A 72089-nucleotide genomic window follows, 5' to 3' on the forward strand; every position below is an offset into this window, starting at 1 on the left:
AGGTGATTACCACTCATTTTTCCTCAGATTCATTCTGCATCTCTTGCCCAAAACCTTAAATCTATATCCTCTAGTCCTTGTATAATCAGTTAATGGGAGCAGCTTTTTTGTTTACCTAAATCTGTCATAATCTCAAACACCTCTATCAGATTTCCCCTCAACTTTCCTTACTCCAAAGAGAACAACCTCAGCTTCTCCAGCCTAACTTTGTAGCTAAATTCCTTGGAACTGTTCTGGTAAAGTTCCTCTCAAGGATCCTCACATCCATCCTAAAGTATGGTGCCGGAACTGGACAGGATGCGCTAGTTGTGATGCAGCCAGAGCTTTATAAAGATTCAACATAACTTTCCTGCTTTTCTACCCAATTCATAAAGCTGATGATCCCATGTGTTATGAACTAGTCTCTCAAATCACCTTCAAAATTTATGCACATTAATCCCATGGTCCCTTTGGCACTGCATGTCTCATCAGAAGTAACTCTTCAAATGCAGACAACAAAAATAGAACAAAACTCACTCCAACTTAAAAATCAAAGAAAGGATTTAATAAAGAAACATCATTACTCCAAACTTGGGGCCACGCCCTGGGCCACTCCAAGCTCTCTACAATTCCACACAGGTTCTTATTTATAGTGAATCAGCTGGTCAGTTGACTATTACATCATTCTGTAATTGGTTCCATGGTTTACTGGGTTAGCTGACCTTTACATCTTGTTACCATTGGTCACATTACATCCAATACAAAGTTGTCACTGGTTCCATTCTAACACTGTACACTCTTTAGAACTGTGCCATTAAATCCATTTAGTTCTGTCAGAATGCACCATCTCACACTTCTCTATTAAATTCCATTTGCAACTTGTCAGCCCATTCTGTTACCCTTTCAATGTCATGTTGCAGTAATTTAAGAACATAAAAAATAAGAACAGTAGATTATATGCACTCTCGAGCTTACTTTGTCATTCAATACAATCATGGTTAATCATCGGCCACCTCAGATATATATATATATTCAGTGATGCATCATCGGTGCAATCTGCTTGGTTAGAGAATTCCAAAGATTCACAACCCTTTGAGTGAAGAAATTCCTCATCTCAAAGTTAAAAGTTCTCCCTAATCTGGAGACTGTTCCACTGTGTTCTAGATGCCCAGCCACGGGAAACAAACTTTTGTGTTGGATTAGTAACATCTTTTTTGCAGGGTGTTTTATGAGTATTGTTCGGAGGGGGGCTGGGATGCAGCAATAGAAAGGAGAAACAAGTTGCACAATGGACTGGGAGAGACAGATCAGCAAAAGAGTAAGAAATAGCATGGTTGGATAATAGAATCAGAACATGCAAGGTGGTCTACAGTGTATGCATATAAAATACATGGTGTGGTAAATAAGGTAGGTAAACTGCAGGTACAGATAACCATATGGAGATAACAGAGACCTGACTCAAAAAAAGGCAACACGGGTACTAAATATTCAGGAAAGATGGGGAAGGAAAGAAAGGAGGAATAGTTGCAGCATCTCTTATTTCTGTTGTGCTTTTAATTTGTGATATTACTCATACTTTCTTTGTTGTCCACTACCATTTCCTCCTCTACTTTCTTAATGTTATCCACACTTGGAAATCCTACTGATTCCTTAGGTTAACGCAGAAGTAAAACAAAGCATATCTGTATTTAGATATTTTTGGGATTGTAGTGTAAGCTTTTAAATTGATACATGTTCTAATTAAACATTTTTCTTAATTAGCAACAACAGAATATATCAGAGAACTCCCAGATATCCTATCACAAAATAAGAGAACCACACTGTCAAAGGTACAGTCTTTCAGAGGAGGTATTAAACTGAAGATCCACCTGTCTCTGTACAGGTAATCACTCATCTATCCATCCACACAATCAAAATATATGGAGGTGTGTTTAGGCCCCTCAGTTTTTTTACTGTGACCAGCAGCCCAGGCCTTTCCAATTTCTCTCCTCCATATTCCTGACCCCACCCTCTGACCTCCCTTATACCCTTGTTCCATTCCACCATGCCCCAAACTGATTTACCCTTGCTAGTCCTGAGTCTCCATGCAAGGTTGTATTCTCCTGCTACCTTCCCTTGTGTCGGGGAGTTCAAAAAGGACATTCGCTGACCTCAGGCATAATTACACAAAGCCTATTGTTGTACACTACCTTTAAACAAACATGAACCAGGTGTCACAAGATTCTTGTGCACTAATAACTTTACCAGGAAGATAGAAAATTACAAAAAGCTTTTAACATAATGAGTATTCATGGCATGTTAATATATTGCAAGTGGGAACCTGCCACGGGATGGCATGAAGCCTGACCCACTAGAACATGCTGCTGAGTTTATCTCTAAATTTGAACCCACTGCTAGCAAAGCAAAATTTCAGCTCCCACCTAATTAACTCACCTTGTCCACCTCATTTCCTGTTCTTGCAAGCCCTGTTAAAATGCCCCCCACCTGCCACATATTTTTCACTTTGATTTATGCCTGCTTTTCAAGACAGAATTCCATGATGTCAGACATGTAAATTGCTCTGGCTTACTGGGAACTGCCTGCTTTACATTTGTTTAATCTAAAATTCTTTCTTAAAGTCAGGTCCTACAATGGACTAAGTTTAGTTTTCAGAAAAGCAGAAAAGCCCTCAATCACACTACTGAAAGTGACTTTTTACAATGAGAAGATTTATGAAGCATTAGCTTCTACGTTTTCCAGTAGAGGAAACCACAAATTCTGAAGAACCTTTTGCAAACTCACTTTGCATGCTGCCATCCTTGAGAACTTTTTTTTGTTGACATAATGATCTTGCTACAGTATTTAATGGCAATACCTTAAACTTACAAGCTTGGGATTCTAATGTTTTAACACCTGTTGTCATCCTTCACAAAGATCCATTCAGAAATTCAGAATGAACTCTGCTAATCAGATTTGCACTCACTTTTATTCAGAATTCACTTTTTAATCACAGATTTTAACAAGTCCATTTTATTAGTCTCAATTTGCATTTCTACACTTAGCTTACAGTGAAAAATAGTGTGTAAACATGATAAGCAATTTAAATTACTTGCGTTTAAAATTATTTACATAGTAATTTCATGTGTGACACACAACTAAAAAAAAGAGGGCAGGAAAAGACCCTTTAACTTGCCTCATCCATAGGCACTGTGGTTCATTTACTGTCCTGAATCTTTAAGATAGCTTGTTTGTAAGTCACAAACACCGCAAGATTGCAGCATAAATTCACCTTCTATTCAGTTACGCATGCTTTCATTAAGTAAAGTCATCTGCAGAATTTTTAATTCATTTAATGCTTCAGAAGATGTGCTCGCACTTGCTGTCGGGTTTTCATCCACTGATAATGACTGTTTGGAGCTATAGCCTTGGTCGGAATATACATTATCTTCTTTCTCAAGAGGGAGAGATTGTGGATCTCCAATAACCTCACTTTGCAAGTGCGATAGCTCAGTTGAGTTCTGTGAAGACATTAAACCCTGAAGGAACAGCATCTGTTGTAACTCTTCCAGTCTCTTCTTTACATCATGAGAAATAGATGAGACTTGATCACCACCTGAATTCACATCAATTCCATTCATTGTAATGTCACCTTCACAACTGTGCTGAGGAAAGTCTGCGACATCATTCCTCAGTACCCAATCCTTTTGCAAGAGTGGTTCCCCTTCTGTCATAGGAAAGTCAGGACAGTTTATCATACTTTGACTGCAGCCAGACGATGAAATGCTGTACAATGGTTCCAGGGTATATGTCAGATTTAGCACCTGTGCCTCACTGCAGTCTATTCCAATCATATTTTGGGACAAATTGATATCTTGGACGCTATGCTCAAATCCCACTGGACATCGCATTAGTGCCTCATTGCTCGATTCAACCATATACACTTCATTCACTGTACAGGACACATCATCAATGGGCCTACACTGTGGGATGTTTTGCCTAATTGATAGGAGATCACAAGGTTCTTCATTCCAGTTTGGTTCGACTCCTGCCTCCTCTGGAGAAAAGATACATTCTTTCTCAAACCAGTCCGGCTGCTCCATTTGCAACAACTTAAACTTTTGAACTGCATTTTTCAACATTTTACCAGATGGGTGTTCGTGGTAATCATCTATTGTTATTCCTGCCACACGGTAAGTTTTACCTGGTTCATATTTCTCCAGGTCTTGCACTCGGAAGTGTATTTCCTCAAACTGTTTCATCAGTTTGTATTTCACACCAACATTAAATAAATCAGGTACGTCTTCTTCACCGCTGATGTCATCAAAGTATGCAACAATGTACTTTCCAAACGAAGCTGGCCGTTTAAAGTCTGGCAAAATCAGGTTCATGGCAGGAGTGAACATATCACGCATAGGTGAGCGTTCATCACTTTTCAGCAAAACCTGGTTTTGTCCAACCTGCAGCATGGCTTCCCACTTCAACCTTGTCCCTCGGGAACATAAAATTATAATCTTGTCCGACTCATTTTTGTGCAATGTGAGCCAATTGATGTGTCCAACTTCCGCAATCTTGTTAATCTCTAAATAATCTAAAGTTACTTTGGTACCACAGGCAGTCATTAGGAACTCAGCAAATGCCAGGACCACATTCTTGTAGAGGTCATGGTCCAGCGAGTAAATTATTAGAACTTTCTTTTTCGTCTGTGGAAGTTCTGGGGGCACAACCGTTGTTTCATCTGGAACAATTAAGATAGTTTGTCCATTAAATTAACAGAAGCAAATGAGAAATTGTCAACCAGTTAAATAAAACCAGACTGATCTTTGATGAGTGAACTTGCTGCAGCTAGTCAGACTGATGCAAGGTGGAGAGAATAAATTTGTCCGAATTCTCTATTCCATGAACACTGCCAAATACATCCACAGACAAGAGTTGCCAATCTCTGATTGAAGGCATTCCTGATCACTTGACATCTATAAATGTTGTTAGTTTATCTTATAAGGGTTGAAATCCCTGTAGTTAAGTATCTGCGTATGGCTTTGCGCCAGCAGCTTAAAGGAATGGGAATCATATCATACAGAATCATACAGCGCAGAAGAAGCCCTTCGACCCTTGGAGTCCACACTGACACATTAGAAGCACCTGAACTCCCACCTAATCCCATCTGTCAGCACTTGGCCCATAGCCCTGAATGTTATGATGTGCCAAGTGTTTATCGAAATACGTTTTAAAGGGTGTAAAGCAGGAGGAGGAGGGAAAATGAATAAAAGGAATGATCAAAAGCTATTTTCTACTGGCACACAGATAGTGGTAAGTGGTAAAATCCAGAGCATCATTTAATATTAAAAAAGGGCAGTGGGACAAGAGGACACAAGTTGAAAATAGTGAAAGTTCTATTCAAAGGGATCAACAAGTGGCCTTCTGGTTACTATGTCAAGGCAATAATTCTGGAATAATTTATGAGCTGAATGACTTATCTGTATGTACGCCATAATCTTTAGCGGGAAAAGGCAAATGGGAACAAATAATTGTCACAAAGACATGTCCTACTGATCTAAAGTATAGCATGAAGATGAATTGTTGCACTGCATGTTTACCTGGCAAGATTTTAAGTAAATCTGAATCAAATGCACACATGGAAACAAAGGGGTTAAAGAACAGAGGGATATTGGATCGGGCTGCAAACATCAGTTAGTATTTTAGAATGATCATTCTATCCTTATTTAATTTATTTTATTTTAATTCCTACATCCACATTTAGAATGGAACTTCCTTGTCACACTGTAATTGCACCCTCTTGCCTGGTGCTAGGTAGCAGGATAGAAACTAAACATTGAAAGCATATCAAACATATATAGATACTTTCCATTATAATTCTGAACATAGGAACTTATAATGAAAACACTGATCAAATGTGCACAAATGTAACCTTTCAAATGCATAGATATTACATTAGATAAAATAACTAGTTTGATTAGTTTAACTTACTCAGTGACTTGTCAGATGAGGACTTTGTTTCTAAAAGAAACAATAAACAGTTTAGAATTCTTAGTGTTAATGCCATCAGTGAAAATTTGTTCATTTTTAAACTACAAGCAGAATGCTGAGGTCTGTGACCACCTCCCACCCCACCCCCAAACAATTGTTTCCGCTTCCTCTCCTTTTCCTTAGTTATCAAATGAATAGTGTAATCAGACAGAGTCAGTACATTTTGTAGAATATGTTCTTGGCTGAACCACACACGATCACGCATTGCAGCATTGGCATTGTACTCAAATACTTCATAACAATTTCAAAATAGTGAAAAATGGGGAATAGGAAGGACATAAAGAAAAGCAAGTATTGGTGAGTAAAAATCCTTCCTAAACACAGCACTATAGATGTGATTTTCGATAAAAGAAGTCCGACATGTATAGACAAATATTTACTTCATCCATAGCATGGGGAATGAGTTAACATTCCAGGTCAAATAGAGTCACTGATTTTGAAGTAATTGATAATCAGCAAGCAGTTTATCTGCAACTAATACTGGTTATACTATAACCGAGTACCATCCTATAATTTGAAGATACTTTGGGCACATCAGCCTCTAAACCTTAGTGTAGTAACTTAGACATTAAAAAAAAAATTCTTTCATGGGATATGGGTGTACACTGGTGAGGTCAGCATTTATTGTCCATCCCTAATTGCCCTGGAGAAAGTGGTGGTGAGTCACCTTCTTGAACCACTGCAGGCCATTTAAATTACTTGCGTTTAAAATTATTTACATGGTAATTTCATGCGTGACACACAACTTGAGAAAGGAAGGACAGGAAAAGACCCTTTAACTTGCCTCATCCATAGGCACTGTGGTTCATTTACTGTCCTGAATCTTCAAGATAGCTTGTTTGTAAGTCACAAACACTGCACAAGATTGCAGCATACATTCACCTTCTACTCAGTTACGCATGCTTTCATTAAGTAAAGCCATCTGCAGAATTCTTAATTCATTTAATGCTTCAGAAGATGTGCTCGCACTTGCTGTCGGGTTTTCATCCACTGAGCATGACTGTTTAGAGCTATAGCCTTGGTCTGAATATACATTATCTTCTTTCTCAAGAGAGAGATTGTGGATCTCCAATAACCTCACTTTGCAAGCGAGATAGCCCAGTTGAGGTTTGTGAAGACATTAAACCCTGAAGGAACAGCATCTGTTGAAACTCTTCCAGTCTCTTCTTTACATCATGAGAAATAGATGAGACTTGATCACCACCTGAATTCACATCAATTCCATTCATTGTAATGTCACCTTCACAACTATGCCGAGGTAAGTCTGCGACATCATTCCTCAGTACCCAATCCTTTTGCAAGAGTGGTTCCCCTTTTGTTATAGGAAAGTCAGGACAGTTTATCACACTTTGACTGCAGCCAGACGATGAAATGCTGTACAATGGTTCCAGGGTATATGTCAGATTTAGCACCTGTGCCTCACTGCAGTCTATTCCAATCATATTTTGGGACAAATTGATATCTTGGACGCTATGCTCAAATCCACTGGACATCGCATTAGTACCTCATTGCTTGATTCGGCCATATACACTTCATTCACTGTACAGAGCACATCATCAATGGACCTACACTGTGGGATGTTTTGCCGAATTGATAGAAGGTCACAAGGTTCTTCATTCCAGTTTGGCTCAACTCTGGGTAGGTATACTCAGGGTTCTGTTAGAGTGGGAGGTCTGGGATTTTGACCCAGCAACAGTGAAGTTCCAAGTCAGGATGGTGTGTTGCTTAGAGGGGAATTGGAGATAGTGGTGTTCCCATGCACCTGCTGCCCTTGTCCATTCATAGATCACAGAATCTACGGCACAGAGACAAGTTCTTCGGCCCAAACTGGTTCATGCTGACCAAAATGCCCACCTAAGCTAATCCCATTTGCCTGCATCTGGCCCATATCCCTTTAAACCTTTCCATCCATGTCTCTGTCCAACTGCCTTTTACATGTTGTCAATGTCCCTGCTTCAACCACTTCCTCCGGCAGCTAATTCCACACACGAACCACCCTCTGTAAAAAAGTTACTCCTCAGGTTCCCCTTAATTCTTTTCCCTCTTAACTTAAACCTATGCTCTCTAGTTCTCGATTCCCCAATCCTGGGAAAAAGGCTGAGTGCATTCACCCTATTCGTTCCTCTCATGATCTTATACACTTCTGTAAGATCACCCCTTAGTCTCCTACGCTCCAAAGAAAAAAGTCCTAGCCTGTCCAGTCTCTCTTTATAACTCAGTCCCTCGAGTCCTGGCAACATCCTTGTAAATCTCTTCTGCACTCTTTCCAGTTTTATAACATCTTTCCTATAGCAAGACGACCAAAACTGAACACTACTCCAGATGCAGCATCACCAACGTCCTGTACAACTGCAACATAACTTCCCAACTTCTATACTCAATGCCCTGACTGATGAAGGCCAGCATGCCAAAAGGCTTCTTCACTGCCTTGTGACTCTACTGCTAGAGAACCGTACACCTGAATTCCAAAGTCCCCCTGTTCCCCAATACTCCCCAAGGTCCGACCATTCACTATGAAAGTCCTACTTTGATTTGATTTTCCAAAATGCAACACCTCACACTTATCTGTATTGAACTCCATTTACCACTTCTCGGCCCACTTCCCCAGCTGATCAAGATCCTGCTACAATTTTTGATAACTTTCCTCATTGTCTACAATACCACCTATTTTAGTGTCATCTGCAAACTTATCGATCATGCCTTGTACATTCTCATCCAAATCTTTGATATAGATAACAAACAGCAATGGGCCCAGCACTGACCCTTGAGGCACACCACTAGTCACAGGCCTCCAGTCCAACAAGCATCCTTCCACCATTACTCTCTGCTTCCTACCATCAAGCCAATTGTGTATAAATGTGAGGTAATGCATTTTGGAAGGTCTAATAAAGATAGGAAATATACAGTAAATGGCAGAACCCTTAAGAGTATTGATAGGCAGAGAGATCTGGGTGTACAGGTACACAGGTCACTGAAAGTGGCAACGCAGGTGGAGAAGGTAGTCAAGAAGGCATACGGCATGCTTGCCTTCATAAGCCGGGGCACTGAGTTTAAAAATTGGCAAGTCATGTTGCAGCTTTATAGAACCTTAGTTAGGCCGCACTTGGAATATAGTGTTCATTTCTGGTCACCACACTACCAGAAGGATGTGGAGGCTTTGGAGAAGGTACAGAAAAGATTTACCAGGATATTGCCTGGCATGGAGGGCATTAGCTATGAGGAGAGGTTGGAGAAATTTGGTTTGTTCTCACTGGAACAATGGAGGTTGAGGGGCGACCAGATAGCAGTCTACAAGATTATGAGAGGCATGGACAGAGTGGATAGTCAGAAGCTTTTTCTCAGGGTGGAAGAGTCAATTACTAGGGGCATAGGTTTAAGGTGCAAGAGGCAAAGTTTAAAGGAGATGTACGAGGCAAGTTTCTTTACACAGAGGATGGTGGGTGCCTGGAACTCACTGCCTGGGGAGGTAGTGGAAGCAGATACGACAGTGAGTTTTAAGGGGCATCTGGACAAATACATGAATAGGATGGGAATAGAGGGATATGGTTTCCAGAAGGGTAGGGGTTTTAGTTCAGTCGGGCAGCATGGACAGTGCAGGCTTGGAGGGCTGAAGGGCCTGTTCCTGTGCTGTAATTTTCTTTGTTCTTTATATCCAATTAGCGAGCTGTTCCTGGATTCCATGTGATCAACCTTCCAGAGCAGCCTACCATGTCGAACTTTATCAAAGGCCTTACTGAAGTCCATATAGACCATGTCTATCGCACTGCCCTCATCAACCTTCCTGGTCACTTCATCAAAAAACTCTAACAAATTTGTAAGGCATGATCTCCCATGCACAAAGTCGTGCTCACTACTTCTAATCAAACCCTGTCTTTCCAAATGCCTGTATATCTTATCCCTCAGAATCCGCTCTAATAACTTACCCATCACAGATGTTAGGCTTACCGGTCTATAACTCCCAGGTTTTTCTTTGCAGCCCTTCTTAAATAAAGGCATAACATTTGCTACCCATCAATCTTCTGGTACTTCACCTGTGGCTAACCATCATGCAAATATCTCAGCCAGGGCTCCCGCAATTTCTTTCCTAGCCTCACATAGTGTTCTTGATATATCAGGGCCAGGACATTTATCCAACTTCATATATTTTAATATGTCCATCATCTCCTCTACTGTAATGCAAACTGTCCCCAATATATCGCCACTAACTAACCTAGGTTCCCAAGTCTTCATGTCTTTCTCCACGGTAAACAGAGGAGAAATATTCATTGAGAACCCTCACCCATCTCCTGCGGTTCCACACATGTCCAGTTTGGTCCCTTAGGGGTCCTATTCTCTCTCTAGTTATTCTTTTTCCTTTAATATACTTAAAGAATCCTTTTGGATTCACCTTAATCTTCTCAGCCAGAGTTACCTCATGCCTCCTTTTTGCCCTCCTAATTTCCTTCTTGAATATACTCCTGTATCCCCTGTACACTTCCAGGGAATCTCTTGATTCCAGTTGCTTGTACCTGAGCCATGCCTCCTCCTTTTTCCTGGCCAAAACCTCAATATGTTTTGTCATCCAGGGTGCCCTACTCTTGCTGGCTTGCCCTTCATCCTAACAGGAACATATTGACCCTAAACCCTAGCTATTTCACTTTTAAAGGCCTCCCTTTGCCTTCAAACAAACTACTCCAATCAACACATGCAAGCTCCTGTCTAATTCCATCAAAATTCACCTTGCCCCAATTTAGAACTTGCACCTGTGGACTAGTTTTGTCCCTTTCCATAACTATGGAGGCAAGGAGTACAGTTCTTGGTCGTCACCACCCCACAAAAGCAAAACTCAATCAAACTTTTCAGTTGAGATACATTATATGGCTTACTGACACCTGGGAGGGGAAAACGTCATGATGATACAAACAACATGAAATAAATGTTAAAATTCTTGGATTAGATCATTCCTTACCATTTGGCTTGGACTTTAGTTGTGCCCAAACTATACAGCCAAAGATGATAATGAAAATCAAAACAGCAATGGCAGCATAAAAACCAGTTCTCTCAGTTGCTCCCTCTGCAATTAACAGACAAGGTTAAACTTTCCAATACTGTAACAATATCGATAAGAACTCTGGAACTAATACCATCATGCTAACATCTGGAGTATATTAGTACATGCCATATCTCAAAGTAGTTCTAATATTGAAACAACTTTACTGCAACACCCACCTGTAGAGATGAACGGATGGGATTATAGCTCGCAAAGAACGCAAGGACCCTACCAAGCCAGATAATTTTGCATTTTGTCTTGGCAAAGCTGTTTTCATTGCTGACAGGCAGGAATAAAGATGTTAATCACAGAGCTGCCTGAAATCACCATGCCAGGGTGATCTTCAGGTCTACTAGGGCTGGAAAGGACAGTCCAGCCACGGGGCCCTCATCCCTGGGGACAATGCAGAGATCAACCCCTTGCCCCCAGCCTGAGCCTACTCAACCCCCAGGACCTTAGGGATGTTCCCTCTGCAGCCTTCAGTGACAAATGGCCACTGGACCTAGCTTCTTGAGCCCCCTCGAGGTACAATACTCCAGGTCCACGCTGGTCATTACCAGCGCCAAAGCCGGTTGGGTGCAGTTCCTGCTGGGGAAGTGGGTAAGTGGCAGGAGGCCACTTAATGGGCCATCCAGTCTGCTAATTGTAATACAACGAATGGGTTTGCATAATAATCGGCTTGCTACCCACACTGAGTGAAAACCCAATCGAGGTCGGTCAGGTGAATCTCAAATACCTTCGCGTCCGTCAGGGAATCCTGATGCCCCATTCAGAGGGGCATCGGGATTCCCACAGGCCATCTGATGAGGCTGGAGAATTCTGCCCAACACTTTTTATGCTAAGTGAAATTGGAAAATAACCTTAGTAAAAATTCTGGATTATTTGGAAGTAAACCATGATAGTAAATAAAGATTGATTCAGAATCAGAGGGAATTCAATGCCCACACAAGCTGAAACTAAGGACATGAATAAAGAGTTTCCTTGAATGAAAATACACAAAGTTGCAACCAAAAATTAAGATGACCCATTAGGAACCAACAAGGACTTAGCTGGACTTAACTTCCAGCTAACTGGTTTGAATTGAGAGATTCCCTAACAGAATGGAAATCAAAGTTTAGTTTGAACTGTCTTTGACATAAAATGCCTTGACAGCAAATAATGTCCGCCATTTGACTAATATATCAACCATTAGGGCTGCACGGTAGCTAGCACTGCTGCCTCACAGCACCTGGGACCCGGGTTCAATTCCGGCTTTGGGTGACTGTCTGTGTGGAGTTTGCACATTCTCCCCGTGTCTGCGTGGGTTTCCTCCGGGTGCTCCAATTTCCTCCCACACTCCAAAGATGTGCAAGTTAGATTGGCCATACTAAATTGCCCCTTAGTATTGGGGGATTAGCAGGGGTTGATGGGATAGGGCCTGGGTGGGATTGTTGTCGGTGCAGGTTCAATGGGCCAAATGGCCTCCTTCTGCACTGTAGGGATTCTATTAGGAGTTGGGGTAAGAATGATGGGGTGATTCTCTCTCCTGAGCATCGGCACTTTGTCCCTTGGACAGTGCCTCGGGGCTCAGGCTAGCACTACAAAGGTACCAATGCCTGGGGGCACCCCCGCCACCCAACCTTCCAAGGGGCCTCAATTGCCCCCCTTCACTTGGGTGGGGTTGAGCTGCCAACTCCCCGTTAGTTAGTGGGGAGCTACTGTAAACCTAGCTGGAGTGAAATACTCCTGACCGAAGGAGTTGGGGGGGGGGGGTTGCAGCACTAATTGTTATACAAATGAATGGATTTGCATAATGATCGGTTGCTACCCACTCTGAGTGAAAACCCAATCGGGGCCCATCAGGTGAATCCTGAATGCGTGTCAGGAATCCTGATGCCCCATTCAATGGGGCAATAAAATGTAAATTGTATTTAAATCATTCACTGCATATCTAATGCAGCTCCGCGCCGAAAATCTGAAGCTGGGAGACACGCTCAGGGGTGGACGCCCGGCGCAAATTGGCCAGCACTTGTAACTCCTGCCCCGCCATGCTAAAACAATCAGTGCAGCGGGGTGGGAGAATCACCCCCAATATTTTTCCAGGTGGGATGCCAGATCTAGTGAGTTTTCTTGCACTTTGTTTCTATTTTTGAAACAGCTATCCAATTAGTTCCATTCCACTGTACTTTCCCTCAGCCCTACAAATTTAATTTCCCTTTGAAACTTATTAAATCCTGCTTTCACCGCCCTTTCAGCCAGTACATTCCAGATCATACAATTTGCTGAGTAATGCTTTTTCCCCTCCTGTGACTCTGGTTCTTTTGCCAATCGCCTTAAATCTGTGTCTTCCAATTATTGCCTCTTCTGCCATTGGAAGGAGAGTAAATAATGAGGAACTATCAAAAGCCTTTATGATTTTGAACACCAATCACATCCCGCCTTAACCCTCTCTTCTCTAAGGGGAAAACCCAGGTTTCTCTCGTCTTGCCATGCCTTGTGCCTCTTGAATAAATCTCAGCTCCTTCTCCAAGAGCTTGACATCCTTCCAAAAGTGTGATGCCAAGAATTTCCTTTACTCTTTCATGGGATGTGGGTGTCGCTCGCAAGGCTAACATTTGTTGTCTATCCCTAATTGAACGGAGTAGCTTGCTAGGCTATTTAGGAGGGCAGTCAAGAGTCAACCACTTCACTGTGGATCTGGAGCCACCAAATAAGGATGACAAATTTCATTCCCTAATGGACATTAATGAACTAGATGGGTTTTTTTTTTAATGACAAACAATGGTCACCATTACTGAGACTAGCTTTATATTCCAGTTGATTAGCTGAATTCAAATTCCACCAGCTGCCATGACTGATGAAATTTGAACCCATGTCCCTGGAGCCATTAGCCTGGGTCTCTGGATTACTAGTACAGCGCCATTACCACTATGCCACTCTTTTTGTTAGCCAGAGCTTTCATCTACCATATGCCTATTTCACCAGTGCTCTCAAGTGCTGTCACATACAACAGGTTAAGCAATGAAATTATGTTTACTCATTCAATGCTATACATTCAAAACAGGAGATTTTTTAAACTCACCTGTAAATGGTAATTTTGTTGAAGGTTCTTCTGGAAGAAGTATAATCCAAACAGTATTAGAAACATACAAAAAAAACCTACAATTGGGCTGCACAGTTAGAACTGGCCTTTTAGCCAGAGGCCCTGGGCTTGAAACTGACCCAGACTGATGGGCCGAAAGTCTTACTTTGAATTGTAAGGATTCAGTGTGACATGAGTTAGGGACTGTCCTAACAACAACTTACATTTGTACAGCACCTTAATCATAGAAAAATATTCTAAAGCATTTCATAAAGGTGTAAGCAAACAGAAGTGCACACAAAGGCAGGAGGAAATTTTGGGAAGTGTGACCAAAAGCTTGATTAAGAAGCAGGTTTTAAGGAGGGCTTCAGACAAGGTGAAGAGGATGAGAGGCAATGGGTTTAATAGGAAGGGAGTTTCAGAGGATATAGTTGGGAAACGTCTGCCAACATTAGGCAAAGGTTGTACAAAGGCCACAGTCATTTTTATAAAATGCGTTTGAAAGCTACTTTGAGACCTGATTTCTATTTCAAGATGCTGAAACATGAGGGCGAGAAATCAAATTTAACACCTGGGAGAACCAGGATAATGAGTAAGCAGGTTTTATAATGGATACAGCAGCAATATTTTAGATGAGTTAAAGTTTATAGTGGAGTTTGGAAGGCCACCCAGAGAAGCAGTGGAATAATCAGGTCAGGAAATGGATGAGGATTTAGGAAGCAAATGGATTAAAACAATAATGGAATGGGGAAACATTATGGAGTTAACAACTGGAGGTGTTTGTGATGGAGAGTCTGAAGTCCAGCTTGGGATGAAAATATGTTGAGATTTCCAAAACACAGTTCAGCCTAAAGCAGCGGCTGAAGAGAAGGATGGAATTGGTGAGGTTTGAGGCAAAAATCAAGCACAATGGCTTCAATGTTCCCAAAGTTTAACTGGAGGAAATTGCAGCTCAACCAAGACCGGATATATTAGATAAGCAGTGTGAAAACAAAGACTGTGGAGGGGTCAAGAAAATTAGTGGAGAGATAGAGTTGCATGTGGGAACCAACTTTAAATATATGTAACAATGTTGTCAAGGAGTAGCATATAATTGAGAAAGAGCTTTGCTTTGGGATGGTGCAAATTACTAACCTTCTGAAATCCAAATGGATATAACTGCTCTGGATATTTTCTTCCCGGTTATTTGACAGGATCAAACCTTGGAGAATGCTTTCTGTGATTTATTGCTCAAACAGGTCAGAAGGTAGGGTGGGAAAAGAGGGGCTACATAAAGATTACAGAATAATATAAATACCTGTGCTTCCAATAATCTGGGGTATAATTTTTCTAAATCTTGTGCAGTCGTTGTAGCAGTCAATGAAAAATGGCTGAATCTGAAACAAAGACACAATTGTTATTTGGAGATGTTTCAGTGATTTTCAACAGGATGCCGAGGGGGTTGAAGCATTAGGATTTCTGCTGAATAAAGGATTTTTATCAAATGCGTTCGAAAGCTACTTTGAGATCTGATTTCTATTTGATATTATTACAGATTTTTATAGTCAACCTGCTCAAGAAAGCAATCAAAGTTTCCTCGTCATACACAACTTCTGTCCGCGAGTGTACTGAATATAACTTGCCTTCAACACTTTATGAAGAAGCGAAGGGTGGATATACATATACATAAATCATTGAAGAATACTGCCCAAGTATAAAAACAATCAAAAAGTCTCAGAATGTTGGCCTTCATCTCAAGATGGTTGGAATTTAACACTGAGAAAGTAATTAATGCTTGAACTGGTCAGATCCCATCATAGTACTGCATCCAGCTTTGTGTCTCAGGAAAGCCCCTGCATTTTGTGATCAGCAATGAAGAAATAATGCTCGTCATGATAGCTGCTCACAGAATTTTCATGGGCTTCTGAGTAGACTTGCTGTCAATGGGCATCTGATCCAGCGTGACACCCTCTACAGGGTGGTATAGAACAAAGAACAAAGAACAATACAGCACAGGAACAGGCCCTTCGGCCCTCCAAGCCCGCGGCGCTCCCCGGTCCAGGATTGAATCCTGAATCCAGGGTCCCCGCCCAATTTACCAGCCTATCTACATACTAATATCCTATCCCCGAGCTGTCCCTCACAGCTATGATGCTTTGTTCATCACAACCTATTAACTCACCCCTACCCCCCCATTCCAGACCATGTGATCTCCAGGGAGAGGCGAAAACCCAGAGTGAAAACCCCAGGGCCAATATGGGGAAAAAAAAAATCTGGGAAATTCCTCTCCGACCCCCTGAGGCGATCGAAACGAGTCCAGGAGATCACACTGGCCCTGATCGGATGTATGTATGAACAGTTCAAGCAGCAACATGGCTCTGCAACCAGATTGATGAATCCTCACTGAATCAAGTGGAGTCTAAATCAGCAAATATGAATCAAATTTAAATCGTGCACAGAAAGCAAAATAAGAATCGGGAAAGAAATATAGGACTAAGAAAGGAAAAAAAAGAGATACCACAAAATGTACTTTATTGTTTATTTAAAACACTCCAAGACTAATTTCATTCTGAAGGAATGAGACTCTGCACTATAAAACTAAGTTTTTCAGGCCAGAGAAGTTGGTTTGGCTGTAATCATGATTTATCATGCACTTACACCTGTATTAGCTGGTGCAAAGAAGAGTGCAGGAGGGCACACCAATAGCAGCACTGGGCATACCAAAATATGAGATGTTAACCTGGTAAAGCTACAACACAGGACAACTTGCATACCAAACAGCAGATGCAGCCAAACAATCCCACAATCAACTGATAAAGATCTAAGTTCTGCAAGTCCTGTCACTTCCAGTCATGAATAGTGGTGGACAATTAGACAACTAACCAGAGGAAGAGGCTCCACAAACTTCCCCATCCTCAATGACGTCAGTTCAAAAGACAACACTGAAGCATTTGCAACCATCTTTAGCCCAATGTGCCGAATGGTATAGTTATAAAGTTAGCATGCAGGTACAGCAAGACATAAAGTTAGCATGCAGGTATAGCCAATGAGTAGGAAGGCAAATTGAATGTTGGTATTTATTGCAAGAGGAATAGAATATAAAGAAGGGATAATTTACTGCAGCTGTTAAAAGGCCTTGGTGAGACCAGATCTGGAGTACTGTGTGCAGTTTTAGTCTCCTGGATTTAAAAATTATATAATTGCTTTAGAGGCATTTCAGAGAAGGTTCATTGGACTCATTCCTAGATTAAGGGGTTGTCTTATGAAGAAAGATTGAACAGGTTAGGCCCATGCCCATTGGAGTTAAGAATGAGAAGTGATCTTATTGAAACATACAACATTCTGAGGGGACTTTATAGGATGGATATCCAGAGAATATTTCCTCTTGTGGGAGAGATAGAAACTAGGGATATAGTTTAAAAATAAGACTGCCTTTTAAAACAGAGATGAGGAGAACTTTTCCTCTCAAAGGGTCATTGGTATGAGGAATTCCCTGCCCCCACATGTAAAGGCAGAGTTAGACAGATTTTCATTCATCAAGGGAGTCAAGGATAATGGAGGACATGCAAGTACAGCAAACCTTGAAGCAAATTGGAGCTGAGACTACGACCAGATCAGCCATAATCTTATTGGATAGCTGAGCAGGCTTGAAGGGCCAAATGGCTGGTTTCTGCCCCTATGGGGGATCCATCTTGGCCTCCTCCTCCTGCCAGTCTTCAGCCAATTTGATTCATTCCATGTGACATCAAGAAACAGTGCTGGATATACTGCAAAGGCTATAAACTCTGACAACATTCCGATTATAGTACTTAAAACTTATGCTCCAGAACTGGCTGCACCCCAGGTAGGTTGTTCCAGTACAGCTATAATACTGGCATTAACCGAGCAATGTGGAAAATGGTCCATGTATGTCCTGTAAATAAAATGGAGGAGAAATGCAATTAGACCTATTACCATCCCTTTGGTTTACACTCAAACATCTGCAAAGTGATGGAAGGTATGATTGATTGTGCTATCAAGCAACACTTCCTCACCAATAACATGCTCTCTGACACTCAGTTGGGTTCTGCCAGAGCCACTCAGCTCCTGAACATATTATGAGCCTTGGTCTAAATGTGGACAAAAGAGCTGAACTCTAGAGGGGAGGCGAGAGTGATTGCCCTTGACATTAAGGCACCATTTGACTGAGCATGGCATCATAATGCCATGCTCAGTCAATAGCAAAACTGGAGTCAATGGGAATCGGGGTGAACTCTCCATTGATTAGAGTCATATCTAGCACAAAGGAAGATGGCTGTGATCAAACATCTGAAGTCCCAGGACATTGCTGCAGGAATTCTTCAGATTAGAGTCCTGAGCCCAACTATCTTCAGCTGCTTCATCAACGATCTTCCCTCTATCATCAGGTTAGAAATGGGGATGTCGCTGATGACTTCACAATGTTCAGCACCATTCATCAATCTTCAGATTCTGAAGCAGTCAGTGTCCATATGCAGCAAAACCTGTACCCAACACTAATGCTTGTGCAGCTAAGTGGCAAATAAGATTCATGCCAAATAAGTGCCAGGCATTGACCATCTCTAACAAAAGAAAATGTAATTATCTCCCCTTGACGTTCAATGGCATCACTGAATCTACTACTATCAAGTTCCTGGGGAGTTATCATTGACCAGAAACTGAACTGGACCAGCCATAAAAATACTGTGGCTACAAGTGCTGGGGATTTTGTGGCGAGTACCTCACCTCCCAATTCCCTAAAATCTATCTACAATCTACATGGCACAAGTCAGCAATGTGGTGGAATACTCCACTTGCTGAGATGAGTGCAGCTCTAACAACACTCAAGAAGCTTGACATCATCCAAGACAAAGCAGCCCGCTTGATTGGCATCCCATTCATCACCTTAAACTCCTTTGTAAGGGTATCAGAGCAGAAATCCCAAAGTACGTTTTGAAGCCTGGCTAGACCCCAAAAGGTTTTTCTATTTTGACATTAGTGAGAGGATGTGTTTCACTCCAGGGTGTGATTCTATTGACACACTAGGAAGCTTTTATCAAAACAGACTTTATTTTAACAATATAGCCTAACTATAATGAATGAATTAGCTTAATGTTTACCAATTGAAATACTTAAACATGGCAAGATACAATTCTTAACTGCTAACCTGTCTCTATTAGTTCCAATTCTAGCAATATTCCTCCAATAGACTTAAAATTCCTTTTCAAAATCAGGCACCAAACAGGCTTACATGCCGATATGTAGGTTACCAGTCCTTGAGCCTCCAGAACACATCTGGAGAGAGAGAGAGAGAGACAGACAGAGTGACCTGTTTCTCAAATCAGGTCCCAAGACAGCAGCCTTCAGAGAGAGAGAAAGAGACACCTCTTGCTTCTTTCAACAGGCTGAAGCTGCCAGTTTTAAAATAAAATATAACTGTGTGTTTCCCCTGCAAGCTTAGCTCTTCCCATCAAGCACATGACTGTCTAACAAACAACCTAACCAAAACCCTACACTGAAATCCCAGGGGAAAAAGAAAATAAACAAAAATGCATTAACTCAGGTTAACATAAACACATCCCTAGTTAAAATCAATCATTAGCCTGCATTCTCAGCATGCGAGCTGCCTGTTTTTACAAATCAGCACCATGTAAAACAGCTGAATTTTAAACATACTCCTCAAAAGAAACAGGATATATTTCTTAAAGCCACAATATCATCACACCCTCCAGCACCACTGCACAGTGGCAGTAATATGTATCATCTACAAGATACACTCCAGCAATTCACCAAGACTCCATCAACAATACTTTTCAAACCTATGATCTCCAACCACCTGGAAGGACAAGGGCAGCAAATGCATGGGAATACCACGAAGCTACACTCCACCCTGTTTTGGAATTATTGCCATTCCTTCACTGTTATTTGGTCAAAATCTTGGAGCTTCCTTCCTAACTGTGGATGTACCTACGCTGCACGGACTGCACCAGTTCAAGAAGTTGACTCACCACCACCCTTTCAAGGGCAATTAGGGATGGACAATAAATGCTGGCCCAGACAGTGACATTCACATCCCATGAAAGCATAAATTTTAAAAATGAAGCAGCCTTAAAGCTTTTTTGAAATTAGTAGTGCTGGAAATAATTAGCAGGTCATATTGCATTTGTGGAGAGAAACAGAGTTAACCTTTCAGGTTGAGATGACCTTTCATCAAAGAAAGGGCTCAAAGTGTTATTTCATGAGGTAAGACTTCAAGTTGATGGCTTAATAGGTGGTTGATTGGTTATCATAATCAAGATCTTTTAAGTGTGGATACAGAGAAACCATTTAATCTGGTGGGGATTGAAGCAGCAGAGGGCATAATCTTAAAATTTGAGTTAGGTCATTGAGAAATTAAATCCATTCATGCAAAGAGCAGTGAAGAAGTACAATTCACTCCTCCAAGAGACAGTAAATGCCAAACTGAAATTTTGAAGATGGAGGCTTTTGATGGGTAAGGACACCAAAGATGATGGAACAAAGTCAAATGAATGGAATTCAGGGTTACAGATTAACCATAATCTAATAGAATGGCAAAACAAGCTCCAGCAACATGGAGCAAAGGTAGGCAAAACAAAGGGCCAGACATGTGTCCAAGCTGACCAAAGTTCAAAGGGATAGACTAGTGAGCTGTATCAGGGTGCGTAATGAAATAAATCTGAAGATTTATAGGTGCCAATGAGATCAAGGACAAATAGAAATTTATCAAATTTCTTTCTCTTGCAAATGTTGACATTTTGTGCCTTTCATCAGTCCCTGCCAATTTTACACCATAGGAAAACTCCTAGTTTCATTTTTTAAAAAGGCTAAAGTCTCTTAAAACTCAGCTGAAGACTTGCTAAAAAGTATTTCTCAATAGCTTTTGGGATCATTGAGGGGGAAAAGCAGGAAAACCTATTGCAATGATACTACTTACAAATGACATGATGGTAAGCTTTGACAGAATCACCTGATCTATAATGTCTATACCCAGGCAGCACAGAATGCATAATTCTGTAGCAATTGATATGTCTTTAAAGTCACAAATTGGGTTAGTTTAGCTTTTGAAAGCAAATCGGAGCTGGTTGGTCCCAACAGATTAATTCACAATCAGACTGGTTTTCCTCCTTTTCCCAAATGGGTGCCAGAAACTTGCTTGCATGGCAGCTACAGTGTTCTCAAAACTTACTTTTATGTAGCAGCAAATTGGTTAATGTGTTGGATTTTAATTACAGGTTTAGTTTTGTTAATAGATTACTAGGATGGGGAAATTTATACTGGGGTTGTCCTATTGACCCACCGTTCTTTGTTCTGATCTCATGATATTGTTCACAGTAAGTCAGATGATGCACTACTTTGGCATGCACCATGCAAATAGTGTTCTGCTGGAAGGTGGGGTAGTATCCAGATCAAGGCCACAAATTTCAAACAATAATTAAAAATCCACCACATATCCTTCAGACTTACCACTTAATTTTATGGTCAGGAACTCTGCAAATTAGAATGTGCTTGTCAGTTTACATTTCCAACTCAGGAGGTATGATAAAATTGTGTCACATCTGCAATAGCGTAGAATCTGCAGTGATGCCCGTAGATACAAGTGCACCATTTCTAATACGTTACCAGCTTCACAAAGATGACCATGTTAGATGTGATTCTGCGGTTGGGCAGCACTTTCTGAACAATCCAAGTGCGCTGCTAGTTGCACTAAGCCAATTTAACGTAATTATTTAAATTTGTAACATGGCTCATTTACATATGCTGGAAGTGGTATACATTCATACAAAGGGAGCAAAAGGATTATGTGTAAGCAATGCAGCCTGCTTTAATGACGATCCTCCGGTGGCTCTGACATCCACCATTATGAAGTGTTTTAAAAGGTTAGTCATGGCACAAATCAATTCCTGCCTCCCAGAATGCCTGGATCCACCACAGTTTGCCCATTGCCGCAACAAAGAACAAAGAACAGTACAGCACAGGAAACAGGCCCTTTGGCCCTCCAAGCCTGTGCCGCTCCTTGGTCCAACTAGACCAATCGTTCGTATCCCTCCATTCCCAGGCTGCTCATGTGACTATCCAGGTAAGTCTTAAACGATGTCAGCGTGCCTGCCTCCACCACCCTACTTGGCAGCACATTCCAGGCCCCCACCACCCTCTGTGTAAAAAACGTCCCTCTGATGTCTGAGTTATACTTCGCCCCTCTCAGCTTGAGCCCGTGACCCCTCGTGATCGTCACCTCCAACCTGGGAAAAAGCTTCCCACTGTTTACCCTATCTATACCCTTCATAATCTGGTATACCTCTATTAGATCTCCCCTCATTCTCCGTCTTTCCAAGGAGAACAACCCCAGTCTACCCAATCTCTCCTCATAGCTAAGACCCTCCATACCAGGCAACATCCTGGTAAACCTTCTCTGCACTCTCTCCAATGCCTCCACGTCCTTCTGGTAGTGCGGCGACCAGAACTGGACGCAGTACTCCAAATGTGGCCTAACCAGCGTTCTATACAGCTGCATCATCAGACTCCAGCTTTTATACTCTATACCCCGTCCTATAAAGGCAAGCATACCATATGCCTTCTTCACCACCTTCTCCACCTGTGTTGCCACCTTCAAGGATTTGTGGACTTGCACGCCTAGGTCCCTCTGTGTTTCTATACTCCTGATGACTCTGCCATTTATTGTATAACTCCTCCCTACATTATTTCTTCCAAAATGCATCACTTCGCATTTATCCGGATTAAACTCCATCTGCCACCTCTCCGCCCAATTTTCCAGCCTATCTATATCCTGCTGTATTGCCCGACAATGCTCTTCGCTATCCGCAATTCCAGCCATCTTCGTGTCATCCGCAAACTTGCTGATTACACCAGTTACACCTTCTTCCAAATCATTTATATATATCACAAATAGCAGAGGTCCCAGTACAGAGCCCTGCGGAACACCACTGGTCACAGACCTCCAGCCGGAAAAAGACCCTTCGACCACTACCCTCTGTCTCCTATGGCCAAGCCAGTTCTCCACCCATCTAGCCACTTCTCCTTGTATCCCATGAGCCTTAACCTTCTTAACCAACCTGCCATGTGGGACTTTGTCAAATGCCTTACTGAAATCCATATAGACGACATCCACGGCCCTTCCTTCATCAACCGTTTTTGTCACTTCCTCAAAAAACTCCACCAAATTTGTAAGGCACGACCTCCCTCTTACAAAACCATGCTGTCTGTCACTAATGAGATTGTTCCGTTCTAAATGCACATACATCCTGTCTCTAAGAATCCTCTCCAACAACTTCCCTACCACGGACGTCAAGCTCACCGGCCTATAATTTCCTGGGTTATCCCTGCTACCCTTCTTAAACAACGGGACCACATTCGCTATCCTCCAATCCTCAGGGACCTCACCCGTGTCCAAAGAAGCGACAAAGATTTCCGTCAGAGGCCCAGCAATTTCACCTCTCGTCTCCCTGAGCAGTCGAGGATAGATGCCATCAGGCCCTGGGGTTTTGTCAGTTTTAATGTTCCCTAAAAAACCTAACACTTCCTCTCTTGTAATGGAGATTTTCTCTAACGGGTCAACACCTCCCTCCGAGACACTCCCGGTTAACACGCCCCTCTCCTTCGTGAATACCGATGCAAAGTATTCATCCACAGCAGATGCCATCTCCCTGGCCCTACACTCAACCCTGGAACACTTAGATAACAAAGACACCTATGGCAGTGCCCAGGGAGCAGGGCTTAGGGGGCGGTGGGGGGTCCCGCTGCCACACTGCAGACAGGATTGGTTGCGGCAGGAGGGAGGCCAGCGATCAGTGGGGGGAGGGGTAAAGTTAGCCAGGGGCACCTTGGCACTGCCATCGGGCATGAGGCAGTGCCCGGGGGGGGGGGGGGCTTAGGGGGCAATCAGTGGGGGTGGGGAGTCAGACTGGGATCAGGCCATGGGGGGCAGCACTGCAGGGGTCCCGGGCTCACCAGCAATTTAGCTGGCCAGCGAACGGGATGCTGACAATTCAGGGACATGCGCATGTGCAGAGGCCCGCTGGTTTCAACCTCTCGGGTGGGAATCGGCCCCGCTCCTTGAAATTTAATAATATTCACGGTGGTGGCCTCTGCAGTGCACAGAACATAGGAGATTAATCTCTGAACTACCACTGAAAAAACCAGCGTGAATCACTCCAGTTTTCCTGCAAGTTCATCACGTAGAATTCTTTTGGGAGAATTCCGGATGGAGAATCCGGTGAGCTGGTGCGACGACAATAACTTCTCCCTCAAAGTCAACAAAACAAAGGAGATTGTCATCGACTTCAGGAAGCATAGTGGAGGTTATACCCCTGCCTACATCAATGGGGACGAAGTAGAAACGGTCGAGAGCTTCAAGTTTTTAGGGGTCCAGATCACCAACAACCTGTCTTGGTCCCTCCATGTGGACACTATAGTTAAGAAAGCCCACCAATGCCTCTACTTTCTCAGGAGACTAAGGAAATTTGACAGGTCCGCTACAACTCTCACCAACTTCTACAGATGCACCATAGGAAGCATTCTTTCTGGTTGTATCACAGCTTGGTATGGCCCCTGCTCTGTCCAAGACCACAAGAAACTACATAGGGTCGTGAATGAAGCCCAGTCCATCACTCAAACCAGCCTCCCATCCATTGATACTGTCTACACTTTCTACTGCCTTGGAAAAGCAGCCAGTATAATCAAGGACCCCACGCACCCCAGACATTCTCTCTTCTACCTTCTTCTGTCGGGAAAAAGATACAAAAGTCTGAGATCACATTCCAACTGACTCAAAAACAGCTTCTTCCCTGCTTTTCAGAGTTTTGTTTGGACCTACCTCGCATTAAGTTGATCTTTCTCGACACCCTAGCTATGACTGTAACACTACATTCTGCACTCTCTCCTTTCCTCCCCTATGTACGGTATGCTTTGTCTGTGTAGCGTGCAAGAAACAATACTTTTCACTGCATACTAACATATGTGACAATAATAAATCAAATCAAATCGTGTTCATTGCAATTCAGAGCACGTGTTGTGTTATTGGGCTGAACTTTACTGTCCCCCAGGAGGTGTGGAAGATGACGGGCCCAGTGTGGAGAATGGAGACGGACCCAGAATAGAGGAGAGCGGGAGGAGGGCAATAAACCCAGTCAGGAGCAGTGCAGAGGAGGGTTGCAAACCTAGTGTGGAGCAGCACATGAGGAGATTGGCGAACCCAGGGCAAAGCAGAAAGGAGGGCAAATGAACCCGGAGTGGAGCAGTGCAGGAGGAGGGTGCGAACCCAATGTAGAGCAGTGCGGGTGTGTCCACAGCGCATGGTCGGCACTCAAGGCCACCATAATCAGCACCTGTGAAGAGATGCCTGGTCATTTGACGGGGAAAACAAAGGTTGGTTCGATGAGAACAACCAGGAGGTCCAGTTGCTGATGAGCTGCAAAGCTTTTCTGAACCTGAAACTGCAACCCAACTCAACTCAACTCAACAGCAAAGGAGCAGCTCTGCAGATGACTGAAGGCCGAGGTCCAGGAAAAAATCTGCAACCTAAAGAACAGGTGGTGGTTGGTGAAAGCGCAGGAGATCCAGCAGTTAGCTGACAACCATGATGTGCAAGCTTTCTTTAGTGCAGTCAAGACCACACCACCCACAGCCTAAGTGTCCAAGGTCATAGCTGGCCAAGAACAGAGTAAGACAAAGGTCCTGTCCCTGTCACAGAGCACTGTCCCCCAGTTATCAAAATCCATTACAAGGCCTTGAACAACATGGACCGCTTTCTATCTCATGGCAGCCTGTCAACAAGAACGGACATTGACAACGAGATTCAACACCACCTTCAGTGTCCCAGCAAAACCCTTAGTTGCCTGAGGAAATGAGTGTTTGAAGACCAGGACATCAGATCCAGCACCAAGTTCACGGAGCAGCAATGACATCCGCTCTCCTACGTGATTCAGAGGCACGGACTATGTACAAAAGGCACCTCTAAACCCTGGATAAATACCAACAGCGCTGCCTCCACAAGATCCTGCAAATTCATTGGCAGTATAGGTGCACCAATGTCAGTATGGTCGCTGAGGTCAACATACCTAGCACCGAAGTATTGACCACACTCGATCAGCTCCGCTGGGTGGGCCACCTTGTTGGCATCCCTGACATGAGACTCACAAAATAAGCACTCTACTCGGAGCTTCAACACAGCAAGCAAACTCCAGGAGGGCAGAGGAAACACTTAAAGGACACCATCAAAGTCTTCTTGAAAACGTGCAATATTCCCACTGACACCTGGGAATTCCTAGCTCAAGACTGTCCAAAGTGGAGGAAAAGCATCCGGGAAGGAGCTGAACACCTCCAGTTTCATCGCTGAGAGCAAGCTGAAGCCAAGTGTTGTTAGCAAAAGAAGCATGTGGCAACCGAGCCACCCCACCCACTTGCTCCTCTAACCACTCCAGACTATAGGTTGCACATTGGATTCCTCAGGCACCTAAGAACTCATTTTTATTGTGGAAGCAAGTCGACTCATCAACTCCGAGGGACTGTCTAAGGGAGAAAGACATAACCTTCAGTCAGATAACAGGAAGAAAGTTCACAGTACTGGCAACACTCTGGGAAAAAATGGTGTTGGTCAAGCGGTGCACCAGACATCTCCAGAGTCAAGGTTCTGTGGTAACGAGTAATGGTGATATGAAGCTGAAGCTAATGGCCTAGATGCCTGACAACTGTTGTCAGTGGAGCTATGCTGTCTGTTTTGTTCAGTGGGTAATGAATGGCAGTTACCATGAGGCTATATATGGCTCCTCACCAAGCACGCATTGGAAACAAACCACAATGCGGCCTCAGATCAAAGTTGCCAGATGGGTTCCTCAACAGAATCCCCACAGCCATTGAAGAAGAAATGGAAAGACTTCCTGAGGAGAACATGGAAATTGGACCCTGGACCCTGAACTGGCCACTGGGCCATTTCCATAGAAAATCCTGAGCTAGCCCCAGAAGTATCCACCATAAGCGGCTTTGAGTGATCCCCTGGACCACGCAAGATTGAAGATCCTGAGTTTAAGTATTAAATTTCAATATTAAACCAAAAAAACAAAACTTAGGCCCTCCGCTTGGAGTTAATGTTTGACAGGCAGATAAAACATCAAATCTCATGAAAAATGATATAATTTACAATCAGATTCAAGCATTGCCCCCTTACAAAAAAATTCAATTTCAGATTGACAGAGCAAATTTTCATTGAGTTTATTAAACCCGAGTTGCATTTTATACTGAGATTAGGGAGCACATTCAACCCAAAAATATTGAGTGGATCTCTGAAATTTCTTACCTCAATATTATAAACCTTGCAGCTTTGCATCCAGTTTTCAGTGGAAAAGGTTACATTGACTCTTTGTTCAGGTCCCTTCTACAAAAATAAGACTAGAGTAAGATCCTTCATTCAAAGTTTCATGTATTTCCAGAGTTGCTGTCATCTCTAGACCTTCCATTGTGTTTTCTGGAAAAAGGATATAATGCTCCAATCATAGGCACAAGCATATTGATACAGTGGTTAGCACTGCTGCTTCTCAGTGCCAGAGACCCAAGTTCGATTCCAGCCTTGGATGACTGTTTTGAAGGGGGGCTGGGTAAGCTGCTCTTTTGGAGGGTTGGCACTGTAGGGGTTCTATAATCTCACCTGCCTCACAAAAATAATTAAACTTTATCCATGGTTAACTCCATCCCAAAGTTGCTTAAAGAGCAATGTCTTCATGAGTAGCAAATGTTACAGATTAGTCATTATCTCATTAAGTAACAAAACAGGTGTGAGGGGCTGAATGGCCTACTCACCTGAGTGAAAGTTAAAGTTCTGTCAAAATATACAAGATCACATGTACATGATATCACCATGATTCTGGTTCCTTGTCCCCAGATGCAAAAAAGGGTCAAACATTATTTAATTAAACACTTCACTAAAAAGGGATTCTCAGTTGTCCTTAATTCTCTTCTAGGTGGCTGGAACATGTTCAAAATAAATGAATGGAATTTGGTAATAGTTGAACTTGAAATTAAAAATTATGAATCTGAATTAGGAATATGGTGTGACTATCAGAATACTCTTTCATCCATGACAAATCTTGAAGTTTAAAAAAAAATAACATTCTACATAATAATAATTAAAAATAAATATTAAAAATAACATTCTACACAACTACATATTTACAGTGGAATCAAGAGGTAATTTTATTTCAAATTTTATTTTATGCTGGCAGATTGACAAGCAGAGTATTTCATTGAGCTGATAAAGTGCAACAGAACCATTGAATCAACTGCAGAGATAAACACAAGCTAACTTATCAAATGAAGATCAGTAATACTAGCACTGTTGGAGAAAAGAGAAATCACCACATCTTTAGACCATTGCTCCTACTAAATAAGTAAATCTTTTGCAAAGGGAAAACAACTGTAAATACAAATGGCAGGATTTTCCGCGCCCCGATGGCGTGGCCTGCAGTAGCGGAACCAACCTGCCATGGCGGAGAGAGATTTCCATTTCCCGCTACTGTTAACCAGGAAACCCGAACTGGGTGTCGCCGGCAGCGGAACTGGAAGATCTCACCGGCGAGAAAGGCCAGCAAATTCCGGTCATTATAACCAAAGGAAAAAAGACAGGCTAATTTATGATGTAAGGTCTTCATCTGAAACACTAACCAATCTTTTATCTTTTCAGATACTGATTGAGCAATTTTGGATATCTATACATACTCTCCCCATTCTAGAATTTGAAAATCTAAAGCTTTTCTTTTTGCAAACAAATCTTCTGATTGTGTTAAAATAAATGCAAAGGCATCATAAAAACCAGCGCAAAATTTTACCTTCAAGATACATAGTTGATCACAGAGCTTGTCATCTGAACCATGACTACGCAAACAGACATTGTATTTGTCCGCGTACTTTCCAGCCTGGAAGAAGATGGTTGTCATCATCTCACTTTTGATGTATGTGATATTGGGGTTCCATACACTCCCTGTTGGCAGTAAATGCAGACAGTGAGAAAATAACAAAACCTTTCTCAATAAAAGTATCTGCCAAATAACTAGTTACTATATGTGATATTGCCAAAATCCAAATTCCCCCATGTCTTTTCGCCCTGCCCTGTTTGACCTACATCCCCGACCAAGCAATGACCATAATATTGAGCAAATTACTGTAATCAGACATTATGGGACGGACCTTCATTTGAGTTAGGACCCCAGCCTCAAGATATTTTCTGGGTCGATCCTGCACAGCTTTAGTATGACAAACATTTGTGATTTTTTTAAATTAGTGGCTAGAGAGCAGAGATAGGATGAAAAGAGGATAAGAAGTGGGGGGGGGGGGGGGAAAGAGTAGGTGAGGTAGAAGATGAGAGAGGTGCAGGGGGGGCGGGGGGGGGGGGAGAGAAGTGGAGCAAGTGCAAATTTGCCAAGTGAACTTTGAAGTAAACTTCACTCACCTCTACGTTTGCAGATCTCTGTGTACTTGATTAGGTCATCCTTACAATCTGCAAAAAATATATTCACATTAGCTTGCCCACTACCAGGATAAAAGCAAATTATAAACTGCTCTGAAACTTTGCAAAATGGAAACAAAATGCTGTTATACTGAACTTAGTTGCCTGCATTCAATTCACAACTGGGCCTTAAAAGGACTACACTTGGGATTCCCCTCATCTGGGAGTCTGCTCCCATCAAGTATCATTCAAAACTTTTCATTCTGATTAATCACTCGGCGAAAGAAATGTGGACATCTGCGCTCTCTCTCAATTCCTATTCCGCATTTCTCTCTCTGTTAATCATAGCTATTTGAGATACTTGCTTGCATAAATGCAACACAGAAGCTAGATTGAAAGATGGTGCTCATATATTACAATTGCATTTGCAAAATTACTACAAGATTGGACGATACATGTGAATCTTCCCTGTCACTTGTTAACTTAATCTCAAACTTTCTAAATCGCTAAATCCAATCCACTCAAGCACTGACTCTAAAATCTCTGGAAATAGTCTATTCCATATCGGTGAAAGAAAGTAAACTATGAGATCAAGGAAAACCCCAAGGCTTTTTACTCTTATGTGAGGAATAAAAGAATGACCAGGGTGAGGTTGGGACCGGTCAAGGACGGCAGTGGGAATTTGTGCATGGAGTCAGAAGAGATAGGCGAGGTGATGAATGAATACTTTTCTTCGGTGTTCACCAAGGAGAGGGGCCATGTTTTTGAGGAAGAGAGGGTGTCATAAGAACATAAGAAATAGGAGCAGGAGTAGGCCATCTAGCCCCGCGAGCCTGCCCCGCCATTCAATAAGATCATGGCTGATCTGACGTGGATCAGTACCACTTACCCGCCTGATCCCCATAACCCTTAATTCCCTTACCGCTCAGGAATCCATCCATCCGCGCTTTAAACATATTCAGCGAGGTAGCCTCCACCACCTCAGCGGGCAGAGAATTCCAGAGATTCACCACCCTCTGGGAGAAGAAGTTCCTCCTCAACTCTGTCTTAAACCGACCCCCCTTTATTTTGAGGCTGTGTCCTCTAGTTTTAACTTCCTTACTAAGTGGAAAGAATCTCTCCGCCTCCACCCTATCCAGCCCCCGCATTATCTTATAAGTCTCCATAAGATCCCCCCTCATCCTTCTAAACTCGAACGAGTACAAACCCAATCTCCTCAGCCTCTCCTCATAATCCAAACCCCTCATCTCCGGTATCAACCTGGTGAACCTTCTCTGCACTCCCTCCAATGCCAATATATCCTTCCTCATATAAGGGGACCAATACTGCACACAGTATTCCAGCTGCGGCCTCACCAATGCCCTGTACAGGTGCATCAAGACATCCCTGCTTTTATATTCTATCCCCCTCGCAATATAGGCCAACATCCCATTTGCCTTCTTGATCACCTGTTGTACCTGCAGACTGGGCTTTTGCGTCTCATGCACAAGGACCCCCAGGTCCCTTTGCACGGTAGCATGTTTTAATTTGTTTCCATTGAGATAGTAATCCCATTTGTTATTATTTCCTCCAAAGTGTATAACCTCGCATTTATCAACGTTATACTCCATTTGCCATATCCTCGCCCACTCACTCAGCCTGTCCAAATCTCTCTGCAGATCTTCTCCGTCCTCCACACGATTCACTTTTCCACTTATCTTTGTGTCGTCTGCAAACTTCGTTACCCTACACTCCGTCCCCTCCTCCAGATCATCTATATAAATGGTAAACAGTTGCGGCCCGAGTACCGATCCCTGCGGCACGCCACTAGTTACCTTCCTCCAACCGGAAAAACACCCATTTATTCCGACTCTTTGCTTCCTGTCGGATAGCCAGTCCCCAATCCACTTTAACACACTACCCCCAACTCCGTGTGCCCTAATCTTCTTCAGCAGCCTTTTATGGGGCACCTTATCAAACGCCTTTTGGAAATCCAAAAACACCGCATCCACCGGTTCTCCTCCATCAACCGCCCTAGTCACATCTTCATAAAAATCCAACATGTTCGTCAAGCACGACTTTCCCCTCATGAATCCATGCTGCGTCTGATTGATCGAACCATTTCTATCCAGATGCCCTGCTATCTCCTCTTTAATAATGGATTCCAGCATTTTCCCTACTACAGACGTTAAGCTGACCGGCCTATAGTTACCCGCCTTTTGTCTCCTTCCTTTTTTAAACAGCGGCGTAACATTAGCCGTTTTCCAATCAACCGGCACTACCCCAGAATGCAACGAGTTTTGATAAATAATCACTAACGCATCCACTATTACCTCTGACATTTCTTTCAATACCCTGGGATGCATTCCATCCGGACCCGGGGACTTGTCCACCTTCAGTCCCATTAGTCTACCCAGCACTGCCTCTCTGGTAACATTAATCGTATTAAGTATTTCTCCTGCTGCCAACCCTCTATCGTTAATATTTGGCAAACTATTTGTGTCCTCCACCGTGAAGACCGACACAAAAAACGTATTTAAAGACTCAGCCATATCCTCATTTCCCACTATTAACTCCCCCCTCTCGTCCTCCAAGGGTCCAACATTCACTCTAGCCACTCTATTCCTTTTTATATATTTATAAAAACTTTTACTATCATTTTTTATATTAATTGCTAGCCTAGCTTCATAGTCTATCCTTCCTTTCTTTATCGCTTTCTTAGTCTCTTTGTTGTTTCTTAAATTTTTCCCAATCACTTGTTTCTCCACTATTTTTGGCCACTCTGTACGCAGCTGTTTTTATTTTAATACTCTCCTTTATTTCCTTCGTTATCCACGGCTGGTTCTCCCTTTTCTTACAATCCTTGTTTTTTGCTGGAATATATTTTTGCTGAGAACTGAAAAGGATCTCCTTAAAAATCCTCCACTGTTCCTCAGCTATCCTACCTGCCAGCCTGCTCTCCCAGTCTACCTTAGCCAATTCATCCCTCATCCTATCATATTTCCCTCTGTTCAAACAGAGGACACTGGTTTGAGACCAAACTTTCTCCTCTTCCATCTGAATCAGAAATTCGACCATATTGTGGTCACTAGACCCAAGAGAGTCCTTCACAATAAGATCCTTAATTCTACCTACCTCGTTACACAATACCAGATCCAAAATAGCTCGTTCCCTCGTCGGTTCCGTAACATGCTGTTCAAGGAAACTATCCCGACAGCATTCTAAGAACTCTTCCTCCATTCCACCCTTACCGACTTGAGTCTGCCAGTCAATGTGCATGTTGAAGTCCCCCATGATTATTGCCGTTCCGTTTTTACACGCATCCCTTATCTGCTTGTTTACAGCCCTCCCTACCTCAACATTATTATTTGGGGGCCTATATACCACACCTACTAGTGTCTTTCTCCCTCTACTATTCCTCATCTCTACCCATAATGATTCCACGTTTTGTTCCTCAGAGCCTATGTCATCCCTCAGTACTACCCTGATATTATCTCTTATTAATAGCGCGACCCCACCACCTTTTCCTTCCTGTCTATTCTTCCTAAACGCCTGATACCCCTGGATATTCATCTCCCAGTCCTGGTCACCTTTCAGCCACGTTTCTGTAATGGCCACTAGATCGTACCCACTTGTGCTGATTTGCACCATCAACTCATTCACCTTGTTCCGAATGCTTCGTGCATTCAGGCAAAGTGTCCTTATTCCAGCTTTTATCTGGACCCGCTTTGATGAGTCGCGAACACCCTCTCCCTCTACTCCCTTATCTAAATTACCGCCTTCATTCACTTGCACCCTCTCCTCTCCCATTAATTTTGTAATTCCCCTTACCCCTGCATCCTCCCCCCCATCAATTAGTTCCTTGATCCCAGTCAACTCTTCTAGCTCCCCTCCCCCCAACCTATCTAGTTTAAATTCTCCCCAGTAGCCTTAGCCAACCTACCGGCCAGGATATTGGTCCCCGTGTGATTCAAGTTCCACCCGTTTTTTGTATACAGATCACCCCTGCCCCTAAAGAGGTCCCAATGGTCCAGGAACCTGAATCCCTGCCCCCTGCACCAGTCCCTCAGCCACACATTCATCCTCCACCTCACTCCATTCCTGCCCTCACCTTCCCGTGGCACAGGCAGTAATGTTGAGATTACTACCTTTGCTTTCCTCTTTCTCAGCTGTCTCCCTAATTCCCTGTACTCCCTTTTCATGACCCCTTCTCCCTTCCTACCCACATCAGCGGTACCAATATGTACCGCTACCTCAGGCTCCTCTCCCTCCCACCTCAGGATTTCCGGGACGCGACTAGCGACATCCTGGATCCCGGCCCCAGGGAGGCAGACCACCATGCGAGAATCCCGCCTACCTCCGCAGAAACGCCTGTCTGTCCCCTTCACCATCGAGTCCCCGATTAATACCGCCTTCCTCCTCTTTTCCTTAGCCCTCTGAGTTACAGGGCTGGACTCCACTGCGGAGACACGGCCACTGCTGCTTCCCCCAGGCGGGCTGTCCCTCCCAGCAGTACTCAAGCAGGAGTACTTGTTGTGCAGGGGCAAATCCACCGGGGTGCTCTCAACCACCCTAGCCTTACCCTTCCTGGCCGTCACCCACTTGGCCTCTTCCCGTGGCCCTGGTGTGACCACCTGATGATAGCTCTTGTCTATCACCTCCTCATTCTCCCTCATCAGCCTAAGATCCTCGAGTTGTAGTTCCAGCTCCCTAACACGGTCTCTCAGGAACCGCAGCTCGACACACCCCTCACAGATGTGGATGTCCGGGAGGCCAGATGCCTCCAGGACCTCCCACATCCTACACTGGGAACAACACATTGGTTTCACACTCATACTGGACACTTTATGTCAAGTAAGACAGTGAAAAGTTAATAAGAGTGTAAGGAAACAAAAACTCACCCCTGCTCGTCCAAGCCCTGTGAGCCAAAGCCCTGACAGCTCACTCAACTTCCCACTCACTCTGCTGCCCGCTACGATGTTGCCCGCTGTATACTTTGGTGCACTTTTAAACCCTCCAAAAACTTCCCCTGGCCACTCCTGGCCTGACTTCCGGTTTTGAAAAAAACCTCCGATTTTAAACCCAAAATTAACTGAAAAAATAAATAATTAATTACAGTCAGCAAATCCACTCTCTTACCCTCAGCCTGCTCCTGGGAACAATGAAGCTGAACCTCCAAGGTAAGCCCTTTTTAAACCCTCCAAAAACTTCCCCTGGCCACTCCTGGCCTGACTTCCGGTTTTGAAAAAAACCTCCGATTTTAAACCCAAAATTAACTGAAAAAATAAATAATTAATTACAGTCAGCAAACTCACTCTCTTACCCTCAGCCTGCTCCTGGGAACAATGAAGCTGAACCTCCAAGGTAAGCCCTTTTTAAACCCTCCAAAAACTTCCCCTGGCCAGACTTCCGGTTTTGAAAAAAACCTCCGATTTTAAACCCAAAATTAACTGAAAAAATAAATAATTAATTACAGTCAGCAAACCCACTCTCTTACCCTCAGCCTGCTCCTGGGAACAATGAAGCTGAACCTCCAAGGTAAGCCCTTTTTAAACCCTCCAAAAACTTCCCCTGGCCACTCCTGGCCTGACTTCCGGTTTTGAAAAAAAAACAACCTCCGATTTTAAACCCAAAATTAACTGAAAAAATAAATAATTAATTACAGTTAGCAAACCCACTCTCTTACCCTCAGCCTGCTCCTGGGAACAATGTCACAGGCTGATAGGCTGGAGGAAGTAGATGTTCGGAGCGAAGATGTACTAGCAATTTTGAATAAACTGAAGGTTGATAAGTCCCCTGGGCCTGATGAAATATACCCTAGGATTCTTTGGGAGGCAAGGGATGAGATTGCAGAGCCTTTGGCATTGATCTTTGGGTCCTCATTGTCCATGGGGGTGGTGCCAGAGGACTGGAGAGTGGCAAATGTTGTTCCTCTGTTTAAGAAAGGGAATAGAAATGACTCTGGTAATTATAGGCTGGTTAGTCTTACTTCGGTGGTCGGCAAGTTGATGGAAAAGGTCCTTAGGGATAGGAATTACGACCATTTAGAAAGATGCAGCTTAATCCGGGATAGTCAGCACGGATTTGTGAAGGGCAAGTCTTGCCTCACAAATTTGATAGAATTTTTTGAGGAGGTAACTAAGTGTGTTGATGAAGGTAGTGCAGTTGATGTCATATACATGGATTTTAGTAAGGTGTTTGATAAAGTCCCCCATGGTCGGCTTATGAAGAAAGTAAGGATGTGTGGGATAGAGGGAAGTTTGGCCGATTGGATAGGTAACTGGCTATCTAACAGAAGGCAGAGGGTGGTGGTGGATGGAAAATTTTCAGACTGGAAACCGGTTACCAGCGGAGTGCCACAGGGATCAGGCTTGGTCCTCTGCTATTTGTATTTTTTATAAATGACTTGGAGGAGGGGGCCGAAGGGTGGATCAGTAAATTTGCTGATGACACCAATATTGGAGGAGTAGTGGATGAGGTGGAGGTCTGTTGCAGGCTGCAAAGAGATATAGGTAGGATGCAGAGCTGGGCTGAAAAATGGCAAATGGAGTTTAACCCTGATAAATGCGAGGTGATTCATTTTGGTAGGACAAATTTGAATGTGGGTTACAGGGTCAAAGGTAGGGTTCTGAAGAATGTGGAGGAACAGAGAGATCTTGGAGTTCATATTCACAGATCTCTGAAGGTTGCCACTCAAGTGGATAGAGCCATGAAAAAGGCCTGTAGTGTGTTGGCGTTCATTAACAGGGGGTTTGAGTTTAAGAGCCATGGGGTTATGCTGCAACTGTATAGGACCTTGGTGAGACCACATTTGGAATATTGCGTGCAGTTCTGGTCACCTCACTATAAGAAGGATGTGGAGACACTGGAAAGAGTGCAAAGGAGATTTACCAGAATGCCAGGTTTGGACGGTAGGTCTTATGAGGAAAGGTTGAGGGAACTTGGGCTTTTCTCTTTGGAGCGGAGGAGGTTGAGAGGAGACTTGATAGAGGTTTATAAGATGATGAGGGGGATAGCTAGAGTGAACGTTCAAAGACTATTTCCTCGGGTGAATGGAGCGGTAACCAGGGGGCATAACTATAGGGTTCATGGTGGGAGATATAGGAAGGCTGTCCGAGGTAGGTTTTTTACTCAGAGAGTGGTTGGGGTGTGGAATGGACTGCCTGCAGGGATAGTGGAGTCAGAAACTTTAGGAACATTTAAGAAGCTATTGGATAGGCACATGGAGCACTTCGGGATGATAGGGAGTGGGATAGCTTGATCTGGGTTTCAAACAAAGCTCGACACAACATCGTGGGCCGAAGGGCCTGTTCTGTGCTGTACTGTTCTATGTTCTAAAAACTTCAATGAGGAAACAAAACATTTTCAGGAAAGATCCTGATCCCAGTGACTGAATTAACCATTAACTAGAATATTAGCCTACTCTGTTTTGATTCTTAACCTAGAATTAAAGAGTTTCACCACCAACACTTAATAACATTGAACATTATGAATAAATGAATTTACGTTTAATGTACATGTCTCTGATTTTTTGTTTAAAAATTGAATATTGACATAATTGTTGTTGTTTTGCAAGAGGTTCAGATCAAAACAGGGTAGAACTGAAATGCCACAACTACTATATAACTGTTAATAACAATCTAATGCTTAAGCAATCAGTAATTCCTCACAGCTAGCACCATGTGCAGTTTCAAGAACATACCAAATACTTCACAAAAAGTTATTATTGAGCAAACCATGTGCATCCTTTCAGCACGAGTCTTGGTAGAGACTTAGCAGATTGTTCACCTGGCCACAGGAGATTCACAACCCAATGAGATCTATGCAAGAAGGGCACATTGTGGGATTTGACATGAAGAAAGCAAAAGGGGTGACATTTTTCAGTAGTACCACCGCCAGTAGCAACTGCGTAGACGTACCAGGCACAGTAAAAGTGCATGCTGGACAATCATTGTCTTGATCAATGTTAGCTCTTGGTAAACTGCATGCAGAAACCCTGTACGTCTGCTCTGGTTCTGCCACAAGTCTCTCCAGTGAGAAGGTCCACTGCAAAAGAACAACAACTGCTTTCAGAAATGATTCTATACTCCTTATATATCCAGAACTTATATATCCAGTCCAAAGATGTGCGGTTTAGGTGGATTGGCCATGCTAAATTGATCCTAGTATCAGGGGGATTAGCAGGGTAAATACGTGGGATTACGGGAATAGGGCCTGGATGGGATTGTGGTCGGTGCAGACTCGGTGGGCCGAATGGCTTCCTTCTGCACGGTAGGGATTCTATGAAAACTGGAATAAGCAACTAAGATCAACTTTAATTGTTTCACTACTATTGTCTAAGTTAAGACTTTTTCATTGTTCAGGATGTCATACATGGCAGAAAAACCAAAATTTTAATCATCCCAAATATAGGTCATACACACAAAGCTCAACTGAAACATGCAGCAGACTCCTTTTTTTTTATTTGTTCCTGGGATGTGGACTTTACTTGCAATGGGTGCATGAGCCTTGAACTGTTGCAGTCAATATGGCGTAGATACAGCCACAGTGCTATCAGGAAGGGTGTTTGAGGATTATGACCCAGCAACAATGAAGTAATGGTGATGTAGTTCCCAGTCAGGAGGGTGAGAGACTGGGAGGAAATTTACAGGTGGTGGTTTTTCTGTGTGTCGGCTGCCCTTGTTCTAGCTGGGAAAAGTAATTGGTTTGGAAGGAATTGACGTGCTCTGTAGATGGTCCCAGGGTTAACCATACAGACAGTTCATTCGATTTTAGCTTTCAAACCCACAATTTCAACCACTGAGAAGGACAAGGCTCACAGATGCATAGAAACATCAGCACCTCTTAAGTTGTCCCCGCAAGTGACACATTATCCCAAATGGACAGATATCATGCTCACCGACTAAAAATCTGGAAATATCGTACCCAATAATGTGCTGAAGGGTCTTTCCTGCGCCGTACGATTCTAACATCATGAGAACATGTGAACAGCAGTTTGAATAAGGCAGCTCAGCACCAATTTTTTGAAGGCAGTATAGTGGTAGGGAGAGCAAATAAATGTTGGTCTACAAGCAACACACACATCTCAAAATTGAATTTTAAAAAGTCGCACTTTCACTGGGACAGATTCCTGCTCTGCTACTGTCACAGCTGCTGGAGTCCATTCCAGCTCTCACTATACTGCTGTCACCCCCCTCTGTAGCCAAAAAGGCTTCTTCTTAGTTTCACGGCCTGCATGCATCAAATCCCTTCCTTCATCATTCCAGATATTCAGCCCAAATCTTGAAGTCTGTTTTTAGTGGTCAAACAGCCCTCAGCCTCTATGTTCACAACTCTAATGCACTACATGGGCTGGTGCTGTGTTTGCCAACCTACAGGCTTCAGATCATACGAGACTTAGTCAGCAATGGAAAATGCAAACACAGAAAACCTGAGCTGTAACATCTACAGGGCTTTTTGTGGTACATACCTTCTCTCCTCTTGGATTTACTTGGCTGCTTATCTTCTTATTAAATCGGTATTGAACACATCTTTCCTCTCCATTGCTCTGCTTTTTCGCAGAGATCGCAACTCCTTGAGAATACCTTATACTGGCTGCAAAACCCAAAGGTACCAAACTGGTTAAGGTGTGTAGCAAAATCAAAACTGAATTCAGCGTGCGGAGGTTTAAGGATGCTTTTATTAAACCAGGATGAAATTTGTACTCATTACAGTGAGAGGCATCAGTGCACTAGTAATTTTTTTTCTCACATTGTGGCCCGAGGGTCAGCATCTCGTGCATCACATAGTCACACAGTCCACATATATGGGTGATATAATCAACACAGCGGGATAGAGTTTCTGCTTTGATGTAATCAGTGGCCAGAGTACAAATTACACCCAAGATTACCATTCTAAGGTGTGTTTTGTTTCCACCCACTAGAGTTTACATTCAAACTATTTTGCAAATTGGTAAACGTAAAATCCTCCAGGAGAGTGCACATTTGGGCAGTGTGAACAGAATTTTTAAAACAAGTACATAAAAAAATTCCTTGATACAGTTAAGTGCAACTTGGTGCAGTTTAATTAATAGAGTTGAAAATGAATTTATTACAAAAATAATGGCCACAACTTTCACCCCACGTCACACCCAGCGCACAACAGGTCAGAGTGGAGCAGGGCCAGAGAATTGTGGGCGAGTGGTTTATTTAGCATGTTCTGCGCCGGCGCTAAACCTTAGCAATATCTTCCCACCACTGCTCCCGGACATAATCTGGTTCCCACCCGAAAAGGGCAGGAACGAGATCAACATATTTAAATGAGTATTGAAATATGTTGAGTCCGTTCGATGCTGGATCATCCCTGCTCCCGGGATTTTCCGGCCCTTGGGCACAGCGGGGTGCTTGAGAGAATCACCACTGGTCTCCACAAACAGAGACCAGGTGTGATGGCCACGCCAGGGGGACTCGGAGGCCACTGAAGCCTCCGGTGTTTGGGGATATGGCTGGGCATTGCCCATCTGGCAGCACCAACTTGGCACTGCCAGGGTGCTGGTGCAGTGATGAGGGGGCTCATGGAGGGGGGGTGGGGGGGGGGGGGGGATGGGAAGGGGTCATGAAGAGGGGGGTGATGATGGCGAACCCATCGAGAGGGTTCCAATGTTCCAACGCCAGCGATCTTTGTTAGGGGAGGGGGTGGGCAAACATCCCTTCAATGGGGTCATGTGTCCCCGAAGGTCATAGGGAGTGGGATCCTCAATTTCAATTTAAGATCGGAGTGCCCTTTATTAAATGGGCACCTGGTCTCAGTGAAACCGGGCACATCGGCATGTTTAGGACCCCATTCAGAACCATTGCAAAACTCAACACTCATACAAAATATATCTATAGCCAGTGCAAATCACATCGGTTTTCTCACTCAAAATGACACTTGGGGAACAATTTTGTGCCCACACATTCCCTCTGCAAGAATAGCGGCACCTGCTCAAAGCCGGAGTATGCAATTTGCACCAGCGAGTTTCTGCCTTCTGATCTTATCAGTCCCTCACCGTTGGGAGTGGTTGGTTTTTTTCACCGGGAACAACACTTTGCCATTTATTAGTTAGCAGTTATCACTTTATCAGTAACTTTTTTTTAAATTCAAAAGCTTTGAAAACATAGCTATTAGTGACCTTCTGTTTAGAAAAATAGTTTACTGTTTTTAAGAGTCTCCTTGAAGGTCCATGAAAGTGATTATTTTAGATTTCTCTTGGTTTAGACAGAATGCTAACAGTAGGAAGAGGAATGATAACTTACTCACATGTGAATGCAGATAGAGAATTAAAGCAAGTAACTATGAGTTTAAGACATATAAGCTGATATTTTACATGCATTTTCAAAGTATTTTACTGTGATTAAACATTTCAGTCAATGCAAGGTACCAAAAGGCATAATGGGAAAGTTGAATAGTTTAAGAGCCAAAGACCTGGGAACCTTGGTTAGTAGACTCATATCTGGGAGATTATTGTAAGGGTATATATTTTGCAATTTTATGAATAGTTGGGTCGGAACCCAGGCATAAATTAGGTATGACGCGGGGGCAAATGTCTACTTAAACTTGGCAGTGAGCCAGTGGGAACTTCCACAGTGGCCCTTATAGTAATGACTGGCGTATCCAGGAAACAGGGAAGTAGTCATAGCTAGAATGGGAATAATGTCCGGTTAGTAATGGACGAATAAGAAACCATTATGCTGGAAAGTACTAAACAATTGAGTGAAAGAACTGACGAAGGTTATTACTGATGTATGGACATTAAATGAAATTACTTATAAACTAATGTAAGGCGGAGAATTAGATTAAGAAAATGTATAACTGTCCTGTTTTTTTACTGATAACATTAGGACTTATTCCAGCAGTCTGGGTATTCTGTATCTGAGACCATTGAAATGAGCACAGCAGGCTATGGAAATTTGATACGCGGTGAATATAATTTTTGCTTAAAATTCTTCAATCTTTTCACTTGTTGCAAAGGTGAATAGAAATGGAGCATGCTTCCAAGAGGAGTGGGTAATGCCTCAGAGAAAGTTTGTAGCTTCAATGCTGAAAAAATACAATGGCGGGTGGGAGGGAAAAATACAATGACTTATTGGGAAGTAAAGGCCATCTTGATAATCATCGAGAAATCCAAGAGTTTAGAAGAAACTTCTTTACCTAAAAAGTGTGAGAATGTGGAACCCACTACAATAATGAGTAGCTGAAATTAATGGTATATTGCTTTTAAGGGGAAGCTAGATAAGAATGAGGAAGAAGGGAATTGAGAGTTATATTGATGGATTAGATGAGGAACGATAGGAGGAGGCTCAAGTGGAACATAAATTCCGGCATTGACTGGTCCGATCAAAAGGTCGGTTTCTAATGGAGATGAAAATCACACCTGGACAATAGCTGCAGCTGGCTGGAGAGTGACAGTCCATCACCAGCTATCCTATTCAACTACAGGCAACAAGACAAACTGATAACACAAGGTAATCAAACCTCACCAAAATCTACCACACTCAAAGAAAAATCTTTTGCTTTTGTGCACTTACCATCTGTTCTCAATTTCCAGCTGATGTACAGCATAGGCTCTAAGACTCCAGCTGCATTCTCTTTCCTGGTTACAGTAACTTGTAGGTCCTTGGGAAATGAAGGTGTCCAGTTGGAAGGTTTCAGCCAACTGAAATCCAAACAGGAACCTAATCATGGAAATGAGCAAGAAAATACAACATATTTTTCCCACTTTGTTAGTCAATTCTAACTGGAAAAGCAATTGCTTTTAAAAACATGCCACTCTTCAGTTTCTGAATGTAGTACTATAAGCCAGGAACACAACTGTTGTACACAAGCAGAGACCAGGCCTCTCCTCACAGGTTCCACAGGTATCCTCTTCTGGTCAGTATTTCAGGATGTGCATTGGTATTGGCTCGTGGGTCAGTTGGCCACCCTGTCCTCAGCCACAAAAGGTGGCGATGGTGGAACAATGATGGGTCTTTTAAGGCTTTCAGAATAAAAGAACATTTTAAATTATACTTACCAGTTTCAACGGTACAATCCAGGCCCTGTTTGAAAAAAGACAAAAAAAAGATATTTTATGTCTGACAAAATGCAATACTATGTTGAATGGGCCCTGAACAAAAGTGCCTGAGAGAGTCACTTATTAACTGATAGTGAGTGAGTTAAGTTTTTGGTCTCTTTATTTTTAAAAACAGGAAGCGTATTTACCACATTATCTGTATGATATGCATTTACTTCCCATCTCCTCTGTTCACCAGGCATATAATGTATTGCATGTTTTGGCATGAAACACCCTATTCTGGACCTGTAACCTGGACCCGATATTGTTGGCTGTGGGACGACTGTTGACTGGAATACTGGAAAAGTCCCTAGTTCACCTTTGACAAGTGCCACACGAGCTTTAATGTCCACAAACCCAAGCAGCATCAAATCTTGGTTTAATGCTTCCTTCTCAGTACTGTATGGGAATATTAGCTTTGATAATGTGTTTAAGTTCTGGACAATGGGTTAAATCTAAATTTTCAGATCCATAGGTGAGGGAGTCACGCACGAGTCAGCTGAAACAATTATTTTGAAACATGAAGATTATAATAAGGAAGTTCATTATGACATTCAAATTTTCTTGATAAGCCAGTTTTCAATTAGCTTTTGGTAAAGTCACTATGGCGCAATGTTCTAGAAAAACAATGCGTTGCACAATAATCATCTCTGATGACTCATACACACTGCTGACTTGGAAATTCCCTACCCATTTTGTCTGGTGTGACAAAATACAAGGGCCCCATTATGCAAAACTGCATTTCTGCCACAAATTCTCACTTGCCAGGAATGTATCATTGGGAAAAGACCCTCCTCCTCATCACAAATATTACTGAACTGACATTCATGTTACAACAAAGTCATTCTTAGACCCAATCAGCAAAAATAGGTGCATTAAATCTCAGTATCCCTGACTTGGAACTTGGTGTACTTTTTGCTGTTGAGAGTTTGTCGGGGAGACAGTTGTAACTAAAAGAAAAAGCTCCCCAGACCAAGGAGAAAAGAGTTAAAGTTTAAGTTTATTTATTAGTGTCACAAGTAGGCTTACATTAACACTGCAGTGAAGTTACTGTGAAAAATCGCCTAGTCGCCACACTCCAGTACCTGTTTGGGAGAGTTTAGCATGGCCAATGCACCTAACCAGCACGTCTTTCCGACAAAGAAGTAATTCAGACACTAGGATTGAAAATTGGTAAGGAGGAGGCAGTGGACAAACTCACTGTAGTTCACCTGGACTGGATGAGATGCATCCAAGGATACTGAGGGAAGTGAGTGTGGAAATTGAGACGGCACTGGCCATAAATTTTCATCTTCCTTAGGCTCACGGGTGGTGCTAGAGACCTGGAGAATTACAAACTTTACCCCCTCGATCTAAAAATTATGTAAAGGTAAGCACAACAACTACAGGCCAGTTTGACTTTGGTGGTGGGGAAACACTTAAATGGGGCAAAATTAATAATCACACTGACAAATATGAGTTAATTAAGGAGAGCCTATATGGATTTCTTAAGGGAAAATTGTGTTTAACTAATTTGCCGGAGTTTTTGATGAAGTGACAGTGAGGACTGATGAGGGCAATGTTGATATAGTATTCATGGACTTCGAAAAGACATTTGATACAGCACCACAGAGTTGTGAACAAAGTTACTGCTCATGGAATAAAAGGGAAAGTATTAACATGGATACAAAATTTACCGAGCGACAGGGAACAGTGAGCAGTGATTCATGGATGTTTTTTTAGGCTGGAGAAAGGTTTGTCGTGGAGTTCCTCAGGGATCAGTGTTGGGACATTTTCTATTAATGACCTAAACTTTGGTGTACAGGGACAGTTTCAAATTTGTGGATGATACAAAACTTGGAAGCATTGTGAACTGTGAGGAGGGTAATGTAGAACTTCAAAAGGAAATGGCCAAGTTGGAGGAATGGGCGGACAAATGGCAGATGAAGTTCAATGAGGAGAAATGTGAAGCAATTCATTTTGTGAAGAACTGTGAAATGATTCATTCTGATAGAGGTCTACAAAATCATGAGAGGTTCGGACAGAGAGAAAAGATTGTAAACGAGAAGGCCAAGATTTAAGGTAATTTTAAAAAGAAGTCAAAGAGATGAGAAAACACTTTTCACGCAGTGAATGGTTAAGGTATGAAATGCACTACCTGTGAGCGTGGTGGAGGCAGGTTCAACTGAGGCTCAAAAGGGAATTAAACTATTAACTGAAAAGGAACAATGTGCAAGGTTACGGGAAGAAGGCAGGAAAACGTCACTTAGTAAATTGTTCATTTAGCTGGTGAAGACCAAGTCAAATGGTCTCCTCCTGCGCTATGTAAATTCTGTGATAAAGAAGGGTATGTGGCATCTTCTGTGGAGCAACCTCTTTTCCAGCACCACTTGCTTTAAGTGATTGGAATTGTTCTATAGGTCACATGATAATGGTGACATCTTGCCTTATGTGCAAAGGATAGTGAAAATAGCAGGAAAAAGGCAGATTCACAGAAAACTATCTAAAAGAGTGGTAGGCAACCTGTAGCCTGGGGGCCATGTGCAGCCCATCCAGGTTCTGAGTGCAGCCCACAATATATTTTATTGACTGTTGCCCATGTTCAGGGTTGCCACATTCCGCTGATTTCTGTTCATGTATTTTTTTCCCCCTTACTGATGTGATTGAAGTGTAATGCACATAAAGCAAGGGCAAGTGAAGTGAGATTTATGCTGATTGCACACATTGTGAGTGCCGTGCACTCAGTGTAAATAGGCATCCATATCATAAATGTTTATTTTGCTTTTACCATTTGAAGTTGATCATAGTTCTGTTAATATACAAATGATTAAGCAGTTTCTACAACTCATTATCAAATATTTGGCGTATATTAAATGTGTTTTTTTAAAGTTAATTTATTAGTCACAAGTAAGGCTTACATTAACACTGCAATAAAGTTACTGTGAAATTCCCCAAGTCACCACAGTCCGGCGCCTGTTCAGGTCAATGCACCTAACCAGCACATCTTTCAGAACGTGAAACCGGAGCACCCGGAGGAAACCCATGCGGACACGGAGAGAAACTCTACAGTGACCCAAGCTGGGAATCGAACCCGGGTCCATGGCACTGTGAAGTAGTAGTGCTAACCACTGTGCTACCGTGCCGCCCTCTTATCCATTTAATCTTACCATGGATCAACTAATGAACAAGTAGTGAACAAGCTTGATTTCAATTGTGCGGCCTATTGAGATGAAGAGGGCCACTCATGTGGCCCATTCACTAGCCTAGGTTGCCCATCATTAATCTAAAAGAACAGGCTTCAACTCTGGGAGAGACAGAGAAAGACATCCAAAAAAGCTTCTGGTCTGCTTTAAAGTAACTTGGCATCTATAATTATGACATCTGCAGAACAGAAGTAAGGAACCATCTCTCTTCTCTGTAAACCTTGATTCCACCTACTAAGCTCACTAGTTAAAGCAGCCTTTGCCAATTCAACAGTGAAAGCCATCACAGCTACAGAGACAACCTCTACACTTCTTTCTGGATGTAGCTTGGTATGGCTCCTGCTCTGAACAAGACAGCAAGGAACGACATAAGGTTGTGAACATAGCCCAGTCCATCACGCAAACCAGCCTCCCATCTATTGACTCCGTCTATCCTCCCACTGTCTTGGAAAAGTAGCCAGCATAATCAAGGACCCCACGCACCCCAGACGTACTCTCTTCCACCGTCTTCTATCAAGAAAAAGATACAAAAGTCTGAGATCATGTGCCAACAAACTCAAGGACAGCTTCCTCCCAGCTGCTAATCAGACCTTTGAATGGACCTACCATATATCAAGCTGATCTCTCTGTAGATCCTAGCTATGACTGTAACACTATATTCTGCACCCTCTCCTTTCCTCCTCCTCTTCGTATTCTATGAACAATATGTTTTGTCTGTATAGCGTGCAAGAAACAATATTTTTCACTGTATACTAATACATGTGACAATAACAAATACCCCAACTTCAAAATATACCAGGCCTTCATCGGAAATAGACTAATCTTGATTTACATTTAGAAGTATTGTTTACATCTTCATTTTTAACTAATCTTTGTGTGTTATGTGTTGGTAATTTTATATTTTCTTCGGCAACTTCCAGGGCAGTGGAGTGAAATAAAATAACCTCTTTATTTTTTATGTTAAAAGTATTTGCTGCAGGATTATTTTTAATTAAATTTCACACTTCATGGGTAAGGAAATACATGATGTGGAGATGCCGGCGTTGGACTGGGGTAAACACAGTAAGGAGTCTAACAACACCAGGTTAAAGTCCAACAGGTTTATTTGGTAGCACAAGCCACTAGCTTTCAGAGCGCTGCTCCTTCGTCAGGTGGGTGGGAATTCTGATCACAAACAGGGCATATAAAGACACAAACTCAATTTACAGAATAATGAATAATGATTAGAACGTGAGTCTTTACAGCTAATCAAGTCTTAAAGGTACAATGTGAGTGGAGAGAGCATTAACACAGGTTGAAGAGATGTGTATTGTCTCCTGTCTGGAAACAATACACATCTCTTTAACCTGTGCTAATGCTCCTGTCTGGAGACAATACACATCTCTTTAACCTGTGCTAATGCTCCTGTCTGGAAACAATACACATCTCTTTAACCTTTGCTCAACGCTCTCTCCACTCACATTGTCTGTACCTTCAAGACTTGATTAGCTGTAAAGACTCGCATTCCAAACATTATTTTGTAAATTGAGTTTGTGTCTTTGTGCCCTGTTTGTGAACAGAACTCCCACTTACCTAATGAGCGAGCAGCCTTCCGAAAGCTAGTGGTTTGTGCTACCAAATAAACCTGTTGGACTTTAACCTGGAGTTGTGAGACTTCTTACTGTGTTTACCTCCATCTCAGAGACAGCAGAAACAGGAGGCAGCTCACCGCCCAGCTTCAGGGCAATTAGGAATGGGAAATAAATGCTGGTCTCGCCAACGGTGCCCACATCCCCTGACAGAATAAAACAGTGAAACCTGCTCCAGATTAAATCCCGGATCAAGCTCGCACCGCGGTTAAAATCCCAGATTAGAAGCTCTCGCTCTCTCAGGCTCCATCCTTACCGGCTGTGAACAGTTTCCCGGCATTTCCAAACCCCGGCCTCCAACGGCGCAAATCACCAGCAGGAAGATGCCGACTGATCCCCGGGGAGCCATGGCCCCGGCCCCGGGCGGCTCCCTCTGCCCCGGCCCCGGGCGGGCGGCTCCCTCTGCCCCGGCCCCGGGCGGGCGGCTCCCTCTCCCCCGGCCCCGGGCGGGCGGTTCCCTCTGCCCCGGCCCCGGGCGGGCGGCTCCCTCTCCCCCGGCCCCGGGCAGGCGGCTCCCTCTCCCCCGGGCGGGCGGCTCCCTCTCCCCCGGCCCCGGGCGGGCGGTTCCCTCTCCCCCGGCCCCGGGCGGTTCCCTCTGCCCCGGGCGGTTCCCTCTCCCCCGGCCCCGGGCGGTTCCCTCTGCCCCGGGCGGTTCCCTCTCCCCCGGCCCCGGGCGGTTCCCTCTGCCCCGGGCGGGCGGTTCCCTCTCCCCCGGCCCCGGGCGGGCGGCTCCCTCTGTCCCGGCCCGGCTTCCAACAATACACTGCGCGGTGCCGGGGGCTTTCCAGAAGCTTCCAGAGGGGCGGCCGGGCAGTGATGGCGACTCGGTGCGGGGGCTCCGATCCTCAGCTCTCTCTCTCCGCTCTGCAGCGCCCTGAAACCTCCCGACTTCCTGGAATCGCACCTGAGGGCGGAGCAACAACCCGAAATGGCGGCTCTGAGAGAAACGGTGATCCAGAGTGACCCTGAATCCCCCTGTGTGATCCAGAGTGATCCTGAATCTCCCCCTGTGTGATCCAGAGTGACCCTGAATTCCCCGTGTGATCCAGAGTGACCCTGAATCCCCCTGTGTGATCCAGAGTGATCCTGAATCTCCCCCTGTGTGATCCAGAGTGACCCTGAATCCCCCGTGTGATCCAGAGTGATCCTCACCCCCCCCCCTGTGATCCAGAGTGACCCTGAATTCCCCGTGTGATCCAGAGTGACCCTGAATCCCCCTGTGTGATCCAGAGTGATCCTGAATCTCCCCCTGTGTGATCCAGAGTGACCCTGAATCCCCCGTGTGATCCTCACCCCACCCCCCCGTGTGATCCAGAGTGACCCCAAATCCCCCTGTGTGATCCAGAGTGATCCTGAATCTCCCCCTGTGTGATCCAGAGTTACCCTGAATCCCCCGTGTGATCCAGAGTGACCCTGAATCTCCCCCTGTGTGATCCAGAGTGACCCTGAATCCCCCGTGTGATCCAGAGTGACCCTGAATCTCCCCCTGTGTGATCCAGAGTGACCCTGAATCCCCTGTGTGATCCAGAGTGACCCTGAATCCCCCGTGTGATCCAGAGTGACCCTGAATCCCCCTGTGTGATCCAGAGTGACCCTGAATCCCCTGTGTGATCCAGAGTGACCCTGAATCCCCCGTGTGATCCAGAGTGACCCTGAATCCCCCTGTGTGATCCAGAGTGACCCTGAATCTCCTTGTGTGATCCAGTGATTCTGAATCCTCCTGTGATCCAGTGATCCCGAATCCCCATGTGTGATCCAGAGTGACCCTGACGCCCGTGTGATCCAGAGTGATCCTGAATCCCCCTGTGTGATCCAGAGTGACCCTGAATCCCCTGTGTGATCCAGAGAGATTCTGAATCCCCATGTGATCCAGAGTGACCCTGAACCCCCCTGTATGACCCAGATTGATCCTGAATTCCCCTGTGATCCAGAATGATCCTGAATTCCCTTGTGTGATCCAGTGATCCTGAACCCCCTCTTTGATCCAGAGTGATCCTGAAACCCCCCCCCCCCCCCCCCCCCCCGCTGTGTAAAGGAGACAGGGATCCTGAATCCTCTGTGTAAAGGGGTCAGGGACCTAATTCCCCTCTGCAAAGCGGAAGCAGATAACAGAAGCCCTACCAGGATCAGGTAGTTACTCCAGCTCTTCCTCTGTGGCTGGCAAATGCAGCACTTGTGTTAGGTCCCGACCTACACTGAATCGACTCATCTCCACCAGGACTACAATTCAGTTTTTGATTATATGGAGACCCAGACTTCACACCCTGATCAATGTCCGTCGGACCTACTCCCAATCTAAGCTCACGGGCTGGGGACCTATCCTTGATCAGTGTTCCTGGACAGCACAGCCTTCACACACCTGATTATTTACTCAATTACACTATCCGTTTGAACAATGGACTGACCTTTTAAAATATACAATTGTTACTCTTCTGCACCATTGCACACAATTATAGTGGAGTCAAGATCAATAGTACTTTTCAAATGAAGCTGGATTAGTGTCTAGTGGGAAAATTGAATTTAGCTGTGGGAAGGGGGGGAATAAGAGGCGAAGAGGAAGAGGGGAGTAGTGGAAGAGGTTAGAAGAAAGGAAAAGGTAGTTGGCAGAAGTAAGTGAGGGAGAAGTGGAGAAGAAAACAAGGGACCAGGGAAAAGCTGGCAGGGAGGAGAGAAGAAAGGGACAGTCAGGCAAAGGAGAGAAAGGATAGAAGCAGAAAGGAAGAAAAGGAAGGGAAATGGAATGGAATGAATTGGAAAGGAGCAAAGAAGATGAACAGTAGGGGAAGGGCAGGTGGGTGGGGGAAGTGACAGTAAAGGAATTCATGCAGCTGTCAAATCATCCAAGGTCAGAGAGTACAATCAGGGATAACTTCCTGCATTTGATTGTGAATGCAATGTTATACCATTATTAGTACAGGTAGGGCAGGATCGGGATCAGTTTTGGTTAAAGGCAGCACAGTGGTTATCACTGCTGCTTCACAGCGCCAGGGACCTGGGTTAGATTCCCAGCTTGGGTCACTGTCTATGTGGAGTTTGCACGTTCTCCCGTGTCTGTGTGGGTTCCCTCCGGGTGCTCCGGTTTCCTCCCCACATTCTGAAAGACGTGCTGGTTAGGTGCATTGACCCGAACAGGCGCCAGACTGTGGCAACTAGGGGAATTTCACAGTAACTTCATTGCAGTGTTAATGTAAGCCTTACTTGTGACGAATAAATAAACTTTTTTAAAAAGTAGTCTGTAACTCACACGTAAATGAATACTTGGCAGGGTTGCAGAGGAGTGACTGCAACAAGGATTAGTACCTAAGCAAAGATTATTGCCTTCGGTAGAGGAAGAACAAAAAATCAGGAAAATAATCTATAGTAAATCAGACTTCTCTAGTTCATAAATACTATCCAGTAATGCTTACTGCAAAGCGTGTTTATGAATGCAAGGTGTCGTCATTGCAATGTAATAAAGTTACATTTCCTTACATTTTGTAATGACATGTTAGAACAGGTTCTGTAATACAGCTCACTACAAAGAAATATTTTTGATACTCAGATACTTTCGCACAACTTCTTGATTATTTTTATGAGTTTAGAGTAAGGATGTTTTGAAAACCATATGGAATAAGCATAATGCACACCACAAATGCTGTACCAAACTTCTACTGAAAGTAAAATGCCATGTGTGCAGGGGTCACTTTTCTAGGAGCTTTTAGTGAGCAAGTATGACATAGTTATTTATTGTACTTATACAGATAGTTTGTGTGAGTATGAATGTAAACTTTGGAACCCACAGTCAGGATCACATGACATTGCTGATGTTTACAGGAAGCTAAACAAAGTAAATGTGTAGGTAAATCCCTTCCTAATAATCTGTGGGAGTACTCACACCACATAGAATCATAAATGGACTGCAGAAGTTCAAGAAGACTGTTCACCACCACCTTCTCAAGGAAAATTATCTCACAACACCAGGTTAAAGTCCAACAGGTTTATTTGGTAACATGAGCTTTCGGAGTGCTGCCCCAGGCCAAATAAACCTGTTGGACTTTAACTTGGTGTTGTGAGACTTCTTACTGTGCCTACCCCAATCCAACGCAAGGAAAATTAGTGATGGGCAACAAATGCAGGTCTAGCTAGCAACATCCACCTCCTGTGAAAGAATAAAAAGTATTGAAAGACAGCAGGGAGGTAAAAGTAGGGAATCCTAAAAGCAGGAAGCAAAGGGTGATAGTTGACAGCCTTTTTTGAGACTGAAATGCTTTTCGTAGTGGACTTATACAAGGCTCAGTCCTAGGTCCCTTGCATTTTGTGGCATATTTCATTGATTTAAGCTTAAATGTAGGCAGCATGTTTAAAAAGCTTAAAGATAATATCAAACTGGCTAGATGACAGTGAGGAAGGAAACTGTTGTCTGCAGGCAGAAAGGTGGTAGATGGAATTCAATCTGGAGAAATGTGAGGTAATGCATATAGGGAGAGCAAACAAGATAAGGGAATATACAATACATTATCATTTAATTAACAGGCAGGTAGTCAAGATGGCATTAGAGATACTTCCCTTTATTAACAAATGCATAGAATGTAAGGACAGTGAGGTTATACTAGGCTATGAAACATTAGTTAGGCTAGATTTAGAGTACTGTACAATTCTGGTCACCACTTTGTAAGAAAAATGTATTTGCACGAGATAGACTACAGAAAGGAAGAGTTGCCCTTATATAACATATTTCACAATCTCGGAAAATCTACAGCCAATGATGTAATTTAACTATGTCGCTGTTATAATATAGTAAATACAGCAGCCGATTTGCACACAGCAAACTCTTAGAAACAACAAATGTGATGACCAGATAATCTGTTATTTTGATATTGATTGAGGAACTATTGGTCAGGACACCAGACATAATTCACCTTCCCCTTGAAATAGTGCCTTGGGATACTTTGCAGAGAAGGCCGTGGTTTAATATCTCATCTGAGAGATACTTCCGAGTATTAGGTTTATAAGATGATCATGGTGTAAACTGTCTCTTAATTCAAAATAAAATGGAGCACGTATATTTCTGTCTGGTGTGACCTGATTGCCATCGAGACCTGGGGCCCCAAGTCATGTCCCATTGAAACCCAAGTGATAGATTTAATGCCCAGACAGAAAGGCAGACACAATTGACCTGCATTTGTACAGACTTAAAGAATGAGATTTTCTCAGAAATCGGCAGAGGCTGATGGTGTGTGGGAAAAGCCCACAGCAACGGCAGATTTACCTGCCACGTAGTGTGGCACTTAGTACCTAAACATTTCATCCACAGTTTCCATTCAGTTTTGCTGATAGGTGGCCTTTGATTCGCCCACCTTGCCATCACCTCAGCACTACAATCATCGGGGCACCACATTTAAAGGCTGCCCCAGCCACAGCAGCCACACTTTGCAGGTCACGGGGAAGTGGTGGCTGCCAGGAAATCTGCCTCAAAATTCTCTGATGCCTCCCTGCAGAGACTCCTTGATGCTGTAGAGACCTGCTGTGATATCATCTCAGGACAGAAACCTAGCAGCAAACCCAGGTGACAAACACAGTATGGGAGGTGGTGGCAGTGCCAATGCCCTGCAAAAGAGGGCAGCCATCCAATGCAGGAAGAGGGTGAATGATCTCCACCATTCTGCCAGGGTAAGTCACTCTTCTCATCACTCTCAACTCACAAACTCAGACATCTACCACACATCCGTAGGGATCTCACCCAGTGCTAGCTCAAGGGATACCACCATTCGTTCTCCCACACATCTTCACCTCCATTGTGGCTCATGGCCTCATCACCTCACTGGTCCCACTCACCTCCACACATGCCAGGCATCTTTATCATCTGCCCTGGCACACGTCCTGCTTAGACTCCATCTGTTTTCGTGCAGGACAAGCTGGCACGCATGAGGGAGAGATCCCAGACAGGTGGAGGGATGCCACAGGTCCTTATGGACATTGAGGACGGAGCTATCTTTCTGATCCATCAGTGCCTATGCTAGGTCTCCAACAAACTGGTTCAGGCACCAGAACCGCATCTTCAGCATCCCTGGTCTGCTCCACCAAAGTATGAGTTGCAGAATAAGCCTCATTATATCTTGTCTCAACTGAACTCTGTGGCCTCCTCACTTGCGTAATCGCCCACCTCTTGAGTGGGTAGCCCATGTCTTTGAGGAGCCAACCCTGCAGACTCCGTGGACCCTGAAACATGCTAGGGATCCGAGAATTGCTCAGAATGTAGGAGTCGTGCACACTCCCTGGGAATCGAGAACATACATGCAGGATTCGCTTGATGTGGTCGCAGACCAACTGAACATTCAGTGAGTGGAACTCCTTGAGGTTCACACAGTTCACTGCTTGATGCCCTGGAGATCTGAGTGCCATGTGAGTGCAGTTGATGGCACCCTACACCTATGGAAAATTGGAGATTTGCACAAAACTCACTGCTCTTGCATCCTGGCTTATCTGATCCTCGACAAAATGGACAAAGTTGTTTGTCCATGCAAAGATTGTGTACTTCACCCCCTGGATGCACTTGAATGAGGAGGCTTGCAAAATACCACAAAGGTCACCTGTGGCACCCTGGAAGGAGCCACTGGCATAAAAACTGAGCGCTGCTGCAACTTTCAGTGGCAGTGGATACCCTCCAAGTCCCTGTGGCACTGAATCCTGCAGGCAGTAGCAGATGTGACCAACCAGTTCCCTGGATATGCATAGTCTTTGGTGACACTGGTTCTCAGACATTTGCAGGTATATTAAGTGCTGACAGTAGACCCTGGTCTAGTGAGGCAACTCTGAGAAACAGGACTCTGTTGTTCATCTACTTTGTGCACAGCAGGCCCTGCCACCCCTTCCATTTCATGGTTCTATTCCTGCCTTTGGCGAGTTAGGTGCCTCCATTGATGTATTCTTCTTGTTCTCTCCTGCCTATGTGAAAAGATCACTGGGTTCCAAGTTTTGTACATTCTCCTCACTGCAGCATCAAAGAGAGGGACTTAACAATTAGCATTTGTCTCCCATTCATTGTTCAAAGCTGCCTCTCATGCCCACTGACTCATGTCCTGGCCACCACATTGATGCCTAGTTCTTACATTGAATTCTACTTTGGCAACACCCAACACCACCCTTGCCCCACACCACATGACTGAGTGACCACAGTTTTGGCCACTCTACTGAATGCTGAGTTCTCATCTCAGGCGCAGGCATTGTCTAAAGCTTCATTCCAAGGCCTTGCATTCAAACTGCGCACTTGTTGATACGCAACCCAGCACATGCCAAGGATCATACCTTACAGATAATGTTCCAGACACCACCATTACCATTCCTGGGTATGTCCTGTCCCACCGGCAGGACAACCTAGCAGAGGTGGCAGCACAATGTTATTCAGTCGGGAGGGAGTTGCCCTGGGAGTCCTTAACGCCAGTTCTGGGCCCCATGAAGTCTTATGGCACCAGGCCAAACATGGGCAAAGAAACCTGCTGATTAACACGTATGGTCCCCCCTCAGCTGATGAATCAGTACTCCTCCATGTTGAACATTTCGATTTGATTTGATTCGATTTATTATTGTCACGTGTATTGGTATACAGTGAAAAGTATTTTCCTTGCGCGCTATACAGACAAAGCATACCATTCATAGAGTACAAAGGGGAGAAGGAAAGGAGAGAATGCAGAATATAGTGTTACAGTCATAGCTAGGGTATAGAGAAAGATCAACTTAATATAAGGTAGGTCCATTCAAAAGTCTGATGGCAGCAGGGAAGAAGCTGTTCTTGAGTCAGTTGGTACGTGATCTCAGAGTTCTGTGTTTGGGATACAGAATGTACTCTGGGTGGGGGACTTCACTGTCTATACCAAGAGTGGCTCGATAGTATCACCACAGACTGAGCTGACTGGGTCCTAAGGGACATAGCTGCTAGATGGGACTGCAGCAGGTGGTGAGGGAACCAACAGGAGGGAGAAATATACTTGACCTCATCCTTACCAACTGCCTGCCGTAGATGCATCTGTCCATGACACTATTGGTAGGGGTGACCACCGCACAGGCCTTGTGGAGATGAAGTCTTGTCTTCACATTGACGATAGCCTCCATCATGTTGTGTAGCACCACCATCATGCTAAATAGGATAGACTTTTAACAGATCTAGCAACTCAAGACTAGGCAACCATGAGGCGCTGTTGGTTAGCCATCAGCAGCAGCAGAATTGTACTCAACTACAAGCTGTAAACTCATGGCCTAGCATATCTCTCACTATACCATTACCACCAAATCAGGATATCAACCGTGGTTCAATTAAAGTACAGGAGAGCATGCCAGGAACAATACCAGGCATGCCTAAAAGTGAGGTGTCAATCTGGTCAAGCTACAACCCAGGACTACTTGCCTGCCAAACAGCTTAAGCAGCAAGTAATGGACAGAACTCAAATCTAAGTTCTGCAGTCCTGCCACATCCAGCTGTGAATGATGGTGGACAATTAAAAAACTAGAGGAGGAGGCTCCATACATCTCCCCATCCTCAATGATGGAGGAGCCCAGCATATCTGTGCAAATGATAAGGCTGAAACATTCACAACAATCTTCAGCCAGAAATGCTGAGTGGATGATTTATCTCGGCCTCTTCCGAAAATCCCCAGCATCACAAATGCCAGTCTTCAGCCGGTTTGATTCACTCCATGTAATATCAAGAAATGGCTGAAGGCACTGAATGCTGCAAAGGCTATGGGCTCTGACAGTATTCTAGCAATAATGCTGAAGATTTGTGCTCCAGAACTTGCCGCATGCCCAGCCAAGTTGTTACAGTACAGCTACAACACTGACATCTACCTGGCAATGTCTCTTTCTAAAAGTTATTGATCTCCTGCAAAAGTTATGGGGATTGTAACAAATTGGGGGTTTGCCTGGGATACGTTTTCGGAGGCTGGAAATGAGTACACTGGACTTTGCCAGAGGTTAAATATCTCTTCTGCCATATTCATTTAAAAGTCAGCTTGGTTCCTTCTATTGCTTAAACATTTCTAGCAGGAGAGGATCTTACTGTGAGTGCCTTGCAACAGTTCACAATGGTTAATTTGAAGATGGAGGCAGATGAGTTAGCAATAGGTTTAAAAATAGGGGCTAAAAAAACAGAGATTGTTGCAGCATTGGCTCAACACCAACCTATAGAAGTGAGAGGTAATCCCAATTGCAAGTTGAGTTGGCTAGATTTCAGTTGCAAATGACACAACTTGATTTCAGAAAATAGAAATAAAAAAGCTTGAATTTAAAAAAGGAAGGGAATGCAAATACTTGAGCCTGAATTCCAAAGAGCAAATGAGCAGGAAAACGTTTAATTCCAGAGAATGGGAAGGAGGAAAGGAAAATTAGAATGGAAAAATCTTGACTTTCAGAGAGGAAAGAAAAGTGAGAAAATTTGATCTCAGCAAAGTAATGCCTCGATTATGTGAACAGGGGTTGGCAGGATAGCTGGATGATGACTTAAATTCAACTCTTTGTTTTGATCTGGCAAGGGATATTCACTCAGTGCCTAAATTCGGAAAAGAAAAGAGTGTGTTGTGTTGTTTGAGAAAATTGCTGCAGAGTTAAAATTGCCAAAAGTAAGTTGGATGGTTTTATTGCAAGATGTAATAAATAGGATAGACTTTTAACAGATCTGGCAACTCAAGACTAGGGAAATTTGTGGGGAAATTGTTAGAGAATGATATACTCATCTCTTTTAGATATACTGGGTGGAATTTTCCAGCTGCGCTCTCCCCAAAACCAGAAAGTTCTGCCCAAGTTCAACGGACCTTTACAGGGTCTGTCCCCTGCTCTCCATGATTCCCTTGGCAGGCAGGGCAGGAAACTCTCTGCACAGTCTAGTGAATGTAGAATCATAGAAACCCTACAGTGCAGAAGGAGGCCATTCGGCCCATCAAGTCTGCACCGACAACAATCACATCTCGGGCCCTAACCCCCCACCCCAAACATTTACCCCGCTAATCCCTCTAACCTACACGTCTCAGGACACTAAGGGGCAATTTAGTGTCCTGGGGACGGAAACTGGAGCACCTGGAAAAAACCTACACAGATACGAGGAAGATGTGCAAACTCCACACAGACATTGACCCAAGCCAGGAATCGAACCCAGGTCCCTGGAGCTGTGAGGCAACAGTACTGTGCCATCATGCCACCCATATGTTACAGTGAAAACTGCTGTTCTCAATGCATATGAGTTAGTTCTGCAAGCTTTCAAGCAGGATATACAAATGTAAGGAAGAAGCAGAATCGCACTTTTTGGAGTTTGCTTGAGAAAAGGAAGCAATATTGAACAGGTGATGTAGGTTGAACAACATTTTGAAAATCTTAGAAAGCTTAGAATCTTAGAAAAATTTAAAAAAGAATGTTCCTTTGGGCATAAGCTTCCACCTAGAAGGTTTCTAAGTTGTCAGCCGCCGTAATGGCTGACAATTGTGAATTGCTTCACAGACCTTTGAGTAGAAATAAGCCTTTGTTTGCAAACCCGGATAGAAATGGGAGATAAGAGATCTTATAATGAACAGAACACTGCTTACAGTGAAGAAGATAGCTGAAATACAAATACAAATCCTTCTCAGAGTTGTAAAAAATACAGTATAGAAGCTAACTTTGATTCAAGAGGACCAACATGTTAATTTGTTAGGGAGAGGACATGTGAAGGCAGAGTGATGGAAATTACAAGTGAAGACTGTAGCATATGTGGGAATATATAATCTTCTGGAGATGCTGTACCAGTAGGTGGAGCGTGTGACAAACCGACAGCTTTGAGTATATTTACTGTTGGAATAGTTCAAAGCATAGGAGATTATTTAAAACATGTGTTCCAGGATGAGGTATTCCCATTTTAGGCCAGTAAAGTGGCAAGCAAATTAATGTTCCTGTAGCTATCAGGTGAGCTCAATTGTTAATAGTAGCAGGCGATGAAAATTTTCTTCTAGAAATGTAAGGTATTCATACAGGTTGTTTGAAGTTAATTTAAATTGTGGTTTAATTTTCAGTAGTGTACTTGTGGGATTGTGTCTAAGTTCCCCTTAAATATGTTGATTTTACATTAGGAAATTACGAGGCTGAAGATTAGGTGCTGCTGTCTCCAGTGAATTCTGAAAAAAAACTGAAGCTGTTAAAACTGAAAATGCACGAGAGAAATCAAATCAAATCAAATGTACAGAAATCTATCACTCTCTCTGTGAGCCCGCAGTGGAATTTATTGTTTCAATAAAAGATGTATCCAAAGAATCAGAGCATCAGATTGACAACAAAGGGCTATTAGCACTGGCTTTGAATTAGAATTGTCTGAATTAAACCTGCAGACTGAACCTGAGCAAGAGATGTCAAAACAGATAGCAGCAGCACCCCAAGATAATGATGAAACAAAGGAGCATTGCTTTGAAACTTTGAGAGACTAAGTTACAATTGAAAATGATACCGTGGAGCTACAAGGGAGGATTTGTGTTTTTTAACTTGAATTAAAACTTCAGAATGAAGAAGAGCTTTTGTTTTTGTGAGAAAATAATTAAACAAAGCTCCTGCTAAGTAGGAAGGCTGAAAACAAAAAAAATGTGAGCTGACAAGAGTATCAAGATATTTTAAATAACCTTAATGAGGTTCTTAAAGCAGTTAAAAGGATTTTACTGGAGGGAACAATGAACTAGCACAGAAGGAAACTGTTAAATCTGCATCCCTTGGAGAAGAACAAGGAAAGTTTAAATCATCGGTCTGGATTTTACAAGAGAGTGGGGTAGACTGTTAACCCCTTCCAAAGGAAAGTCACCTAGCAGCTGATGCAGCCACAAGAAGTCTGCCTCAGAGGCAGAACATACTGTGGGTAACATACTGTGGACAGGGTAAATGAGGAGAGAGTGGGACTCATGCCCGCTCATGGGATGAAGTCCTACCCTTGAACGCTGCCAACCAATCTGAGTGAACTGTTTTTTTCTTTCTGGAAGTTCCAGCAGCATCAGAGCTCACCAATGGGCACTGCTGGGACTGCATGTAGGCTCAGGAAGAAAAAAAAAGGATGTTGGAGTGTGGTAAATTGGGCTTTCTGGGTGGGAGATATTGGACAGCCTAGGGAGGGTCATGGGTGTGCTGGATTTGGAGGCCAGGCAGGAGGAAATAACAAGGTGTAAAATCTTAGAGAGTGTTTCTGATGTGCACAAGACAGCACCCAACCAAAGGCGATAGGCTCCTTCCTTCACACCTTGTAAATACTTCTGGCCCTGATGTTAGTGGGCTAATTAGGCTAATGAACACACAATCATAGATTTAGGAATACTAACACAATACTAACTTTAGAATGAATGATCTTGGACTATGGGAACATAAGCCAGCCAGGGCTGTTGCCATAGAAGACAGCTCTGTATGATTAACAAATATTTCTCATTTAAAACATGTATTTTGAATTTACAAGATGGATGTGTTTTGCTTTGGTTACATTTTGTGAAACTTCAGTCAGTGACAAAATACAACAGGCCCTGGTGGAAGAGGGAAAAAACAATAGATCCACTGAAAGCAGTAATGCTATCAGCAGTGGTCGGGAACAAGATGGCTACCAGTGCTAGCTTTATGAATAGGGTCAAAGAACAAAACAAAGAACAAAGAACAATACAGCACAGGAACAGGCCCTTTGGCCCTCCAAGCCTGCGCCGCTCATGTGCCCACTAGACCATTCTTTTGTATCCCTCTATTTCCAGTCTGTTCATGTGGCTATCTAGATAAGTCTTAAACGATCCCAGCATGTCCGTCTCAATCACCTTGCTTGGCAGTGCATTCGAGGCCCCCACCACCCTCTGTGTAAAATATGTCCCCCTGACATCTGTGTTGAATCTTGCCCCCCTCACCTTGAACCCGTGACCCCTTGTGTTCGTCACCTCCGACCTGGGAAAAAGCTTCCCACTGTTCACCCTATCTATGCCCTTCATAATTTTATACACCTCTATTAGGTCGCCCCTCATCCTCCGTCTTTCCAGGGAGAACAACCCCAGTTTACCCAATCTCTCCTCATAGCTAAGACCCTCCATACCAGGCAACATCCTGGTAAACCTTCTCTGTACTCTCTCCAAAGCCTCCACGTCCTTCTGGTAATATGGCGACCAGAACTGGACGCAGTATTCCAAATGTGGCCTAACCATCATTCTATACAGCTGCAACATCATATGTCATACAACTCCGAGAGATAACGCAGGTGGCGAGCAGACAGAGGAATTTCTCAGGGTTGGATGAGGGTCATGTGGGTTCAGTTCGGTGAGAATCATTCTCCCATTTCACTGTCTAGCTGGGCAACAGAAGGGAGGTAACGTCCATAATTAATGACAAATGAAATCCCATGAGGTCAGTATGTGTATTGTTATTGGCTGGAGATAATGACAGGATGGTTATTGACTGATTTGTGTTAATGTTTACTGGATAATGCCCACCTTTCCGGTAATTTGGTAAATGTATAATTGCCCTCACAGGGGCATTGTTTTCCAGACTGATATGCGGCTGCGCGCATTCTTTACCTTGAGTCCAGGGCTTCCTCATATCATTCTCCCATTCAATTGCTTGGTTAAACAAAGTCACGTCTTCAAAATCAGTACATTGCATTTTGAGTCTCTGTATCAGCTTTAGTAGCTATACATAGCCTTGAGAGGAAAACCCCATCTACAGGCTCATTCCCACTGTTCTGACCACACCAACCATAGTGTGGCACAGGCAGTGTATTATCTAAGTCGATTGGCTTATTAACAAGCTCAATTAACTCTTAATTATTTAATTAAAAATGGCAGGCAGATTGCCAAAAAGATCGGTACCCGCTCAGCTACCATGTTTTGGGGACAGCTCTGAGATGTGTAGAAGGATAGATTGTTTGTCATCCATCGTGCTTTACGTTGCACTGAAAGCAGGCCTAGAAGGGAGCTGTAAAATTCAGCCATGGAAACACAGGTGAAGATAATAGTAATGTTGCATTTTAACAGGAGGTGGACAATTTTGATGCATTGGCTGGTTGAGACTTTATTTACAGATTTAAACATTAAAAAGTAAAATTAAAAAGAGCCAAAGTATTTATGTAGCTGGTCCAGTTTAATTTCTGGTCAATGGTAATTCCCAGCATGTTGATTCTGGGGCATTCAGTGATGGTAATGCTATTTAATGCTGTCATGGGAAGATGGTTGGATTCTCTCTTTTTGGAGATGGTTATTGCCTGGCATCTGTGTGGTGTGAATGTTACTTGCCAGTTGTCAGTGGTCTTGCTGCACTTGGACATGTACTGCTTCAGTATCTGAGGAGTCGCAAATGGTGCTGAACATTGTGCAATCATCAGCGAAACACCTGCACGTCTGACCTGATGATGGAGGGAAGGTAATTGATGAAATAGCTGAAGATGGTTGGACCTGGAACACTATCCTGAGGAACTTCTGTAGTAAAGTCCTGGGACTGAGATGATTGACCTCCAACAACCACTACCGTTTTCCTTTCTGTGAAGTATGACTCCAATTAGTGAAGAGTTACTTTGCTGATTCCCATTCACTTCAGTTTGACTAGGGCTCCTTGATGCCACACTCAGTCAAATACTGCCTTGATATCAAGGGCAGTCACTCTCACTCACCTCTGAGTTCAGGTCTTTTGTCCATGTTTGGACCAAGATTGTAATGAGATCAGGAGCTGGCAGAACTAAAAGTGTCAGTGAGCAGGTTATTCCTGCATAAGTGCTGCTTGAAAACACTGTCAATGACCCCTTCCGTCACTTTGCTAATGATTGAAAATAGACTACTGGGATGGTAATTGCCTGTGTCGGATTTGGCCTGCTGTTTATGGACAGGACATACCTGGGCAATTTTCCATTGTCAGGTGGATGCCAGTGTTATGGCTGTACTAGAACAGCTTGACTCAGGGCACAGCTAGTTCTGGAGCATTGACAGCTACAAGTGAGCTGCCTGAAGATTGGAGGGTGGCAAATGTTGTGCCTTTTTTTAAGAAGGGCTGCAGGGAAAAGCCTTGGAACTACAGGCCGGTGAGCCTAACATCTGTAGTGGATAGGCTGTTAGAAGGTATTCTGAGAGACCGGATCTACAGGCATTTAGAGAGGCAAGGACTGATTAGAGACAGTCAGCATGGCTTTGTGAGTGGAAAATCATGTCTCACGAATTTGATTAAATTTTTTGAAGGGGGTAACCAAGAAGGTAGATGAGGGGAGTGCAGTCGATGTTGTCTACATGGACTTAGCAAGGCCTTTGACAAGGTACCGCAAGGTAGGTTGTTGCATAAGGTTAAATCTCATGGCATCCAAGGTGAGGTAGCCAGTTGGATACAAAATTAGCTTGATGACAGAAGACAGAGGGTGGTTGTAGAGGGTTGTTTTTCAAACTGGAGGCCTGTGATCAGCGGTGTGCCTCAGGGATCGGTGCTGGGTCCACTGTTATTTGTCATAATAGCAAATTGGATTATTATCTAAATGGAAAGAAATTACAACATGCTGCTGTGCAGAGGGACCTGGGGGTCCTTGTGCATGAGACGCAAAAACCCAGTCTGCAGGTGCAACAGGTGATCAAGAAGGCAAATGGGATGTTGGCCTATATCGCAAGGGGGATAGAATATAAAAGCAGAGATGTCTTGCTGCATCTGTACAGGGCATTGGTGAGGCCGCAGCTGGAATACTGTGTGCAGTATTGGTCCCCTTATTTGCGGAAGGATATATTGGCCTTGGAGGGAGTGCAGAGAAGGTTCACCAGGTTGATACCAGAGATGAGGGGTGTTGATTATGAGGAGAGACTGAGCAGATTGGGTTTGTATTCGTTGGAATTTAGAAGGCTGAGGGGGGATCTTATAGAGACCTATAAGATAATGAAGGGGCTGGATAGGGTAGAGATGGAAAGATTCTTTCCACTTAGAAAGGAAACTAGAACTAGAGGGCACAGCCTCAAAATAAAGGGGGGGGGGTCAGTTTAGGACAGAGTTGAGGAGGAACTTCTTCTCTCAGAGGGTGGTGAATCTCTGGAATTCTCTGCCCACTGAAGTGGTGGAGGCTACCTCGTTGAATATGTTTAAATCACGGATAGATGGATTCCTGATCGGTAAGGGAATTAGGGGTTATAGGGATCAGGCAGGTAAGTGGAACTGATCCACTTCAGATCAGCCATGATCTTATTGAATGGCGGGGCAGGCTCGAGGGGCTATTTCTTATGTTCTTATGTTCTTATTTATATTAATCGTTTGGATGAGAATTCAGGAGGCATGATTAGTAAGTTTGCAGATGACACCAAGATTGTGGCATAGTGGACAGTGAAGAAGGTTATGTGGATTGCAATGGGTTCTTTATCAATTGGGCCAGGGGGCTGATGAATGGCAGATAGAGTTTAATTTAGATAAATGTGAGGTGATGCATTTTGGTAGATTGAACTAGGGCAGGACTTGCTCAGTTAATGGTAAAGTGTTGGGGAGAGTTATAGAACAAAGAGATCGAGGGGTACAGGTTCATAGCTCCTTGAAAGTGGAGTCACAGGTGGACAGAGTGGTGAAGAAAGCATTCGGCATGCTTGGTTTCATTGGTCAGAACATTGAATACAGGAGTTGGGACGTTTTGTTGAAGTTGTACAAGACATTGGTATGGCCACACTTGGAATACTGTGCACAGTTTTGGTCACCCTATTATAGAAAGGATATTATTAAACTAGAAAGAGTGCAGAAAAGATTTACTGGGATGCTACCAGGACTTGATGGTTTGAGTTATAAGGGGAGGCTGGATAGACTGGGATTTTATTCCGTGGAGCCCTTGGATGTGATCTTATAGAGGCCTATAAAATAATGAGTGGCATAGATAAACTAGACAGTCAACATCTTTTCCCAATGGTAGGGGAATCTAAAACCAGAGGGCATATGTTTAAGGTGAGAGGGGAGAGATACAAAAGTGTCCAAAGGGGCAATTTTTTTCACAAAGAGGATGGTGAGTGTCTGGAACAAGCTGCCAGAGGTAGCAGTAGAGGCAGGTACAATTATGTCTTTTAAAAAGCATTTAGACAGTTAAATGGGTAAGATTGGTAGCGAGGCATATGGGCCAAACGTGGGCAATTGGGACTAGCTTAATGGTACAAACTGGGTAGCATTGACAAGTTGGACCCAATGGCTGTTTCCATGCTATAAACCTCTATGTCTTTATTGTCAGTATGTTAGGACCCATGGCCTTTGCTGTATCTAGTGCCTTCTGCCATTTGTTGATATCATGTGGAATGAATTGAATTGGCAGAAGACTGGCATCTGTGATGCTGGGGTACTCTGGAGGAGACCAAGATGGATCACCCATTTGGCCCGCTTCAGCTTTGTCTTTTGCACTGATATGCTGGGCTCCTCCATCACTGACGATGGGCATATCTTCTGAGCCTCCTCCCCTAGTTAGTTGTTTAATTCATGACTGGATGTGGTTGGACTCTAGCAGTGCTTAGATCTGATCTGTTGGTTGTGGCATTGCTTCACTCTATCACATGCTGCTTTTGCTGTTTGGCACGTAAGTAGTCCTGTGTCGTTGTTCATCAGGTTGACACCTAATCTTTAGATGTTCCTGGAGCTGCACCTGACATGCTGTCCTGCACTCTCCATTGAACCAGGGCTGATCCCCAGGCTTGATAGCAATGGTAGAGTAGGGATAGGCAGGGCCATGAGTATACAGATTTTAGTCATATTCAATTTAGCTGCTGCTGCTGGCCCACTATGTCTCATGGATATCCAGTTTTGAATTGCTAGATCTGTTTGAAATCTATCCCATTTAGCACAGTAGTTAAACGGAGAGTGTCCTCAATGTGAAGATGGGATTTATCTTCACAAGGACTGTGCAGTGAACACTCCCACCTATACTGTCATGGACAGATGCATTTTCAGGTAGATTGGTGAGGATGGTTTCAGGTATCTTTTTCCTCTTGTTGGTTCCCTCACCACTTGCTGCAGACCCAATCTAGCAGCTATGCCCCTTAGGATTCAGCCAACTCAGTAAGTAGTGATACTACCAAGCCACTCTTGGTGATGGACATTGAAGTCTTCCACCCAGAATACATTCTCTGCCCTTCTGCCTTCAATGCTTCCTCCATGTAGTGCTCAACATGGAAGAGTACTGATACATCAGCTGAGAGGGGCATGGTGATAATCAGCAGTAGGTTTCCTTGCCCATGTTTGACCTCATTTCAAGAGATATCATGGGGTCCAGAGTCATTGTTGAGAAATTGCAGAGTAACTCCTGTGGTGAACCATAGTTGGTTACCACTATGAGTACTGAACCATAGATGGTCAGCACTATGGGTACTTGTAGATATGTTACTGTTGTCACTGTTGGGGTTAGGGTTGGGCTGTTCTACCTGTTGATATTGTTCTGTGGTACACTCCAGTTGGCTCCGCCTACCTGGAGGAGTATAAAGGTCACTGCACTGCCTGGTGGCCCTTTAGTCTGGGATTGTATTGTATATAGTGTGCTCCATTCTTGTTAGTAATAAAAGCCTTTATTTCCCGGGTACGATCCAGCCTCCCGAGTGATTTAATCGCGCATCACTCCCCCTGACTATGCTACTGTGCCACCACTTCTGGTGGGGCGGTTCTGTCAGTGGGACAGGGCAAATTCTGAGATGATGATGGTGGTGTCTGGGACATTATCTGTAAAGTATATGTTGTAGGGTGTAAATTACAGTTTGGTAGGTCTGAAGAAGCCTTCATAGTCATATTTAGGTTAACTGCAGGTCTATAATTGGCTCTTAGAATTATTTGTAAATATAGAGTAAAGGGTACGAGTCAGGAACTGTCTCCATAGTTGCTGGTGCACATGGTTCTGTCTAACACTAGACTGATGCTGGGCATGGGTCATGAGTTCTCTTATATCGCTGTGTGCATAGTACTGTACCCAGTCCCACATAAACCTCATATGTGCCAGACCCTTATAATACACCTGCCCCAAGTCTTTATCCAATGTATTAGAATGATTATAGTTTACCTTAGGCCTTACGTTGTTATTCCTATGACAATTTACATTGTCATTACTACATTACCTCTATCTTATCCCCTCCTTTCAGCCCCTTGAATTCAAAGTTCCAATAGTCTGGAGGCTTTATAACCCTTCCATGTCTCATTCGCACTACTGTCGGAGGAATGGTAGACTCTGTTGCTGATTGGTTTTCCAGTAGGTTTGGAGATTGTTCTGGCATCTGGGATGTTTTAATCCTTTTCTTCCACTCTTTTGTGTGGAATTGCAGTTGGTAATTTTGGCTGTTATGCTGATTGGTGGCTGCTATTCTCTTTTGTTGTGGGTAAACAAACATTGCGCTTATCTCCTTGTCACTTCTTTCACTTCTTCTGTCATCCTGTTGATCCTGTGGGGGAGGATGTCCTCTGTGGGGAAGGATGAGCATTCCTGTTACTCGAATGAGGTTTAGTGAAACGCTCACATCTGTTTTTTGCTGTTGGCAATGGATGCTGCTCTGAGGTTCCAGCATCTTTTGTGGCTTTGGCATGTTGTCTGGGAGTTGCAGTATATGTTTAATGGTTGCAATGTTCACCTGCTGCACCCACTTCAGAGCCAGATGTTGAGGCTCATTGGATGATGGTTGGTCTCTTTTACATCATTCACTTTAAGCATTGGGGCTACCTCCTGGATGCTGGCTGGTCTGACAATGGACAAACTTACTCCACAAAGACAGTTCAGATGTGAAGTCCCAGTCAGGATACTCTTTTTTGTTGGAGCTCTCAGGAACTTACATTTCTGTATGATTAACAACAATGATTGTTATGGCATCTTCTGCTATTTTGAGGAGATCCAGGGCTACACAGGCACTCTGCTCAAGGGAGAAAAAGACTGGTTATGGATGACCCAGAGATGAGGAACCAGAGACAGACAACAGCACCTGAAAGAGCGGGAGAGAGGAGGATCCAGAGACAGACAGCAGCACCTGAAAGAGCGGGAGAGTGGAGGACCCGGATGAAGAGAACAGCACCTAAAAGAACAGGAGATTGGAGGACCCAGAGACAGGCAGCACCTATAAGAGCGGGAACGAAGAGGACCTGGAGACAGACAGAAGCACCGAAAAGAGTGGAGAGAGATGGACCTGGAAATAGACAGCAGCAACTAAAAGAATGAGAGAGAGGAGGACCCAAAGATAGGCAGCACCCAGAAGAACAGGAGCGAGGAGGACCCAGAGACAGGCAGCAGCACATGGCTGTATGACTCACATTGAATGTTTACAGTAAATATTACATGTACAACAATTTTATTCAAGCACCTTAGTGTGCAATGTTATCTAGTAGAAATTTCAATATCATTGCACTTTCTGTGATGGCCATTTCAAAATATTTTGCAATATTCTTTTAAATATTTTATGATTAAACTATATTTTTGCAAATAAGCAGCAACGAAAAGAGTGAGAGAAAAGGATATGGAGAAAGGAGGAGCAAGAGACAGAAAGTAGCACCTAAAAGTTTATCCAATCTGTGGCTTCAGAGCATCTTGCCACATTCTGAAAAAAAAGTCACAGAAACACCATCATCCCAGTACCTAAGAGAAACGAAGCAGCGTGCCTCAATGACTATCATCCGGTGGCTCTGACATCCATCATTATGAAGTGCTTCGAAAGGCTAGTCATGGCACTAATCAATTCCAGCCTCCCAGACTACCTGGATCCACTATAGTTTGCCTACCACCGCAATAGGTCCACAGCAGACGCCATCTCCTTGGCCCTGCACTCAACCCTATGTCAGACTCCTATTTATTGACTACAGCTCAGCCTTCAACACTATTATTCCCATGAAACTCATTTCCAAACTCCGTGGCCTGGGCCTTGGCTCCTCCCTCTGCGACTGGATCCTGAACTTCCCAACTCACAGATGATAATAAGTAAGGATAGGCAACAACACCTCCTCCATGATCATCCTCAAACCAAAGTAGAACGTACAGGGTAAATGATAGGACTCTGAAGAGTGCAGTGAACAGAGGGATCTGGGAATACAGGTACAGAATTCCCTAAAAGTGACGTCACAGGTGGATAGGGTCGTAAAGAGTGCCTTTGGTACATTGGCCTTTATAAATCGGAGTATCGAGTATAAAAGTTGGAGTGTTATGGTAAGGTTATATAAGGCATTGGTGAGGCTGAATTTAGAGTATTGTGTACAGTTTTGGTCACCTAGTTACAGGAAGGATGTAAATAAGGTTGCAAGAGTGCAGAGAAGGTTCACAAGGATGTTGCCGGGACTTGAGAAGCTGAGTTACAGAGAGAGATTGAATAGGTTGGGACTTTATTCCCTGGAGCGTAGAAAAATGAGGGGAGATTTGATAGAGGTGTATAAGATTTTGATGGTCATAGATAGAGTGAATGCAAGCAGGCTTTTTCCACTGAGGCGAGGGGAGAAAAGAACCAGAGGGCATGGGTTAAGGGTGAAAGGAGAAAAGTTTAAAGGGAATATTAGGGGGGGCTTCTTCACGCAGAGAGTGGTGAGAGTGTGGAATGAGCTGCCGGATAAAGTTGTAAATGCGGGGTCACTTTTAACATTTAAGAAAAACTTGGATGGATTCATGGATGAGAGGGGTGTGGAGGGATATGGTCCAAGTGCAGGTCAGTGGGACTAGGCAAAAAATGGTTTGACAAGAAGGGCCAAAAGGCCTGTTTCTGAGCTGTAATTTTCTATGGTTCTATGGTTCTAACACTGGTGTCTCACAAGGCTGTGTCCTCAGCTCCCTACTATACTCCTTATACATCTATGACTGTGTGGCCAAATTCCCCTCCAATTCAATTTTCAAGTTTGCTACGACACCACTCTAGTGGGACAGATCTCAAACAACAATGAGACAGAGTACAGGAATGAGATAGAGAATCTGGAATCTTCCTCCCTTTTCCATCGGAAAAAAGATACAAAAGTCTGAGGTCACGTACCAACCGACTCAAGAACAGCTTCTTCCCTGCTGCCGTCAGACTTTTGAATGGACCTACCTCTTATTAAGATGATCTTTCTCTACACCTTAGCTATGACTGCAACACTACATTCTGCACTCTCTCGTTTCCTTCTCTTGAATGGTATGCTTGAATGGTGCGCAAGAAACAATACTTTTCACTGTATGCTAATACATGTGACAATAATAAATCAAATCAAACCATTAGTTGGTGAGTATTTTTCTCATTTACCTTTCAAAATTTGGGTATTTTTAGTAATTGTAAGGTTTTTGTTGGTAGTGATAAAGTTTACCAACTAATAAAGCTGGTATTTCCTGTTTATCTTAAGTGGGGAATTTCAAATGTGTAAGTAGAACATTTACTTAAATAAAAAAACTAAAAGCACACGCAGGACGAGAGATGTTAATTAAGTTTTTTATCACTAAAATAATTAATTAATTAAACACTATGAAGATGGCAGGGCAGGTGATGTGTGGCACCAGCAGAATGTGGGAGCTTCTGGATACCTGTGTGATCCAATGCAAAAATGTATGCAGTAAGTACCTGTTGCTGGAGGAACTTCAGCTCAGAGTAATTGAGCTGATTACTCAGGCTGATCTGCAGACATTGCAACATATCATGGAGAGGGTAAATTACCTGGACAATTTGTTCAAGAAGGCAGCCATACACCTTAGGATAGGGTCATCTAATACGGTCCATGATCAGGGACAGGAGGATGTGGCTGCAAGTGAAGGAGATATGGGAATCGAGCAGTAGAAGTTCAGGAGTGTCAACCTTTGCATTTCTCAAACAGGTCCAATGTCCTTGCAACCTGTATGGAAAAAAATGGGGTCTGCAGGGTGGATGAGCAAACTGACCATTGGCAACATGGTACAGGAAACCATTCAAGTGGGGAATGTTAATAGGAATGTAGTGATAGTAGGGGACAACATAATCAGAGAGCGAAAGTTCAGAAGCCTGTGTTGTTTGCCGATGATGCGGAGATGCCAGCGTTGGACTGGGGTAAGCACAGTAAGAAGTCTCACAACACCAGGTTAAAGTCCAACAGGTTTATTTGGCAGCACAAGTTTTTGGAAGGAGCAGTGCTCCGAAAACTTGTGCTGCCAAATAAACCTGTTGTTTGCCGATACCAGGGTTTGGGACACCTAGAATCATACAGTGCAGAAGAGGCCTTTTGGCCCATTGATCTGCATCAATGTGAGAAACACCTGACCTCCTACCTAATCTACTCAAGGCTGGAGAAGAACTTGCAGTGGAAAGGGGAAGATCAGATTTTCATGGCCCATGTAGGTACCAACAACAATGGTAGACTTGGAAAGATGTTGTACTTAAAGAGTATGTGCATCTTGGGCCTAAATTGAACATCAAAGGCAATAACTTCTGGATTATTATCTGAGCCATGAGCAAATTGGAGTAGGGTAAATAAGATTGCAGTTAAATCTGTGGTTTAGAGATTTCTATGGGAGAAATGCGTTCGATTCAGAGGGCACTGACACCAATACTGGGGAAATTGGGATCTGTACCGTTTGGGACTGTCTTCACCTGAATTGTGCTGCAACAAGTGTTCTGATGAGTTGTATAATTAGTGGAGTTGAGAGGCCTTTAAGCTAAATACTGTGGGTGAGGAATCAGGTGAGGGACGATGTGAAAAACTAAAGAGAGAAGGAAAAGCAAAATTGCAAGAATTGATATCCTACATATGGCAGGAAGGGACAGAGAGTACAAACTTAAGACTGAACTAGCAGATAAGACTGGAAGTTGTGAAAATAATAAAAATACAGAATTAAAGGAATTCTCTCTGAAAGCACACAGCATAGATGAGTTGAAGGCACCAATGGAAATAAACAGGTATGATTTTTAGTCTACAAGATTATGAGGGGCATGGATAGAGTGGATAGTGAGAAGCTTTTTCCTCGGGTGGAAGAGTCAATTACTAGGAAGCATAGGTTTAAGGTGCGAGGGGTAATTAAGGGGACAGATAGGAGGGTCGGAACTAAAGGTAGGGACTCAGGGTTGGTGTGTTGCCTACCAGGGGCTGGGGTCCGGGATGTGTCTGACAGGGTATTCAGGACTCTTAGGGGGGAGGGAGATAAACCACAAGTTATTGTACATGTGGGGACACACGACATAGGGAGGATAGGGGAAGGGGATATTAGGCAGGGATTTATGGAGTTGGGGTGGAAACTAAAGGCCAAGACTGACAGAGTGGTTATCTCTGGACTCTTGCCTGTACCACGGGATAGTTTAGAGAGGAATAGGGAGAGGGAAGGTTTGAATTCATGGCTGAGGGGATGGTGCAGGAGGGAGGGGTTCAGGTACTTAAGCAATTGGGGCTCGTACTGGGGAAGGTGTGACCTCTATGAGAAGGATGGTCTACACCTTAATCAGAAGGGGACCAATATCCTGGGGGGTAAATTTGCTAAGGCCATGCAGGGAGGTTTAAACTGATTCGGGGGGGGGGAGGGATCCTGAGTAGTGGGGCTGAAAGTGAGGGATGCATGGATGGGGACTGCAATGCACGGCATTGCAGAGGTGGGGTGGAGCAGGGTTTGAAATGTGTATACTTCAATGCCAGGAGTATTCGCAATAAAGTGGGTGAACTTGCAGCGTGGATCAGTACCTGGGACTTCGATGTTGTGGCTATTTCAGAGACATGGATAGAGCAGGGGAAGGAATGGATGCTGCAGGTCCCGGGGTTCAAATGTTTTAGTCGAAGTAGGGAAGGAGGTAGAAGAGGGGGAGGGGTAGCATTATTGGTCAGAGATTGTATCACAGTGTCAGAGAGGAG

At 43.6% G+C, this 72089-nt stretch overlaps 1 protein-coding gene across 4 annotated transcripts; it reads right to left on the reverse strand.

Annotated features, from left to right (window-relative positions):
* Positions 1-524: 524 nt before the first annotated feature.
* On the reverse strand, positions 525-48338 carry LOC144498637 (interleukin-17 receptor A-like). 4 transcript variants are annotated; one of them, XM_078220057.1, is made up of 14 exons: positions 47809-47832; positions 47656-47748; positions 42551-42575; positions 42066-42212; positions 38990-39114; positions 37440-37566; positions 29545-29592; positions 28925-29076; positions 27400-27477; positions 15391-15469; positions 14094-14123; positions 10952-11056; positions 5944-5973; positions 525-4693 (listed from the first exon to the last, which is right to left on the reverse strand). In XM_078220057.1, the coding sequence occupies exons 2-14, from the start codon at positions 47746-47748 to the stop codon at positions 3255-3257; spliced, it is 2478 nt and encodes an 825-aa protein (XP_078076183.1). In that variant the 5' UTR covers positions 47809-47832; the 3' UTR covers positions 525-3254. The 4 variants fall into 4 exon arrangements, with proteins under 4 accessions (XP_078076183.1, XP_078076182.1, XP_078076185.1 ...); XM_078220056.1 differs by having other exon boundaries at positions 47656-48337; XM_078220059.1 differs by lacking the exon at positions 47809-47832 and having other exon boundaries at positions 42066-42193; positions 47656-47790.
* Positions 48339-72089: the final 23751 nt, after the last annotated feature.

Source organism: Mustelus asterias, chromosome 9, assembly GCF_964213995.1.
Source record: "Mustelus asterias chromosome 9, sMusAst1.hap1.1, whole genome shotgun sequence".
In the NCBI taxonomy this organism is placed as follows: Eukaryota; Metazoa; Chordata; class Chondrichthyes; order Carcharhiniformes; family Triakidae; genus Mustelus; species Mustelus asterias.

Coding starts and splice junctions, on each gene's coding strand:
- LOC144498637 (XM_078220056.1), bottom strand. CDS start 47,748: ATGGCTCCCCGGGGATCAGTCGGCATCTTCCTGCTGGTGATTTGCGCC. Junction 29,593..37,439: donor ATGCACTTTTACTGTGCCTG/GTACGTCTACGC, acceptor TATTTTTTGCAG/ATTGTAAGGATGACCTAATC. Junction 11,057..14,093: donor AACAAAATTACCATTTACAG/GTGAGTTTAAAA, acceptor TGTTAATTGCAG/AGGGAGCAACTGAGAGAACT.